Source organism: Medicago sativa, chromosome 2 (genome assembly GCF_051527215.1).
Source record: "Medicago sativa cultivar Bolivia chromosome 2, Bolivia_mono, whole genome shotgun sequence".
Classification (NCBI taxonomy): Eukaryota; Viridiplantae; Streptophyta; class Magnoliopsida; order Fabales; family Fabaceae; genus Medicago; species Medicago sativa.
This window is the reverse complement of record NC_140750.1, coordinates 18,522,948-18,595,036: the sequence shown is the minus strand read 5'-3', so window position 1 is coordinate 18,595,036 and position 72,089 is coordinate 18,522,948. Positions and strand designations below refer to the sequence as shown.

General features: G+C 33.7%; 2 protein-coding genes, 1 non-coding gene and 2 pseudogenes across 3 annotated transcripts; 4 read left to right on the top strand and 1 right to left on the bottom strand.

Moving 5' to 3' along the window:
* The first annotated feature begins 7,608 nt into the window (after positions 1-7,608).
* LOC146945184 (protein FAR-RED ELONGATED HYPOCOTYL 3-like) lies at positions 7,609-9,553 on the top strand (annotated as a pseudogene).
* On the top strand, positions 9,386-10,065 carry LOC146945183 (uncharacterized; annotated as a pseudogene).
* A 10,376-nt stretch (positions 10,066-20,441) lies between these two features.
* Positions 20,442-23,349, top strand: LOC146945182 (uncharacterized). The gene is made up of 3 exons (XM_085748036.1): positions 20,442-21,394; positions 21,527-21,643; positions 22,673-23,349. The coding sequence occupies exons 1-3, from the start codon at positions 20,442-20,444 to the stop codon at positions 23,031-23,033; spliced, it is 1,431 nt and encodes a 476-aa protein (XP_085604162.1). The 3' UTR covers positions 23,034-23,349.
* A 17,910-nt stretch (positions 23,350-41,259) lies between these two features.
* On the top strand, positions 41,260-56,353 carry LOC146945181 (E3 ubiquitin-protein ligase UPL6-like). The gene is made up of 17 exons (XM_085743540.1): positions 41,260-41,481; positions 42,707-42,874; positions 44,782-44,879; positions 45,032-45,159; positions 46,287-46,398; positions 48,046-48,229; positions 49,219-49,389; positions 51,337-51,519; positions 52,328-52,403; positions 52,770-52,888; positions 53,061-53,350; positions 53,907-54,003; positions 54,330-54,464; positions 55,018-55,101; positions 55,188-55,256; positions 55,406-55,549; positions 55,667-56,353. Exons 1-17 carry the CDS (start codon positions 41,365-41,367, stop codon positions 56,012-56,014), a joined length of 2,523 nt encoding a protein of 840 aa, XP_085599666.1. The 5' UTR covers positions 41,260-41,364; the 3' UTR covers positions 56,015-56,353.
* Positions 56,354-63,531: 7,178 nt separating this feature from the next.
* On the bottom strand, positions 63,532-63,638 carry LOC146945180 (small nucleolar RNA R71). The gene has a single exon (XR_015029406.1). It is a non-coding gene; the product is annotated as a small nucleolar RNA R71 (small nucleolar RNA).
* Between the last annotated feature and the right edge of the window lie 8,451 nt (positions 63,639-72,089).

Below are 72,089 nucleotides of genomic sequence, written 5' to 3'. Positions count from 1 at the left end.
CATTTGCAGCAAATCCTAAATAAAATATGTAGTGCGTCCTCTATCATTTACAAACAGCCCCCTCGTGTGGGTCTACTCATCACATCGTGTTGTTTTGTTTCATTGCACACTACACAATCAAAAAATAATAATCATCATAGTAATAGACTCTTTCTTGGTCAATTTAAATTTATATATGGATTTCATTTGTTAAATTTGACCGTTCAAACGCCTCAAAATTGGATGGTTTACCATTATCCATTTACCTTTACAAATTAGAGTTCACACTATATATAAATGTAAATTGGTGTGCCACATGTATGGTGACTATGTTTTGTGGACACATGTATATAGTGCATCTGGGGGCGATGTGGGGGACCATATATTATTCAACTTTTGTGTTGGTAACGTTTATAAGATGGATTTAAGTCATGGTAGTTATGATACTTAGATATAAATAATTAGATATGTTTCTTGACAAAGCAAAATTGAAGATATTAATTAAGTTATAACCCTAGAATATATACTTGGTACATTGTTTTTGTTGGATTCGTTAGTTGGATCAAAGATTAAGAAACTTGTTAATTAATTGGATAAAACGTTTATGATTCGGTTCTAATGTGGAAAATTTGACCACAAGTAACTATCGATCTGATATTTTACTTGATCCGATGCATGACCAGCGCACCAAAGCCCACTCATTCTTACTATATAGATGATAGACACTAATCAAAAACCATTATATTATATATTAGCTTATAAAAAAAAAGAACATTAAAGGATCATGTGACTAGATTCAATATTCCTTCCTTGTGATTATAATCTGTGATTAAAAATATGTTAAGTTAATTAAAGTAAAAAAATGAACCATGCTTTTCTAATGGAATGGTATATATAGTAGTGAAAATGGATATGTACACTATGGTCTTTGATATAAGTCTAATTGGAGGGCGTCTTCAGGGTGTGAGGAAGATGCGACCGTACAAAAGAATGAGTTTAATGGTGGTGGGTTGACGGTTCAAAATAACTTTGTACACACAACCAATCAAAACATTATGATTTGCCAAGTAAATTAAAAACATTAATCAATTCAACGATTTTAAATATTTTGATTAATTGTGTGTGTAAAATTGTTTTGAATCGTTAACCCACCACCATTAAATTCCAAAAAGAATTTGCATAGCGTTTCTGTGTCTATATATATACTGTATATATTAACCTCACTCACATCCTATGAAAAAATTAGACCTAGTATTATCATAAGCAAACTTTATTTAAATGAGTATAGAGGTATTCAAAATTCATTGCGAAAAGTCATTTCCAAACACTTTTTTGTATCAGACATTTTGAAACACATTGAATACAAGAGAGGTGATTAACCCACCAATTACAGAAGACATGTTTTTTGTTTCTACCATCCTACTAATGAATCAAGATCAAGACAGTTTTTTATGTGATCCACCACCTTCTGATGTCAATGGAAATCTTCAACAACAATGACGTTGAAACAAAAAGAAAATATATAGTTGGGATTTGAATGTGTGTTACCATATTGCAACCTTCTCCAATTTTATATTGTAAAGAAAACACATTTAGTTTTTCTTTCATTTTTGTTTTTGTAATTTTATTGTCTAAATGCACATGGCCGACCTAGATTTCAAACGATCCAAATTGAGGATTTAGGCCTCAAAATTTTAGGTCATAAAATTCAATTTAGTTGTAAATTGTAATATGAAAAATACGAGTTGAATTTCTAGTTGAAATAATTATTTGTTATTTACCTCATATCGAACTCTAAATATCAGAACTCATTATCTTAAGAACTAGATGGTTAAACAAGAAAAATACTATGATAATATATATGACGAACTAAATGAAGATGGTCATGACGAAATAATTATGAAACAATTGTGGTGAGTGGTTAGAGTAAGCTGAAAGTGATGTGAGACTTAGAATTTATGCCGAGAAATATGACTCGCATTTAAAGAAAGATAAGCACTGATTATGAATTTTAGTCTAGATTCAATGACACCAATGAATTAAGTCTACTTTCAAAAAAAAGGACAGGTCTTCAATTTAATTTTTTCTATTTTTGATAGAGATTAATTGGAAAAAAGAAAATACTTGGTTACTCGCACTCTATTGGTGAAACAAGAGTCGATAAATGAGATTAAAAAGGAGGTCTTGGATCGGATTTGATCTCTGACGACTAATATTTTCTCTTCTCTATTGGTTACTCACAACTAACATTTGCTTATAAAAAAACTTATCAATTTGGAATATAAAAAGAAGAAGAAAGAAAACAATTTAATCTAGTGGCGGATCATATAATCTTCTCATTTTACCCATTTTTAGATTATATATTCCGAACAATCTATTACCATATTTTATATTGTATAATCCGAATCTCCTAAAAAAAGTCACTAAACAACCGCAAATTGTCATGTTTCACTCTAATCTTGTTTCAAAAAAATTCAAAAAACAAAATCCGAGAAAAGTTAGTATCATGTTCAAATTATAATATGAACTTGTAAAAACAGGTTTAAATTATATTATCCGAACTCTATCAGTACAAAACATAGTATGTGTACACTTTTTTTGGCAAATTGACGAAGAGATATTGCTTTCAAAATACATCAAAACAAATTACAAGCACAACTATAATGGAAGCATATTAAACAATAGAACTTAAACAGAAGTTAAAAATAGTAGCACCATTATTCTTTTTTTCTTTAGGAAGTAGCACCAACATTTAAATGTTACATGATCAATACCAACCATAAATTGAAAAACACAAATTATCCCAATGTTACAACACATAAACAACACTACTAGGTAGCCCACCCCCCTTTCGCCTCCGACGATAAACCAAGCCTCTGTGTACCTCATACAAAATCTTCTTCAAACTTAGCCATGTCGGACTTCCCCGCTCCACTTGACTACCGACCATTATCCTTATGATATGTTCTCTAATGCGACATAATCGTGTGCTCATGTCTAGATAAGGCATGTCCCCCTACTCCTCGACAGCAATATCATCAAGGGCCTGCTCATGTGGCCTCAGAACCCCTACTTTCGGTCTGGTATTGCATATGGATGTGAAATATTAAAATACCATCCCATGTATCCAAACACTGTCTTTATACCAGTCAAGGCAACATGGCCCATGTTCTGGACTGACATCACACAATCAAGAAACTATGTGTAGTGCTGAGACACCTTCAATTGGGTCATAAGGGGAGAAGAAAACTTATGTGGATATTTGGGAATGCTTTACACATATTCAAATTGGTGCAGCACGCGATCCAGAAAATAACTAACCATGTGAGGTTTGTATTTTAGTCAGCTTAAGTAAACGTTTATGTTCTTGAACGGGTGTGGTTGTTGATGCTCCTGTTACGGGTAGTAGAGGCAGTCACTAGCTACGATGCGAGTTAGCCTTCGTTTGAACAAACAATGTAGTATGTGGTTGCGATCCTCCATGTAAGCATCATGATAATTTTCGCCCGACTCCCTCAAAGTGCCAACATATACCAATCAGTATACAACACAATAAAAAAAACATGTTTAACGGTTAATCAAATAACAAGTTCATTGTCATACCTAAAGCAGGATCACGCTCTGTTGTCAAAGCGGAAATGCGGCACGGGGTGCGGGAGAGTAGCGGGCGCTATTTCGGTGACGCGAACACTAATATATCTAATATTAAAATACTATACTGTTGAAAAAAAATATACTAAAATACCTTAAACATTGCTCAAAATTCATGAAGTATTCCTAATATGAAATAAATGTTACAAGTCTTAAGCAAAACATAAAACATATTTGCAAAAAATACTAATAAAATTCAAGGAAACCAACACTTTAAGCCTCTAAAGTTTAAAGTAACAAAAGTGAAAAACATTAACAATTAACAAGTTCATCCTCCCAATTAACAAATTAACAATTAACAACTAACAAATTAACAAATTCTGAAATCAAGAGATGACCCTTATTTAGGTGTATTTTATGAAGGTGTATTTTAGCAACATGCATCTTAGGATATATTTAGTCATTTTTTAGTTATCATATGCTAAAATGCTTCTTCTAAAAAATAATTGGGTGACACGCACATGTTTTGTATAGAATATTTAACATTTTAGCTTATGATATGACTAATATGTAAATTTCCTTAATTTAATTGATTTTTAAAATAATAGTACCTTATTATTTTTGGAATTTCGTCCCCCACATATGTGCAAATGAGCTAGCTACTCTTTCTTTCTCTTAGCACGTCAATTTTACCTTTCTTTTGAGCTTAATTAATCAACTTTTCTCATCATAATGAACCCCATGTGTGTATTGTAGACATCTTTTCAATCAACTTTCTAACAAAAACTTTATGACATCGATCCATTTGTACCATTATACAATAATGCATGGTGAAATTTAGCCTTTTGGTCTATATATGCTATGAAAAGACACAGCACATAACACGGGGGATGACCCTATATGCTTGGGACCGTCTAAAAGATCAAGTTATATTATGCACTATTTATGACCCAAATAATTCACTTTAATCAATTTGCATAAGTGGAAACATAGAACCTAGCTCAAGTTACAACTTAGCTTTATAGTCTCAATCAGCAACATCAAAAATCCTCCCAAGATGAAGGCAAACCCTAAAAAGCACTTTGTTTGCTATGTCAAGATAATAATAATTTTACGAAATGAGAAAATAGCTCAACCTAGCTTTCGAATTGGAACTCCATATAAATGTCTCTTCAAAGTGGAAAGAAAGGTAAGCACTAAAAACTTATTTTCTTGGTGTGGCAAACTTTAGGTTTAATTTAGGGAACATTTGGTCTTGTTAAAGCCCAACATAATTACAGTCATTGCTTCTTAATCATAATTACTTTAAAAAAAATCTAAAGTTAAAACATAAAATTAGTATTCACTTAATGTGTTTTCTTGGCAAAAACATTGAACTAATGATAAAGATATAGTTACATATTACTCGTTATAGATGTCTTCACGCCGACAATGAAAGTTGAATCCACAATTTTCTGGAGTATGAATAGCTTTTACCAATTGAATCCATTTTTATTGACGGAGGTGAGGTTTAAATGTCATGAACAATAGACTTTAAATTTATAAACATTATATTAAAATACACAAATTTTATCTCTTTAAATCTAACGACTTGCAGTCCACTGTAGTATAAAACATATTTCTCAGGATCTAAATTATTAATTTAAAAGTCAGCTCAAAAGAACATAGTTAATTTTTTAGCGTAAACCAGGTATCTTCCACGCGTAATGTGTCTAATATCAAAATGTTTAAACGCATAACCTTATCTAAGGTAAAAGAGACCGGCGTCAACTCATCTAAGCGCTCTCGGTAAATAACGTAATTCAAATAAAAGGGACATTCAAATATTTGATTTCGGTGAGTTAAAAAAACTAATCAGTGCAACAAATTCTAGAAGCACGCAATTCTTTGTATTCTTTTATGGCAACAAAAAACGCAATTACTTAACGCAATTCAAGACTTTAATGTCACGCACTAGCTGTGAATTGAAGCTCAAAAAGTCTTCCAAGAACCAATATTTTATAGTACTAAAATTAACTCTTTAGTAAGAGATATCATGCTTGTCTGTTTCTGTTCATTTTTATGTTAAGTTTTTAACTAAAGAAAGAGGACAAACACACATAAAACTAATATAGAAAACCATTTCTTGCCGTTTTCACACTCGTGTGGCAAAACCCATGAACCCAATGTATACCATTCGTGCACTTGCTTAATAAGTGCTTGTCAACAAAAGGATGTACATTTATTATGAGAAAACATTATTATATCCCCAAAAGAAGGAATCAGTCAAATAAGGATTGTATACTTGTGTTTAATTTTAAACTAAAATAATACTTGTGTCATAGTAGTATATTGCTATATACAATAATAGAAATGAACAATTGGATTTAATTTAATCTTTTAGGGTTAGGGCATAGAGTTATACATGCAATGATTTTAATAATTTGGTTCCCTTTGGAATGTATATTAAACTTACCACTTGTTTCACATTCAACTTTGCCTCTCCTAAGAATATAACAAGCCTATCTAGTCAAAAACAAGGTTAAACAAATACCTTAAAAATGGAAGGAAAATAATTAAGGGTCAAAAACGTGAAACTAGGTCAACTACCTCTTTTACATTTTTAAGTCCTCCTAATTAAGTGGATGATTTAGTGAGTCGCTAACTAAGCATTGAGGTTATAAAAAAATTCATGTTAACATGGTCTTGATCATTGAATTAAGAATGAAGCACTCAAACCTTAATTGATTTGCAACTGTTATTTTGCACTAACACCTAATACCCTTTGAAATTGGAAAACAATTTACGACCAATTTTAAATTTTTGGGAATGTAAGGTCAACTCAACTACTAGTATATACTCTTCGTCCCTAATAGATCTCATGTTACTTGTACCAAAAAGTTTGTTGACTTTTATTATTGTCAACAGGTACAACATTTTGGAGCTGGAATCTTTGAATCGATAGATGAAGATAATTTCTCAATATGTTCACATTGGCTACCAGAAAGATCTTTTAGGTAGTTTATTTAGGTTGAAATACACTATCTAATGGACATTTCCGATAGTACATTTCGGGGGTCTTTGAAATATAGGGGGGTGGATTTAGAATTATAGTAAATGAATGGCTCTTGGCCTGCATACTTTTGAGTTGTTGAGTTGGTTATTGGAGATTGCTCTTTAGGCACCTAGCAATTGTCTAGAGACACCTAAAACATCACGCTGATAATTAATTAATGTTCGGACATTTTTTAACTCGGTTAAACTGATTTAAAAAATTATTTAACCAATATACAAAGTGTCGAACGGTATTTTACTTTTTTGAATGAAAAATAATTGTATTAACACAAAAAAAATGCAAAACCGTTAGGAAAGAACAACCTTTCACTCATAAAGCAAATAGTGGTGTCTAGGGTGCTTGACAAAGAATCACTTCCATGAAAGGAATCTGATCTTATCAACCAAATACTCAACATCTATGATCCTGTCGAAGAAAAGAAAATCATTAAGGGCTTTTCAGATAGACCGCACAGTAGCATGCCAGACTAAAATAAAACCTAGCCTAGACCTTTTACGAAAACCCCTAAGGATACAAAGACCTGAAACAACCTCCCCAAACTACCCGACAAGACCAACTCCCAACCTAACTAGCTACAAATAGGGTGCCAAATCCTCGCCGTAACTCGACATGTGACAAACAAATGGTGTTGAATGGTAGTTAACTCCTGTTTTGGAGCGAACAATTGTTAACTGTAGTTCGGTAGGTTCCTGTGAACAATTGGTAGGTGTCCAAAGAGAAATCCCCTTGATCATTTTTATTAGATCATATATATATGGAATGAGTTTACTGGATCATAGACAACCAAGTCCAAAATATATGTGTATAGGCCATCTGAGCTGTGTGGTTGCTATTTACACCTTTGTTTTTCATAATACATCCTTATAATTATTATTTACTCCTGGAGAATATCTCCTTGCTCAGGTTAGCCATCAGAAGTCATATTCTCTTTCTGTAGCTAATTAACCTTCGAAATGTTAACTTTCAAAATATAAGCTTCTCGATAGTCAACTTATGGAAGGTAATTTTTTTTAAACAAAATTTTGATTAAAATTTCAAATTTGTAGAAAATCAAGTTACAAAAATATTGAATGGATTAATATACGAATATATTTTATTTGTTCATTCAATAAGTTAAACAAATACAGTCTCCTCTATACGTGATTGTCTAGCTACATTGTGCTTTATTGCCATCTCTCATTTTGCATCAAAGAGAAGGTTGGGAAACATCTCGAAGAGGTTTCTCTTCTACCTCACCCCGAGACGGATGCCCTCGAGGCGGATGCTCTTGTTTTCTGTTTATACCAGAAAGCTCTACAAATCCTTTAAGAACACTTTTGTTTCTCAAACACGCACAAAGCACTTCTTTTATACACACATTGATATTTAAGTCTTGCTTTAGTTCTGTAGTATTTCCTAAGGACCCATGGGGGAGAAATCAACTTGTTTGACCAGATTCAAATATTTAAGTCTGCTGCGTAGTGATTCTTGATAGAGGACAATGCTTTTTCTTGTTGAGTTCATATTCTAGAACATATTTTTATGCAGATAGCTTTATTTTTATTGAAGTAGGCAACATAGATGTTGTTGTAGTTGCTTTTTATTTTACGATTTAGATGCAGAGACCGAAAACTGAGGAAGAAGTAACACATTAATTTTGGGTTGTGACAAGGGTGGAAGGTACAAGCAAGCTGAAAGTTCAACACAAAGTGCTTCTAAAAATTGTGGTTGTCCATTCAAAATTAGATCAACACCGTTGAAAGATGGTCTTGGATAGAAAGTTGAGGTGAAATGTGGATTTCATAACCATGAGTTACCTAATAGATTGGAAGGTCATGCATTTGTAGGGTGTCTAAGTGCAGATGAGCATAAACATGTTGAGGATTTGGCAAAGCGTCGTGTTCCACCGAGACACATACTTCTATCATTGCAAGAGAGAGACCCATAGAATGTCACTTGAATCACACAATTATATAAGAAGAAGATTATGCTGGAAAAAGAGGTGAGAGGTCCTAGAACATAGATACAACATTTGTTAAAGTTGACAGGTGATGTGAATTATGTCAGTTGGAGTAGAAGAATAGTAGACTCAAATGTAATGAGAGATATATTATGGGCGCATCCAGATGATTATGGATAACACATACAAAACTAATAAATATAGATTGTCGCTGCTCGAAATTGTAGGTATGACATCAATAGAGTTAACATTTGCAGTTGTATTTTCTAATATTGAATCTGAGCGTGCATAAAACTTTTGTTGGGTATTAGAGAAGCTGAAAGGTATGTTTTTTAAGGAAGGCTTATTTCCCCCAAGTGATTTTGACTGATAGGGATCTTGCTTTGATGAACATCGTCGAAATTGTATTTCCAAATAGTGTTAATTTGATTTGTCAATTTCACATAGACAAAAATGTTGGAGCAAAATGCAAGCAGTATATTTCGAAGGTGGAGTATCAGCAACAATGGAAAGATATTGTATGGTCGCCTAATGAGGTGGAGTATAACAACAGTTGCAAAAGTTTGAGCAATCATTCAATGGTTGTAGCACGTTTGTAGATTAATGGAAAGATAATTGGTTAAATCCTCACATACAAAATTTTTTTGGAGCACGGGACATAAGAGTGATGCATTTGGGTAGCACAGTGACTAATAGGTATGATTACATTGGGATTTTATGTTATATTTTTTTTTTTTAATTTGAACATAATTTTTTTTAATCACATTGAATTGACTTATATGTGATAATTTTTTTCAAATAGGGTAGAATCTGCTCATTGAAAACTGAAGCAAATGTTGGAAAAAAGCAAAGGTGACTTATTCAAATGTTGAGAGGGTGTGCATAAAAACATAAAGTTACAATATGCGAAAATCATAGCTTCATTTCAGAAAAGTTTTTATGAAGTTGAGCACGCACACACAATTCCATTTTATGAGATATTTTGCGTGGATTTGTATCTAGAGCTGCTTTGAGACGCGTTTCTGAAGAGTTTGAAATAGTTGGATGTGTAAAAACTGATAAATTGATATGTGGTTGCACACTCAGAACAACGTATGGGTTGCCTTGTGCTTGTGAGTTGGGAAGATATAAAATTAGTGGTATGCCTATACCATTAGATTATGTTCATATCCAATGAAGGAAATTAAGAATGGGAGGTCAACAAGAGAAAGACACATAAGCTATATCTGAATTAGACATGACTGATGAAATTGAGGCATTATAGAAATTGTTTCGGTCACCTGACATTGTTGGAAAACGGGCATTGAAAAGTAAGGTTCTTGAACTTGCTTATCCATCTACAATTTCAATGTGTCCACCACTCGACATAGTTAAAACCAAAGGAGGAGTGAAGTTGGATAAGGGCAAGGTACCAAAGGGATATAATGTGTATTGTTATCCTTCATATCGGGAGAATGTTGATAATGAATATTCTAATTCTCAAGGTACCAAAGGTATATAATGCACATCCGTGGAGAAAACAACTTTTTGTTGTTTTGGCTGCAAGTTTGGGGAAAAAGCCCAGGTATATTTGTTATTTGGTGTTAAAATATTATATACATATATATTTTGATGAAATATGCTATTATGTGTTATTTGGTGTATTAATATTATTAAGTGGGAGAGAGATATATATTTAATTTAGAAATAAATAAGATTATGAGGAAAAGAGTAATTTTGAGGTGTAAGAGAAATTAGATGAGGGGTTATAAATAAGAGAAGTTAGGTTTAGAAATACATAGAACGTACGATCAGTTTTTGGAGAAAACAAGGTTTAGAGAGAAGAGAAGAGAAGAGAAGAGAAGAGAAGGGAAGACAAAGAGAAGAGAGAAGAGGCTGCATCGATAATTCTAAGGTAAGGGTGAGACTAGCATTCAATCTTATTATGTGTATGATTCTAACGATTAGATTTAACGAGTTTTAGGAAGAGTTTTTGAGAGATCGAGAATTAGGGTTTAAGTGAAGAATTGAGAATTAATGGTTGTTGTTGTTTGATTTTGATGATTAGAGAAATTAGATTTCACTCAAAATTGATGAAATATAATGTTGTTGTTGATAAATTCATGGCTGCTTGTTGCTGTTATTGTTATGATATATTTTTGTTAATGATTGATACAATGGGTAATCATAATCATAGAACTTGAAGTGAATTTATGTTGTTCTTGAAGGTTTTCATCAAAAATGGGTCAAATGGTGATTTTTGTTGAAAGGGTGTTTTAGTTCAAGTTTTATATGGATTTGAGTGTCTTTTCATGTTTAGAAACGTTTAAACAAACTTTGGGACCAAATTTGGGCTTAGGGGATTCAAAATTGGGATTTTGGGATGAAAAATGGAGTTTTCCCGAGAGCTATCTTTGACAGCATTCTCTGTTTCATGTTTTTGCATCTTTTTCACACATTTTAGTTTTGAATTGGCTTTAGATGTAAACACAAAAGTTGTAGGTATGGATGTTAGCTTTCTAATGCCGTTGGTTTGACTTCAAAAGGATTTATAGAACTTGAGTTATTGTCAAATTACTGCACGTAGGTCACAGTAAATTTTTATGGACTTTCAGCACAACTTTTCCGAATTTAAAATGAAAACTGGTATTGATCGGTATAGAATTGGTCTTAGGTGTAAACATGAAAGCTTTAGATTATTTTGTTAGCTTTCCAGTGACTTTGGTTTGACGTGAATATGATTTTTAGTTTTTGAGTTATGATGAAAATACTCCAAGGAGGTCTTAGCGAAATTGTACGGTGACAACATTCTCTGTTTCATGTTTTTGCGTTTTGTTCATATGTTTCTGTTTTGAATTGATCTTTGTTGTAAACATGAAAGTTGTTGATAATTGTGATATCTTTCCAGTAGCCTTGGTTTGACATGAAAATATGTTGTGCATGATTATTTATGTTCTTACAAAGATGCATGATAAATTGTTGATACATGAATACGATGATATATGATGAATTAATTGTGTGCTGTCATATTGCTGTTAATATTATCAATGTGATATTGTTATATGAGTATTAATGTGAATTATATATGATGTTTTAAGATGCTAAGATGTTAAGATGTTAAGACGTTAAGATGATATGAAGTTGTTAAGTCATCGAGTCGTTATGAAGTCGTCAAGTTGTTAAGATGTCATAGATGTTCATGAAGTTTCTAAGACGTAAGATGTTGAGTCCATGCATACTCATTTATAGATGAGGGCTCATGCTCTGGAGCTTTTACTCAACCCACGACGATGAGGGCTTATGCCCTAGGATCTTTTGCTCAACCCACGACGATGAGGGCTTATGCCCTAGGAGTATATTTATGCTCAACGACGATGAGGGCTTATGCCCTAGAATGGTTCCACATGCAGTTGCATTTCATGATGATTCGAGATGGTTTAAGACGTTAAGAGTTGCATAGTCGAGTTTAGATGCATTGTCCAGTTAAGATGTTAAGTTGTGATGTTTTAACGAAGTGACTATAGATGAATGATTATGAAGATGTTTATGATGAATGATTATGAAGTTGTTTATGATGAATGATTATGAAGTTGTTTATGATGAATGGTTATGAAGTTGTTTATGATGATTGATTATGAAGTGGTTTATGATGATGATGTTATGTTGATGCTATATGATTTATGGTATGATGCTATATGATTTATGATATGATGTCTATGTCTATTAGATGATGATATGTGACGATGTTATGATTATTAATTGATGATATGTGACGATGTTATGTTTATTATTTGATGATATGTGATGATTGTTTGCGATTAGTATTTGATGATATGTAATGATGCTTTTATGAATATATTTATGATGATATATGATGATGTTTATGTTTGTACTTATGATGCTATAAGATGATGTCTTATGATTATATTTATGAAGATATATGATGATGTTCATGATTGTATTTTTGATGATGTATGATGAAGTTTATGACTAATGTAGGAAGATTAATGATGCTAGTTAATGAAGTTTAAGATGTTAGATATAATTGTTGAATTATATGCCTAATATTATTGTTTTGTGAAATCTCACCCCTTCTGCTTGAAAATGTTGCTGTTCGTATGGGTAACTTGCAGGTAACCAAGGTTAGTTGCGGTCGTGAGTGGACTCCTCACAAGTGTGTGTGTCTTAGGTGCTCTGATACGTAACGGGATGAGATTATGTCTTTACTTTCTGTTCCTTACGTATTACTTTATGAATCTTTCAAGAATTGATGTTGAACTAAGTTTTATGAGATTTTATATTGAGGCCCTTGTGCCAAAGATTATTTAAGTTGTCAAACTATTCCGCTGCGAAGTTTTAAATATTATGTTGTTGAACGTTTTGAAGGATAAATTATTATTTATTCCATTTATGATTTTTAAGAAATGTGACATTCCGTTTTGTGATGAAAAACTCTGATAATTGTTATGAAATTTTTACGTTGGGAAAACGGGGTGTTACAAATACAACTCTCATTCACAATTATTCATTCAGAACGAAACAGTACAAGTGGAAGACAAGCACTAGAAGCATCAAGGGAGAAGTCTATCCTCAACCCTAGTCTCTATAGGGTATGTTTTATTTCTTTTATAATTTGTCTTTAGTTACTATGTGTAACTAAACCCTAATTGGGTATGATTCTAGGATGAACCTCTCTTTGTTTGTTGGATCAATTAATTCAAGTCTTTTATTCAGTTATTTTATGAGATCTATCCTTTATATCTAATCCTAGCAAACATGCTTACCCTGATTCCCTAACCCTAATCCTAACTTTTTGGCTCCAAATCGTTTCAGCCATTAGATTAATCTATGTTGCTTAATTCAAATGATAATTTCCCTCCTCTATTTTTTGAACGACTTACCTTGGAATGACAAAAATATTAGCCTTCTCCCTAATTATTTATTTCACATTGGAAACTATGTCAATTACTATGCACGCTCCTCTTTCTCTTCCTTGAAAACCATCACTCCGACCTAACCCCACCCTCCCCCCTCTCTCCCTCCCTTTTATCTCACACCCATTCTTTGCACACCACCATCGACCTCTTCCATTTCATCTCCGCCGGAGCCGTATCACCACCATCACTAACTCTGGCCATTTCATCTCCGCTGCAGCCATCTCTGATTCCGACCCAACACTTTCGCACAGTACCATTCACTCTGGCCTTCCCTCTCTTACACCCTTTCCAGTTTCTCTCTGGCTATTGCTTGGTTAAACTCCTAAATTCTTCTCCCTCTTCCGAGTTTGAGAAGGGGTTGTAATGAACAATCCATTCCTTTCTGCTTCAGGCGGAATTGGATCGGGTGGAGTTCGACGAGGTTGTGATGCGAAAGAGACAGAATTCTCTACTTTTTCATTTGGATATGCCTGGACTTGGTAAGGAAGATGTGAAGATCTATGTTGAACAGAATACCCTTGCCATTAAAGGTGGAAGGTCACATGATTGGACGAATTCCGAATCAGAATATCCCGCTGTGAATCCAAAATCAACCGCACCCCTTCCCGCTACCTCCTCTCCGTTGCGAAATTGAATGCCTCTTCAACGGTGTCACCTCCAAGTTTAACATTTATCCCTACTTTCTCCTATTGGTAATTGTGACAGGTTTGTTTTGTTCTTCCTTTAACCATTTCTAATTTTTAATGCTAATTTTGCAGGTGCAGGGAGAAGCTGAAAAAAAAAAAAAAAGGTTATAACCTTAACAATATGTCAGTAACCAACACACCCTTCTCAGTTTTAGTTTTTATTTGATTTTGTTGAATTTTTTAAGAAACAATTCTAGAGCTATAAGGATTCATAGATCTGCTTCTCTTATGATATCTGATTATTCACTGTGAAATTGAGCTTAATTCAACTGTTAATTTTGTTTAGTTTTGACATTGGAAAATTATCTCATATAAATGTTGATTTCATAGTTTGATTGTTTGTTTAGGTGTTGTTTGATCGAAGTGAAAGAGAGTATGTGCGAGGGGATGAGATTGAGTCGTATGCAATTTAATAAACCAACCTGCCATTCTTTTCACCCCCTTTGCCTCTACTTCAATCCTTGACAGCAACTCCAACCTGATACATATTCTCTTTGGGCAAACAGTAAGAATCAATTTTGCATTATTTATTGCTTTTGAGTTTTTGAAAAAAATTAATATATTATGATAATTTGATTAAAATTTTAATTGTTGCTTTGTTTCATTATTCTTGATTTGCAGCTTTGATTCGAGGTAATAGATAGCGTTTAATAGATAGCGTTCTGCAAAGTTGGAAATGTCGCACATGAATTCTTTCATCATGGCAGGAAACAGTTGGAAGGTTGCATCTAATTTACTTAGCTTAAAAGCTTGGTTCATTATTGTTTTAACTTTACCATAATATTAACTTCCATATCTTAATTGTCTTTGTAATAGCATTGGGATATAGTATATAGTAAAAAACGTAACTTGAAGATTCCAAACAGAATTTTAAATAGTATAGCATACTGTGATGTGAATGATTCATTTCGTTGTTCCCGTATTCGTGCAGGTGAATTCAGTTTGTATACAATTCTGGAAATTGAAATAACGGTAAATGGACATAGGTAAATGCTAAACTGAGATTCAACAGAATTTTATATAGTATAGTCATACTGTGCCGTGAATGATTCATTTGGTTGGTCCCATATTTGTGCAGTTGAAACATAAACATCTTAAAAAATTCTTCATTCTGTTGGCAGTGTACAGGTTGTTCCATTTAAATAAATACTCCTCCCTGACTAAGACAAGTTCATGAATTATGTTAAAGCCTATCATGACAAGAAATAGCAGCCTAACTAGATGTGATAAAAATGGCATTCTTACATAAGAGTATGTATGGCAGAATATAATTGTATAGATGCTTGGAACAAAAGTAAAAAACATGGATTTAAATATATCACTTGCAAATTGCAATATACTTTCTGAAATTAGTGTTTGTTATATTAATGTATTTTGAAACACCAAGTAGATAGCATATGTCGAGAAAAATCTTAGTATATATCACAGTGAAACATAAGTTTATAAGTTGAGAAAATAGTCCTCACATCACATATTAATCCGGTCTCTATTACAAGAGAAAGTTCACTTTTTAAATTCATTCAATAAATGATGTATATGATCTATATTATAAACTAAATACATCATTTATAGAATTGAGGGAGTACCAATTTTGTTAGAGTTGAGTTATATCCAACCCAAATAATAAGTTGTATGAGAGTCTATCATGTTTTATTTTTTGGTGGCCTATCGTGTTTAGACCTAGGCGTGATAGAGTCTGCTATAACTCTCACATTGAATGAGATATTAATATAATGTGAACTTACTGATTTGTTTTCATTTTGGCAGGGTGAACGTGGGTGTCATCGTGATGGCTCAAAGCAAAACCAGAAGTCCACGAAAACTATATTTGTGATTAACTTTGACCTGAATTGCTCTAGAGTTAGTGATATAGAGAGACACTTTAAACCTTATTGGCCCGTTCATCATGTTTGAATTCGTTGGAACTTTGCATTTGTGCAGTATGAAACACAAGAAGATGCTACTAAAGCCTTAGGGTGTACAAATATAAGGTCAATGTCTCATTGATGAGATTGTAATATCATATGATATAATCCTGAGTTTCCTATTTTAACATGTACAATTAATAACGAGTTTCTGCTCATTGCTCTTGCAGTAAGATACTGGATAGGGTGTTGTCTATGGAGTATGCTATGAGGGATGATAGTGATAGGGTCGACAATTATGGTGGCAATCCCAGAAGAGGAGGGAGTCTTGCCAGATCTCCCAGTCCAGGTTATCGCAGGCGACCAAGTTCAGACTATGGTCGTCCACGTAGTCCTGTGTATGATAGGTATAGTGGACCGGACAGGCGGAGGAGTCCTGATTATGGCAGGAACAGGAGTCCTGAATATGGCAGATACCACAGGTATTGTATTTGAAGTCAACTTTACTTATCTCTTGCAATTACATTCCTTTTTTAAACTTATTTATTCTTTTATGTATCTGCAGTCGTTCACCAGTACTCGCACCCTTTCCAGTTTTTCGATTACAAACGTGTGTTTTATACTCTGTCTTTGAAATTGTCATCAGTAGTCCTGTTGCATTCTTCAATAAATTCTTTAATTTTGTTTTATTTAAGTTGTGAATTCTCTCAACACCATTATACAAGGGATTCAGAAGAGATAAATCAAGCCCTTGATTTTGTTTTCTTTATCTGGATTTTTTTTAGATATACTTTGTTCTGAAATATCTCGCCGCTGAATTATTGATTATGACGTGTGTCGGCACTGGTGCTCCTGTTTAGCTCGCCGTCGTCTGTGAATATCTTGAAAGAACTGGTCCATATGTCGAGGTGAATGTGATAAAGGATTCAGATCACATGGTCATGTTCTCCATACCAAAAAAGCTCAACTCTCACATAATAAAGATTGCTCACAAATATTAGATATGCTTTCATTGGTTTTTTTGGATTAACAATTTTAAGACCTTCATGGTTCATGCTTATTAGTTTTGTGATTTTATAGACTCTATTATTTTTTTAAAATAAATGGAGAATGGTTAAATTATTTTTAATGAAAACACTTGATCATTTTAATAAAAACCATTGAGGGGATTTGAACATGATTACAACGTTAAACTCTTACTATTGAGCTGATATGATTTAGGATCACTTATGTGTATACTAATTCATTTATGTTCCAAACAAAGAATGCTCATCTCTTTTCATACGTAGAGAGAAAAAAAATGTATAGTTATATGCAATAGATTTATTGAGTCTATGTTTTAGAGCATGAAACTGCAAAATTCGTTCATTTTAGAGCTTGACAGTTTGCATAGATAACCAATTGTTTTGTTGGGACTTACCTATATATGAAGAGAGTCCAACTTAAAAACTTAATCCATTATGTAAAAGAATTTCATGCATGCCTTAAGTTTCTTATTGAACCCTTTTTTATCTGAAAGATCATTGAACAATTTTATTCAGTGATTTCTAACATTGTATAACTAATTGACATGTATATTATTTAATGAACTAAATAATTAATTAAGTTAATATGCTAAAATAAAGTTCAAATATAATTATATATACATCTTATAAACCAATTTATATAGTTGAGTTAGAGACTAATAAGATTCAAATATCGTCTTTCTTTTGAGTTTTGAGGGGGTGACGATTTCCAATTTTGTATCAATGATTTGATAGGATCAATATTTGAATGTTGGATGTACAAAACATGGATGTAACCACATTCTTTGCAAAGTGTGTGAGTCGACGTCAATTAGGCAACAATTAAGTTGTTGTCAACTAACGTACTTTTATCAAACTCGCATTAACTCAATTGTGTTGTTTTATCAAATAACATCTACGGTATTTTATATTTCTTCAAGTTACGATTTTTTACTATATATGACCCGTGCGTCAGCACGGGTAGACGATCTAGTTTAATTTTTATAAGCAAAAGTCTTAATTCTAGTGAATCCCTATGAAGTGTGACATACCTTGGGAATCAACTCAAACATAGAAACAGAGGGCTTCATAATTATATGTTGAGTACACCAATGGGCCTGTACTAATTTCATTAAAATCAAACTCTAAGTATACTTTTATATCGATGAACGAAAATTTCAAGTCTCTAATACAAACATTTTCTCCCACTTACCCTATCTTTTTCATTGTTTAATGTAAAACGCCGAATTTCTAATTAATTAATTAATTTAATAGAATTAAATTGTTGAAGTCTTAATTATGATTATGATAATGATGCACTTTTCTTGAGTATTATATTACTTTCAAGGAAATAGAGTTTTGATGAGTAATGATGTGATATGAGGATTAATATGACGATGATAGGAATTAAATAAAATAATAGAAGTAGAAGGTGTGGAAATAGAAGTAATAAATAAGTGGGGGAGAGGGAAATAAATTTATGATAAGAAGACGAGAGAAAGATAGTCTTAAGTGAATGACCCAATTTTCCTAATATAAATATAAAGTTAGAAGTCAGAAGAGCACTTTTGCTGAAACATCTTCTTATATATAAAAGTTAACACGGGTGATTATTTTAGCCCTAATTTTATCCTAAACTCTAATGCTTGGATTTACTGTTTTAACCCTAATCCTTATTTTCAAATATAACCTTATCTGCTTCTTACTATTTCTCCTTGATCTTAAACAACTTCTCTTCTTATATATCTTCTTATATATAAAAGTGAACCCGGGTGATTATTTTAGCCCTAATTTTAACCTAAACCCTAATTCTTGGATTTACTGTTTTAACCCTAATGCTTATTTTCAAATATAATCTTATCTGCTTCTTACTCTTTCTCCTTGATCTTAAACAACTTCTCTTTCTCCTAAGGACGACAAAGATGTTTAGCTTGCTCGAATGCTGTAGCAGTTTGCTTTGTTATCGAATTCCTTCATTCTGTATAAATAAGACATTTAATAATTCGTGTTTGGTTCAGTCTTTGAAAAATGTTGGTGTCTACCTACTGTCTCATGTTTTTTCACATGGACAATTGTATGTCGCAATATCGAGGGTTACTTCAAGGGATGGTTTAAAGATGTTGATCAATGATGAGGACGGCCAAGATACTGATGTGACATCAAATGTGGTCTACATAGAAGTTTTCCGTAATGTGTAGCACTTTGTTTTGTAGTATTGTTGTTATTGCATATTGGTACTATTTTTATGTTGACAGGCGTTGGATTTTCTTTTCTTCAATAAACTATGTCATTAAATTTATATGTTATGTTACCGTAACAGGGTCGATGTCGTGGAAATTGTTTAATATGGTACATTACAAAGGTTTCTGGCAATTTATTTTATAAATTGAATTATACTATTTTTTCGATTCAAGTAAAAGGTTTACTTTGATATTTACGTAATATTTGTTCTTTCGTATGACCCGTGCGTTAGCATGGGTCGATGGTCTAGTAGAAACAAGAGAAGAGGCGAGAAGAGAAGGAGAAAACCCTAACCGCAAAGAAGAAAGTCAAAATTTCATAGAAAAACTCCGTTCATAATTTTCAAACTTTAACGCAATAAAAAAAACAGAAAGACGGTCACGTGAGTGCCCGTCTTTTCGCTAGTAGTAGTAGTAGTAGTAGTAGTAATAATAATAATAATAATAATAATAATAATAATAATAGTAATAATAATAATAGAAATGATATTTTGACAACCAATTTTAAACAATTTTTAGTGACAATACTTTTTTCTCACTTCTTATTGGATAATAACAATATATATATATATATATATATATATATATATATATAGAGAGAGAGAGAGAGAGAGAGAGAGAGAGAGAGAGAGAGAGAGAGAGAGAGTAAAAGTACAATGAGAGTATGAGAAAAGTGTTGTCACAAAAGTTGTTTAAAAATAATTGTTCAAATATCATTTCTCTAATAATAATAATAACTCTTTCAAAAAAAATTAATTATTAATAATAATTAATAATAAATAGTAATAATTAATAATAATAATTATTAATAATAATAATTAATAATAATTATTAATAGTCAAAATAATTAATAATAATAATATTCATTTTCTTCTTATAAATAGTTAGTAAACATGATCATACCCCATCATCAAATTGTTTGTTCCTCTCTCTTAATGTCTTAATTTTGTTTGGTTTCACCCAAAGAGTCAACACATTTTTTTTTGCCTCTATTTTCATCATCTCCCTAGATCTTTGCACTTCATACCTACTTAATGCAATTACGAAAAAATAGAGTCATTGAATACTCTTATCTTGAATTATTCAAATACACACACTCTCTGATTAGGGCTTGGTTTAGATTTAACTTTTAGACATATTTAAATATCAATTATTGTTTTTCTTCAATGGATAATGATGATTGGGATCTCTTTTCTATTGTGCGTAGCTGCAACACTACTACCACCTTTACTACTTCTGCCACCAATTCTGAAACTCTAACTCCACCTCAAATCCTAACCACCACCACCATCAGTAACATCATATCCTCTCAAAGTACCACATCATCATGCTATGATGATTTTACTTTTATCCAAGAAAATAATGCAATCTCTTTTGCCCCGCATAAACCAAATGACTTCATAGAGTTAGATAAATTGATGACCAATTCCAATCCCACCACAATTATCCCTAACCCCGCTAGCACCCGTATTCCAAAAATTATTACCACCACCACCACCATTATCCCCACCCCTTCAACCACCACCACCCCGACCCACATCACTAATAATATTAACACTAGTGTTCATGCCTCAAATCGAAATTCCACCTTTTTTCATCTTCCAACACTCATTGAACAACAACAAATGCAACGAAATGAGTTCACCGAAGTAGAAGATGTTATGCTCAAATTCAACCCCACCACCGCTATTCACATTCCCACCATCACTACTCTCACCACCCCCACTATCATTACCCCAATTACCACTACCACCACCTTCGCTAACCCCGCCAACGCTATTAGCACCTTGACTGCCACTACTCCTACCATCTCTACTGCCAACACTATCATGACGAACACTAGCGTTCATGAAACCAATCAATATCCTAGTGTTAGTGATTTTTCAACACTCGTTGAACAACAACATATTCATCAAAGCAACAACAATCAAGTGTTTGTTTCGAAACATGTTGCCTGCATTGAAATCACAACCGCTCATTTTGATCGTGCATACAACCATCCATCTAGTCCACAACATACACAAAGAAGCAATCAACTTCCAATTCTAGAAACCCAAACTAGTTCTAGGGTTTTACCAAACACAAATCAGCAACAATCAAACCTCAGATCAAGAAAAAGGTAATATATTTCTTTCTCTTATTTCATATATTTGAATTATAAATCAATTTTACGATGTCAAAATAATTGAAATACTTTTCCATAACTTAAATCTCATCGAACTAAAACCATTTTACCTTTCTTTTCTTACAGAAAAAAGAATGCCAAGATGTCCTTGGTGTGTTATATGAGGGAAGATGAACTTTCAACAGACTCATGGGCATGGAGTAAACATGGACAAAAATTCATTAAAGGGTCTCCACATCCAAGGTTTTCATACATTCAAAACTATAACTTTAACATATGTTTCTTGTTTTTCACATTAAAAACAATAGTTTTCTTACCTAATACACACACCCACACCACATGTTTTAAATAGTGACAGTAAACTTTTGGATCCTTGCAATTTCAAAGAATGGTAATTAAATTCAACATATGTGATCTTAGTCCCTGTAAAATTACTTTTTCTATTCATTGCAAATATTCCACCTTTGGTTTTTTGTCCCTGGTGTTTGTTATAGTTCCTAAGAAAAAATATTGAAATTGATTCATATAATATTCATTTTAATCCTTATTTTGATGGGCTAAAATTAAATATTCTACATATAGAGGATCCAATTTTAATATGAATAATATTTGCAGGGACTAAAGCAAAACAATAAAAACCAAAAGCCAAAGATGGTTTATTTCCAAAGACAAAAAATAAAATAAAAAATATATATAGGCGCACACACACATATATATGCCATGATGGGATCAAAAACATATGTAAATCTTAATTGTTTTTCAATTTTATCATTTAATTAATAATATTATTTTCATCATTCCTAAGTTTATATCTTCACTTTAGATTTATGATAATTGATAAACAAACAATTGATACGGTTAATTTGATATAGTTTTTTTTTCTTCTTTTTTCGTTATAGTTTTTTTATTATCTATAAAAGAAATATGCCACTCATTGTGGGACGGAACCGATTGCATACCTTTATATAAAGAGCACTGATATTCTAACAACCAAAAACCAACAACTTTCCACACACCGTATCTTTTTCCATTGAGCAATTAAGGCTGGCCCGCTTTCCAAGATTGCAAAGAATGATTAAAAAAACTTGATTTGTATCTTTAACAGTAGGAAAATACGGTGTGGACAACCTGTAGGTTGTTAGAATATCATTTCTGTTATATAAAACATGTCATAAATATATGTGTAATGTGTGCGCGCGCAAATGGTTTTAGCTATTAAAATATTACAATTTAATAGCTTGATATAGAAAGAAATCTATGAATGATTTGTAGGTGCTATTATAAGTGCAGCAGTTTCGCAAATTGTCCAGCAAAAAAATATGTAGAGAAAAGCAAAACTCATGAGAACGCTTATATTGTGACGTATAAAGGAGAGCATGATCACCAAAAACCAGAAGAAATTAAGAACTTTGTTGTTGGTACCTCACATAACAAAATGATGCTGAAGTTTGATGAGCCAGAGACTAGCAATTCTCAGGTTTTTTCCGATGAATCAAAAATCTCTTGTTCTGAAACAGAATTTATTGGAAACTCTAATGATGATGATGACATTTTGATACCAAACATAACAGCTATGTCAGAAGATTTATTGATGGACTTTAACCACCTCAATAGTGGTGCTTTATTCCCATAGTTGGGTCTAACCCAAATAGATTTCTCGGAGTTAGTTGATTAGTTTTGAATAGAAATCTAAATAATATATGATTCAATGGTTTTTCTTGTTTGTGAAATATTGAATAAAATAAGGAAAATGCTATTTATCTAGAAAAATAGCATCAAGAATTTTTCAAGACACATGTGGCAAGTTTTAATTGCATGATTTATTTGTCTATTTCCTATTTTTCAGCCACACCTCCTTGAATTGTGGCAAATAGTGCATTGTGATTGGTTGCTCTTTATTCTTGAAGAATTCTTGATGTTTTTTTTCTAGATATATAGCATTGCTCATAAAATAAAGATTGTTAATTGCTCACTTTTCCCTTTACCAATTACTCTTGACCAATAATATTTACTCAAAAAAAAAACTTCCTATTAAAAAAGTTAGCAATCAATAATTTTTATTACGTGCAATATTGTAGATATTAAGAAAAAGCATTTAAAAATCATATATAAGTTTAAATTTTATTACCTTTTATATTTTTATTATCAAATACATACTTATATTAATTTTTTTTTCCGCTTTTGGTGACTAGAATTTCACCTTTAAGGTTGAATAAGTGGGAATTTCAGGTTCGAACTCCGACCCCTGCATATATAATGCAATGTCCCTACTAATTGAGCTATGCTCACGGGGACATGAGTTTATATTTATATTTTATATATAATGCAATTAGCCTAGTAGCCTTTTATATTTATATTAAATATTGGGGTAATAGTCATTTTAGTCTCTGAATGTGTAATGATTAGTCATTTTAGTCCTTCATTGTATCAAAATTTCAAAATAGTCCTTGATTGTGCATTTTTGAAGTTTTGATACATTGAAGGACTATTTTGACTACTCATTACAATTTCAGGGACCAAAGTGACTATTACCCCATTAAATATTTTATCAACATGGGTTTTTATACTTGTTTATGATCTTAAATTAAATATATGTAAGTTTTCCGTTATATTTTGTGTCACGTGAATGATTCAATATTTGATTGAAAATATATTTTCAATGAGCTTGACATCGATTAAAAATAAGTACTAAATTTTGTACCCTAAAAAGTTAAGTATTAAACTAAGTAATTATTAAAAAAGTTATACACCTTAATTGTTATTTTTTACCATAAGAAATCAAGACATTTCATTCAATATAGAAATATCAATACAACGTGGGATATGATATAAAAAAATTGGGACTAGCCATGGATAATGTTGATATAGTTAAAGAATCGCGCATGTCTTTTATCAAAAATTACACTAAAGTTTGTTGAATTATTAAAAATGTTAGGACAAGCTCTAATGATATCACCCAATGTTGACACCTCATAGTCCATGGTTCTAATTTGATCCACTATCAATCTAGAATGCCTTTCAAAAATCACATTTTTAAAACCAAGACGCATCACCTGTTGAAAAGATTAAGGATTCCTAGTGTTTCTCTCACAACAATTGGGAGATAGAGCATAATGCCATTGTAGTGGCGGAGCCCTTCAAGGGCTGAGGTGGGCCACGGCCCACCCCCAAAAATTAAAAAATCAACGATTATAGGTCTACTTTGCGCGATTTTATACAATTTTGTGTCGGTTTTAGGTTTCGGTTGATCCAAATTCCCGTAAAGTGGTGTAGTGGCCCACCCAAAAAATTTAAATAATTCAATTATAGATCTATTTTGCGAGATTTTATACAATTTTATGTCGATTTTAGGTTTTGGTTGATCCAAAAATAAAACTCCTTTACGCGGTAAATTTACACATGAAATAATTGGTCACTTGAATGGATAAAAAATAATTTGGCCCACCCCCAGAATATTTTCTAGCTCCGCCATTGATGCCATATGTGTGAGTCATGATAGATGATTCAAGATGATCACAGAGACACATCTTATTATAGGCTTGCCAAGGTCATATTGGGTAACAACGTCAAATAAAGGCATATGCCTTTTAATCATATAGACTTCATGATCCCGAGTAAGGTTCTCAACACCCACCTCATTTCATCTCATTTTTCCCTCCACCATATGTCAAAATAAGTGGGTCATTAGAAGAAGTTTGTCAAATGTTAATTACCACTATGAATCCATGTAGATCCCCCAAATTGTAATACTTTGGCATAATCCAATGCTCCAACGACAACCACTTTGCACCATATCTTTAGACGTCAAAATGATTCTCCAAAAACAAGAAGGATTATGGCCAAGGTTATCAACAAAGACATGCATATATATCAGTAATAATGAGTGATGCAAATATATTGATTGCAATTTAAGTGTAAGTATAAAAGATCTACCCCACATAGATTGAGGCACTTATAGTTTCAACACTTTCCTAAGTAAATGACCTGTTTGTGTAAAAAAATAAATAATCATTAAATATTTTCAACATTTAAAGCAAAGAATATAAGTAAATGATGCTAATAAGAATTGGTTTTGAATTTAGTTAACATGTATTGGCTAAGGGCACAACTTGGTAATAACAATAGATTTTAAGTAACACGATGATATAGCCAGAGGGGACACCTTAAGAGGTTTGTGAGGTACAATTGGTATGATGGGAGCTCCGCCAAAGAAATAAGAGAGTGGTGCAGGTCACCGAGTACCCTAAGGAAAGAAAAAAGATGGACATAGTAGGAAGAAAGATGACCCACTAATCAATTGTTGGAACATGTGTGGAAATTGAGTAAAAAAGACTAAACACAAATTCTCATGTTGGGTAAAACTAGTGTTGTGTGAATTGAAAAAAGTGGAAGTCCCACATCGGATGGAACACACACATTAGTAGTGTTTATATAGTGGGGGTGTACCTCTAATTAATGGGGGTACATAAGCACTAGAGAAAAAATATATATTGATATATATTTTATTATTTGGAAATGATAAATTAAATAATTAATTTAATCATTATTAGAAAGTGTTTTCTTAGTCCCCAAGTTTTGCTAAAATATTTTGGTACATAATATAATATATTTTTGTACTAAATTTAATATATTTTAGTACTCAATTAAGATATTTTTGTACTAGATCTAATATGTGAATTACTTAATCGCAAAGTAATATGTTACTTGTTCACAAAGTTTCTCATATTACTTGTTCCCAAAGTTTCTCACTTATTAGTTGTGAATTTTCTCTATAAATAGAGAGCTCACACAGTGCATTCCACATACCAAAGAGTTTCATTGAGTTGTCGGGAACTCTTTCTCTTTTCTCCCTTTTTTGACTTGTGTTGACGAGTCTTTCATCTCTTCTCCCTCCTTCGACTTGTTTAACAAGTCCTTCTCCTTTTTCTACTCCTTTCTGTCCCTTCGGAATTAAGAGTGTTCTTAAGACCATAGTTCCTTTTCGGTTTAATGTCCCTTCGGAATTAAGAATGGTCTTAAGTTCATAGTCCCTTCGATAATATATGTCCCTTCGGAATAAAGAGTACTTTTAAGATCATAGTCCCTATTTGGAATAAACAATGTCCCGTCGAAATCAAAAATGATCTTAACGGTATATAAAAATTATTCAATATTTTTATTTGAGGAGAAATGGTGCCATATTGATACTTTGGAGAAATTAAGGTTAGAATGGTGGTAACACCATATTTGAGTGGTCTTAGCACCATAATAGAGTGGTAACAATACCATATTAAAGTGGTTTCAGTATTAAAGAGTGGTCTTAGTACCATATTTGACGGTGTAATTCTCGAACGATTTTCTACAGTGCAGTAGTTAATCGAACAGTTGTAGCTGAGCTTGTTTTATCCTGGAGGCGGCGTGGTTGATAGTCTACCTTGCACAATTTTGGGTAGTGCCACGAAACGTCTTAAAGAGAGCGACCTGGTCGTGACTCAACCTAGTAACAACTTCGGTAGATAATAGAATTTGGAAATCCAAATACAACAGTATGGAAATCCAAAAACAACAATTTTAAGACGTTTCGTTCTGCTATGTCTACTGAAGAAGTTACTTATTGAGGTTAAGTTGTCCCTAAATACATTAAGGATAAATCAAGCTATAGATTTACATCTTTTGACTGAAATGATGAAGTGATTGTTGTTTCAATCAACAACACTAAAAATTTATTTGATGAAAACAATAATTTGTTACAAAACAAATTATTAGTTACAGAACCAAACAAGTTTTGATTGTTTCAAAACATGAGAAAAACGTTTGGAGCTCATAATGCGAGAGTCGCGTATTTTTTGTTACAAAATAGTAACAAGATAAAATAATTTAGTTCCATTTGTTACAAAATAGTAACAAAGAATGGAAAATGATAAAGTTTTATTTTATATAAAACTTAATGTCCCTTACGTGTTATTTTAAAACAATAACAAAAATTGCCATAAAATGGCATACTGGATGTATAGACATGTTGGATGCTCTAAATATTAGAAAGAGTCTGAATTTCAGATTTTATTGAATAAGACTGAGTTGACTCAGACTTAAAGAGAGACTTGTGTATCATGCACTCTTGTGGGAAAAGGTTGTGCCTTTGATGACATGTTCAAAATTAAATTCCCTTTCTATATAAGTTGGGTAATTTTAATATTTGACATATCAAAATTGATCATGAACAAGAGTTTAATTTTTGAGTAACTTGAACTTAATTCCAACGTTATATAATTAGACAATTCTATTTGTTGCAGTCAAGATATATGAACCAAAAAGTTCATATAAATCAGAATTTAGAGAATATGAATCTCTAAACATAATAAATTATGATATGTGTGAATTTGATGACACATAAATTAGAAATGATAAAATGATATTTTTATCATATTTATTGATGACTGTGAATTTTGGAAAATAAAATTGATAAGCTTGATATGTTCAATTTTTATAACGAAAATTGAAATTTATAGAGTACTCAAGTCTAAGAACAAAAATTCTAATTAAGAAATTTTGAAGAAAAGACAATCCAACTTGTCTTATTTTTTGAACTTGGGATTGTCAGGACTATATTTGGCTTCTGGACCCCGAGAGTTGAACTCACTAGTAGAGCCTATGAATGTGTATTCATCGGGTATTCGATAAATAACGAAACATATAGGTTTTATGACCTAAATGCTAAAGTGATCATAGAATTAAAAGATGTTGACTTCTATGAAGTAAGTACCCCTGTAAATTAAAGAATAGTGGGGGCACTAGTGGGGGTAAACTAAATTCCCTTCTAAAAATTAAGAACTAGTGGGGGCACTATATCTAATCACATTCATGTAATTAGAAATAGTTATGAAAACATCATACGAGATGTTATAGAACCTCAAGGAGGTAAGAAAGCTAAAAATGCTAAAGAGTATGAACTTGGTTTATACATTGGAAGAAGATTCATTAAGCCTTGAAGTTATATCCTCATTGGATGCTGAATTATGGCAAAAAATGAAATGAATCTTCTAGAGTCTAACAAAACATGACACTTGGTTGACTTGTCTCATAATTGCAAAACCAATCGGTTGTATTTGGATTTAGAAAAAAAAAAACTAAAACCTGATGGTACGGTTGATGAATACAAGGCTCTCCTTGTAGTCAAAGGTTTTAGACAAAGAGAAAAATATAGACTTCTTCGACATTCATTCACCAGTCACGAAAATCATATCCATAAAAGTACTAGTCCTTTTAGCCGCCGTTCATAACTCGATAGTACTCAAAATGGATGTGAAAGTTGCCTCTTTTTATGGTGAACTAGAAGAATAAATCTATATTAAACAACCTAAAAGTTTTGTGATTCATGGACAAGAAAACAAAGTCTGTAAGTTAGATAATTCTTTGTGAGGTCTAAAATAAACTCCTAAGGAATGACATGAAAAATTTGACATTCTAATGCTATCGAATGAGTAAAAAGTGAATGAAAGTGACAAATAATATTTGCACGATCATATGTCTCTATGAAGACGACTTACTCATATTTGATTTAAAGATTCATGTTATGAATTATGTGAAATCATTGTCTATCAATAACATTGATAAGAAAGACCTAGACAAAGTTGAAGTAATTCTTGGTTTCAAGATTACTAGATCGGAAAAAAGAACTTTTTTGATAAATCTCACAAAGTTGAGAAGTTCTTAAGGAAATATTATTATTTCACCGTAAACTTGCAATCATATATTATGATCCAAGTGTAAGAACACTTGAGATGGAGTTAGAAAAACAGAATATGCGAGCATCATTGGTTGTACTTAGGTATGCCACTGAATGTATTAGATCCGACATTGTCGATGTCATGAAACTCTTGTGCAAGTTCACTAGTAGACGGATGAGAAGCATTGCCATGCTATAGAAAGAGTCATGAGGTGCCTTAAGAAGACTATGACTCTAGGATTACTTCACTAGGAGTAAACTATTGTACTTAAATGGTACAAGATATAAAATAGAACATTTTTCAGATGAATATTTAGCGACTAGTGTTTGCACATTGAGCATCACTAGAGGAGTTGTTTGTTAAAACAAATGATATTGACTCAGTCCACTATGGAATGAATCTGAGATGAGAACACTAGAGAAAACTAGTGGAGAAGCAAGTTGACATGATGCTTGCTAGTTGAGATCCCATAGTGGATAAAACCGTTTTCAGAAGTGTTAATTTGTTGTGATAGTCTGCAGCTATTACAAAATTGAGAAATCGTTACCACAATGGTAAGAGGCGATTATTAAGTCACGAACACATAAAGTATTGGAGAGCTAGCTACTCTCAAAGGGAACGGTTAAAGTAGATCATGTACGTACTGATAAAGAATTAGTCAATCCTTTGACGAAAGGAATTACTAAAAAGAAAGTCTTAAACACATCCAATAGGATGGGACTAATGCCCAAAGGTCACAAGTGATGGTAACCCGACCTACATGACTGGAGATCCCAAGAAATAGGTTCAATGGGTAATAACAAGTCACAAGTGATATAACATGCTATGTTAAAAGTAAGAAAGCATGATTCCTGCAGCGATAGAAGGATGAGATAATAGAAACTCTTAATGAGATCTATACTCTATCTTGAGTGGAGTACATAGCTACAGGAGTACTCTTGATAGTCTCACCTATACGAATGTGGAACTAAGGGCCGGTTCCTATGGGATTCGGGGCAGAATACCTAGAGCGTTCGTTAAACCGGGATACACGTGCAAGGCCATAAACGCACGGGCTTTTAGAATACACCTTATGAAAAGGTTTGTGTGTGGGTTCTATGTCTGAGATAGAGTTCAATGCTGTAAGCAACTCTTGTTAATCAGAATTTTACTCGCTATGCAAAGGTTCAAGTTGTAGGCGACACCTTTTTTTATTAGCAAATCTTATGGAGACGTTTTTGACGTTATTTCTGAAACCATTTTTTAAATTCAAGTGGGGGATTGTTGGAACATGTGTGGAAGTTGGGTAAAAAAGATTAAACACAAATTCCCATGTTGGGTAGAACTAGTGTTGTGTGAATTGAAAAAAGTGGAAGTCCCACATCGGATGGAACACACACATTAGTAGTGTTTATATAGTGGGGGTGTACCTCTAATTAATGGGGGTACATAAGCACTAGAGAAAAAATATATATTGATATATATTTTATTATTTTGAAATGATAAATTAAATAATTAATTTAATCATTATTAGAAAGTGCTTTCTTAGTCCCCAAGTTTTGCTAAAATATTTTGGTACATAATATAATATATTTTTGTACTAAATTTAATATATTTTAGTACTCAATTAAGATATTTTTGTACTAGATCTAATATGTGAATTACTTAATCGCAAAGTAATATGTTACTTGTTCCCAAAGTTTCTCATATTACTTGTTCCCAAAGTTTCTTACTTATTAGTTGTGAATTTTCTCTGTAAATAGAGAGCTCACACAGTGCATTCCACACACCAAAGAGTTTCATTGAGTTGTCGGGAACTCTTTCTCTCTTCTCCCTTTTTTGACTTATGTTGACGAGTCTTTCATCTCTTCTCCCTCCTTCGACTTGTTTAACAAGTCCTTCTCCTTTTTCTACTCCTTTCTGTCCCTTCGGAATTAAGAGTGTTCTTAAGACCATAGTTCCTTTTCGGTTTAATGTCCCTTCGGAATTAAGAATGGTCTTAAGTTCATAGTCCCTTCGATAATATATGTCCCTTCGGAATAAAGAGTACTTTTAAGATCATAGTCCCTATTTGGAATAAACAATGTCCCGTCGAAATCAAAAATGATCTTAACGGTATATAAAAATTATTCAATATTTTTATTTGAGGAGAAATGGTGGTAACACCATATTTGAGTGGTCGTAGTGCCATATTGATACTTTGGAGAAATTAAGGTTAGAATGGTGGTAACACCATATTTGAGTGGTCTTAGCACCATAATAGAGTGGTAACAATACCATATTAAAGTGGTTTCAGTATTAAAGAATGGTCTTAGTACCATATTTGACGATGTAATTCTCGAACGATTTTCTACAGTGCAGTAGTTAATCGAATAGTTGTAGTTGGGCTTTGTTTTATCCTGGAGGCGGCGTGGTTGATAGTCTACCTTTCACAATTTTGGGTAGTGCCATGAAACGTCTTAAAGAGAGCGACCTGGTCGTGACTCAACCTAGTAACAACTTCGGTAGATAATAGAATTTGGAAATCCAAATACAACAGTATGGAAATCAAAAACAACATCAATCACTCACTTATATGAAATATGTAAATCATATATATATATATATATATATATATATATATATATATATATATATATATATATCTATCTATATATAAAAGTTGTCCCAAGCCAATTTTGAAGCCCTAATTTTTCCAAAACCCTAATGGCTACAATTACTGTTTTACCCTAACTAAATCGTTAATCTATTTATCTATAAAAGTTAACCCGAAAGCTTATTTTAGCCCTAATTTTAACCTAAACCCTAATGCTTAAATTTACTGTTTTAACCCTAATGCTTAATTCCAATTTGTTTAACCCTATTAACCCTAATTTTTCCAAAACCCTAATGGGTACAATTACTGTTTTACCCTAACTAAATCGTTAATCTATTTATCTATAAAAGTTAACCCGAAAGCTTATCTATCTATATATAAAAGTTGTCCCAAGCCAATTTTGAAGCCCTAATTTTTCCAAAACCCTAATGGCTACAATTACTGTTTTACGTACCCTAACTATGAGAATGATGCTTGATTATATTTTGCTTTCTTTAGTCTTTAGATATACATTGATGAATAATTTGGAGGCTTATTACTTATCATGTTTTTTGGTTCCTGTAGGAATTTTTAACCCTAATGCTTAATTCCAATTTGTTTAATCTATCTATATATAAAAGTTGTCCCAAGCCAATTTTGAAAAGTTGTCCCAAGCCAATTTTGAAAAGTTGTCCCAAGCCAATTTTGAAGCCCTAATTTTTCCAAAACCCTAATGGCTACAATTACTGTTTTACCCTAACTAAATCGTTAATCTATTTATCTATAAAAGTTAACCTGAAAGCTTATTTTAGCCCTAATTTTAACCTAAACCCTAATGCTTAAATTTACTGTTTTAACCCTAATGCTTAATTCCAATTTGTTTAACCCTATTAACCCTAATTTTTCCAAAACCCTAATGGGTACAATTACTGTTTTACCCTAACTAAATCGTTAATCTATTTATCTATAAAAGTTAACCCGAAAGCTTATTTTAGCCCTAATTTTAACCTAAACCCTAATGCTTAAATTTACTGTTTTAACCCTAATGCTTAATTCCAATTTGTTTAACCCTATTAACCCTAATTTTTCCAAAACCCTAATGGGTACAATTACTGTTTTACCCTAACTAAATCGTTAATCTATTTATCTATAAAAGTTAACCCGAAAGCTTATCTATCTATATATAAAAGTTGTCCCAAGCCAATTTTGAAGCCCTAATTTTTCCAAAACCCTAATGGCTACAATTCCTGTTTTACCCTAACTAAATCGTTAATCTATTTATCTATAAAAGTTAACCCGAAAGCTTATCTATCTATATATAAAAGTTGTCCCAAGCCAATTTTGAAGCCCTAATTTTTCCAAAACCCTAATGGCTACAATTACTGTTTTACCCTAACTAAATCGTTAATCTATTTATCTGCCCTAATTTTTCCAAAACCCTAATGGCTACAATTACTGTTTTACCCTAACTAAATCGTTAATCTATTTATCTATAAAAGTTAACCCGAAAGCTTATTTTAGCCCTAATTTTAACCTAAACCCTAATGCTTAAATTTACTGTTTTAACCCTAATGCTTAATTCCAATTTGTTTAACCCTATTAACCCTAATTTTTCCAAAACCCTAATGGGTACAATTACTGTTTTACCCTAACTAAATCGTTAATCTATTTATCTATAAAAGTTAACCCGAAAGCTTATCTATCTATATATAAAAGTTGTCCCAAGCCAATTTTGAAGCCCTAATTTTTCCAAAACCCTAATGGCTACAATTCCTGTTTTACCCTAACTAAATCGTTAATCTATTTATCTATAAAAGTTAACCCGAAAGCTTATCTATCTATATATAAAAGTTGTCCCAAGCCAATTTTGAAGCCCTAATTTTTCCAAAACCCTAATGGCTACAATTACTGTTTTACCCTAACTAAATCGTTAATCTATTTATCTATAAAAGTTAACCCGAAAGCTTATTTTAGCCCTAATTTTAACCTAAACCCTAATGCTTAAATTTACTGTTTTAACCCTAATGCTTAATTCCAATTTGTTTAACCCTATTAACCCTAATTTTTCCAAAACCCTAATGGGTACAATTACTGTTTTACCCTAACTAAATCGTTAATCTATTTATCTATAAAAGTTAACCCGAAAGCTTATCTATCTATATATAAAAGTTGTCCCAAGCCAATTTTGAAGCCCTAATTTTTCCAAAACCCTAATGGCTACAATTACTGTTTTACGTACCCTAACTATGAGAATGATGCTTGATTATATTTTGCTTTCTTTAGTCTTTAGATATACATTGATGAATAATTTGGAGGCTTATTACTTATCATGTTTTTTGGTTCCTGTAGGAATTTTTAACCCTAATGCTTAATTCCAATTTGTTTAATCTATCTATATATAAAAGTTGTCCCAAGCCAATTTTGAAAAGTTGTCCCAAGCCAATTTTGAAAAGTTGTCCCAAGCCAATTTTGAAGCCCTAATTTTTCCAAAACCCTAATGGCTACAATTACTGTTTTACCCTAACTAAATCGTTAATCTATTTATCTATAAAAGTTAACCTGAAAGCTTATTTTAGCCCTAATTTTAACCTAAACCCTAATGCTTAAATTTACTGTTTTAACCCTAATGCTTAATTCCAATTTGTTTAACCCTATTAACCCTAATTTTTCCAAAACCCTAATGGGTACAATTACTGTTTTACCCTAACTAAATCGTTAATCTATTTATCTATAAAAGTTAACCCGAAAGCTTATCTATCTATATATAAAAGTTGTCCCAAGCCAATTTTGAAGCCCTAATTTTTCCAAAACCCTAATGGCTACAATTCCTGTTTTACCCTAACTAAATCGTTAATCTATTTATCTATAAAAGTTAACCCGAAAGCTTATCTATCTATATATAAAAGTTGTCCCAAGCCAATTTTGAAGCCCTAATTTTTCCAAAACCCTAATGGCTACAATTACTGTTTTACCCTAACTAAATCGTTAATCTATTTATCTATAAAAGTTAACCCGAAAGCTTATTTTAGCCCTAATTTTAACCTAAACCCTAATGCTTAAATTTACTGTTTTAACCCTAATGCTTAATTCCAATTTGTTTAACCCTATTAACCCTAATTTTTCCAAAACCCTAATGGGTACAATTACTGTTTTACCCTAACTAAATCGTTAATCTATTTATCTATAAAAGTTAACCCGAAAGCTTATCTATCTATATATAAAAGTTGTCCCAAGCCAATTTTGAAGCCCTAATTTTTCCAAAACCCTAATGGCTACAATTCCTGTTTTACCCTAACTAAATCGTTAATCTATTTATCTATAAAAGTTAACCCGAAAGCTTATCTATCTATATATAAAAGTTGTCCCAAGCCAATTTTGAAGCCCTAATTTTTCCAAAACCCTAATGGCTACAATTACTGTTTTACGTACCCTAACTATGAGAATGATGCTTGATTATATTTTGCTTTCTTTAGTCTTTAGATATACATTGATGAATAATTTGGAGGCTTATTACTTATCATGTTTTTTGGTTCCTGTAGGAATTTTGGAAGTTGTTTTGATGTATTTTACTTTTTCACATGCCCTGAGTTTTTCATGTCTCGATAGAGAAAAGATATATGCTAATAGAGTATGTTGTTTTTACCCTGACATATCACAACCAAAACCTGGCATAATGTGGTCAACTAAAGCTATATTTGATGAGATGCTCTACATGTTTTCTTTAATCTTATTGTTTTTGACATGTTTTCTTATCCAAAAAAGGGCTCGATAGAGAAAAGATATATGCTAATAGAGTATGTTGTTTTTACCCTGACATATCACAACCAAAACCTGGCATAATGTGGTCAACTAAAGCTATATTTGATGAGATGCTCTACATGTTTTCTTTAATCTTATTGTTTTTGACATGTTTTCTTATCCAAAAAAGGGGAAGTCAAGTCATGATAGTTTGGTCATTTTGCCTTTGATTTAGCCTGTCTTCGAGTTGGAGTTGTTCTGTCTGAGTAGTGTGTTGTAGTTTTTGCAGTGTTGATATATGCATACTGTTTCAGGATTTTGGTTGCTGTATTGTATCTTCAGTGGGGAGTTGATGTATCAATCAAGAGAGACGTAGCTAGCAGACTATCCATATCACTGTTTTTCAGCTTGCCGAATTCATTTAGACTGTTGTATTTTGTGAGAGGTGCCTTATAACTGTGCAACTCATGCTTCTCTGTGGCAGAAGTTGCCTCTGTATAGTTTGCTGAGTATAAGTGATCAAGTTTCTTTCAATTGAGGCAAATAATGTGTAAGTCCGTGACCAACTTATTGGTGTTGAATACTTATGTAAACTATAGTTATAGTTATGCTGAAATATTCTAATACATTAATTTTACTAACTATATAAAGAACAACCATCAATTCTCCTAAAAAAGTCATATTGTTTTAAGCCAAGAGCACTCCCACGTGATTTTTTATAGTGAAGTGATGTCATCTTGGATCAGTGGCTTTCACACTCTTATAAGGGTTCTATTGTTGTCTGATGTATCAAATTATTTATTTTTTAACAGCAAGTGAAGTATCAATTTATTTCCAAGTTTTCAAAAACTACAGGTTTTGCATATTAGGTATGTTCCTAATCAATTGGCACACTTTTAGTAAAATTGAAAGAGAATAAAGAGTAAAATACAATTGTATTCCACTGAAGTGTGTTTATGTCACATTACTAATTCAATCTTAAAAATCATAAATCACTGATATTGAACAATGCATTAATAAGCTTCCTTGACACACTTTTGCGACAAGCTATTGGTTTTTTTTTTTTTGAAACAACAAAATAAGCTATTGGATGTATAGAGAGTGAACTGAATTGGATCACAGAGGAAACAATCAAACATGTGGAGGACATTAATATGATTAAGTTGTGATCAAGTTGTCTAAAAAATATCAAGTAGTGATCACGTTCCTATTACCCCATCCAGCAAAAACTTATAACTTAGACTACTTTTGTAAGATAAAATCTTATATTAGTGTAAAGTTGTGATAAATTTATTTTGTTTCATGTCATTATATTCGATTGTCTTATTGCGAATATAATATAAATGTCATACATGTTAGTCGCAACTAGCAATTTAAAAATCATTTGTTCAAAAATAATCTTCATCTATATCAGACCCGTGCGATAGCACGGGTGAAAAGTCTAGTATATATATATATATATATATACAAAGCTCTTTTGAAGACCTCTTTGTATTTAATTTTGAAAGTTCCCTATATATATATATATATATATATATATATATATATATATATATATATATATGAAATCAAATAAACAAACGGGCGAATAGGTGATGTAGTTTTTTGAGATAGGTTCCGGTGTCTTTTTGAGTTGTTTGAGCATAAGAGGTTGTCAGATGTAGAGATGTTTCAGTTAGGTTGGGGAGAGGATGGAAAGACTTGGAAGTGGAGGTGGAGATTGACGGCGTGGGAGGAGGAGTTGTTAGTGGAGTGTAGGGTTGTTCTTCATAATGTGTTTTTGTAGGTTGATACATCGGATCGATGGACATAGTCTCTAGATCCGGATAATGGGTACACTGTGTGCGGTGTGCACCGTTTTCGCACTAGTGCCATTCTCATTAAGCGATGGATGTGTCAGATCACATTTGGCATCAACATATTCCCCGTGAAGGTATATGTGTTCATTTGGCGATTACTTCAGAATATATTACCTACAAAGGACAATTTATCAAGACGAGGTATAATTCCCCTGGATGCTCAACTTTTTGTTAATGGATGTGATTAGTTGGAATCCGTAACTCATCTTTACTTGGATTTCCCGCTGTTTAGTTTGGTGTGGCATGGCGTGCGACATTGGTTGGTTTCAATTCTGTTCATCCAACTATTTTATCAGATCATTTTCTCTAGTTTGGAAATTTAGCTGGTACTGCAAAATCAAAAACCTCAATTATCTTTTTAATTTGGTGTGCTTGCTCTTGGATTATTTGGAAGGAAAGGAATAGCAAAATTTTCAATAACAAATCATGCTCGACACTTAAGCTTTTAGATAATACTAAGCTCATTTCTTTTTGGTGGCTAAAGGCGAAATTAATAAAACTTGCTTTTGACAATCATAGGTGGTGGCTTAGCCCTTTATTGTGTCTAAGCATTGGATAACTTATGTATTTTCTTTTTGCATCTTTGTTACATGTGTTGTTGTTGACTTTGTAACTTTTGCCCTCTTCTCTGGTATACCTTGTGCTGGGAAGAGTGTGGCTCGGTTTTAATATATATCATTTTGGCTTCTTAAAAAAAAAGTGTCATTGTCAAGTATTGGTACATTTACTATGATCATAAAAGCAAATTGGAAGATATTGAATTGAGAATGATGAAATAAGTATTAGTTATAATATATAATTGAAAAAAGGTAATTAACATTGCATTAAAAAGTGAAATTGGTCAATTATATAAGGACAATTTTTTTTTAAAAGGGTCACTTATTATAGGACAGAAGAAGTATATGCATGTGTTAGGATTAACATGATTTTAGGCCAGTAATAATGCAGTAGAAATCCATTTAGACAAGTATCAAAGAAATGTCTCATTGCGATATTCTAGACTATTTCGTATGAAGGGATGTTATAAATCTCTCATCAATCTTTCATCTGTCGAGCATACCCTCAATGATATCCTAAATTATATAGGTCATCAACCACCCATATTAAATTAACATATATTGAGGAGACATGAAAATCAAAGTGAATAAATATGCAATAAAACAAATGCACCAATTGTCGAATTGCATTTTTGTATAGACTTCAAATGCAAGCAACAAAGAAGTTAATGAAGGTTATGCATTTTGTACATGCATTATCAAATATAATCTTCTATTTAGCTAAGTTGAGTTTGGGTTGTGAATAAAGTCTCGAACACAACTATATACACATTTGTAAAAACACAACAAGAGTTGATTTCATGTGTTTGTATTCAAGTAAAAAGAAAAATTAAGGGCTGTGTTAGCTTCCATTTTTGGTAGAATATGTTTGACTTGTGATGTATAAATGGTAGTAGTAACAACTCAATGTTATACCATATATATTATTGTAATTGATTCTGCTAAAAAAAAAATATTATTGTAATTGATCATTATGTTGATCAAGATTGGAATTTGAATATTAAATTACTTATAGATTGTCGCTTGTGTAGTGCACATTGTCATCTGGAACGTATTCGAAGCTCTTAGGGATTGAGGGAAAGATGTCAAAATATTTTCTCTAACATTGGACAATGCCCGTCAGGTATGTGGAATCTTGAGGTTAGATGTGACCACTGTGTGGAATGCTAAATACGTGATGTTGGAAAATGCTATTAGGTATTTGTGTTCATTCATTAGCTTGAGCTACAATCGTAAGAACCACAATTTCCCCAAGTAATGAAAAATGAGAAAGAGTGTACAAGATGTGTGGTTTCTTGACTCCATTTTATAATATTATAATATAACAAAATTAATATTTGGGTCATCTTATAAAACATCAAACTTATATTTCACGTTAATTGCAGATATAGAGATGGAATTAAATGTAAATTTGAAAGTTAATAAGTATTAGTTTGATTACTTGAATGTTTGTTTAGATGGAATTATATGTAAATTTGGATTCTTGAATGTTTGTTTAAATGGAATTATATGTAAATTTGAATGGTGAATACTGAATACTGAATATGAATACATGAAATAAATAAACGCTCGTGAAATATTCGCTGGTTTTCTGTGGCGATGAACAACGATTTCCTTTCAATAATGACAAGTCTCAACTGAAATATACTTGGATGAAGAGTGTATTATTGGTGATGATGTAGATGTTCTTTAAAGCATGAAGTTAAATATGATTCAATTCTCAAACTTGCAGTTATTGTTTGTGATATTCCAAGCATTTCAATTATAAGGGTAACTTGGACATTCATTTAACATTGAAGGTTGTATCTTGCATGTATAAAAATGGTTTACTTTCTAAATTTGTGCAAGCCATCATTCGTACCTCTAATTGAAGATGGATAAGAACACTATCTTTTCTACGGTCTCTCCAACACTCATTCTTTATTGAGTGAATTTAATGTAGGTCTTATATTTTAGAAATATGTAATACATAAAATGACGAAACCCATTTAAATTCCACCAAATCTTTAGAAATAGGTCATCCCTAAAGTGACGGAACTCATATAAATTGCACCAAATAAATGAATAGTTGCAATTGACATACATTCATGTTCACTTGTAATTTTTATCTACTTTTTAGTCTCGACTTCTCTTGTATCATGAATTCTAGATGTGTTAGAATTATATGAGATGTAATTTTTTACAGAACCAATTACTCAAGGGACTTACTCCCTCCATTAGTAATTATAAGCAAATTTAACTTTTTAGATTCATTCAATTAATGATGTATGTGGTTCATAATATGAACTACATGCATCATTAATTGAATGAACCTAAAAAGTCAAATTTACTTATAATTAACAACGGAGGGAGTAGATCAATAAGTTATATATTTTGACTACTATTAGAGAAATACTGGTTTTTACGAAATTCTAATAACACGAAAACGAAGAATGTGTTTACAACTGCTGGTTACACCTACCCCACCTATTCCACTCCGTTTAACTATTCAACTAATTATAATTAATAAAAAAGTTTTAGTAAATTATATTAATTTTACCATTAAAATCAATTCAACTACTCTTTCCGTCTCATAATAATTGCCTCTTTAGCATTTTTTCTCAAAATAATTGTCACTTTAGAATACAAATGCAGCATTTATTATTTTTTCATTATTATACATTTATTTATTGAATTTCATTCAACTTAAATATTTCACTAACTACAATTAATAAATGTATTTTTTTTTGGTAGAAGGAGGAAAAGAAAAGAAAAAGAAAAAGAAAAAAAAAGAAAAAAAAAACTAGGTTATAGCCTTAAGAACTGTACTCTAGAAGCATCAGCAAGAAGTAAAGCTTCCAAGCCCGGGATGGGGTTCTCCAAGATGCACCAAGAAGAATCGTGAATGGCACCATGTTTAGCTAGAAAATCCGCACACGCATTAGCCTCTCGAAGGGTGTGAGTCAACTGCACATTCCAAGGGAGATTAAGGAGATCCTTAACATTTCTGATGATAGTGGCATAAACATGTCAAGCATGGAGGGGAGCTTGAATTAAGTTTACAGTGTGGATGGAATCAGAATAACAAATCACATTTCGGTGCCCTTTCTCCCAAGTCAACTTCAAACCGTGCATGATCGCAAGCAGTTCCACGTGCAAGTTATTCGAAATACCAAAAAAACCTGAGAATCCACAAAGCCAAGTCCCATCCGAAGTACGAAGAACACCACCAAAGCCAGAACGGCCAGGGTTGCCGAAACTGCTTCCATCAACACAATTAACGATTTTTTAATAAATGTATTTTAATAAATGATATTAATTTTACCATTAAAATCAACACAATTAACGATTTTTTAATAATCGTGCATAAACCCTTAAACGACCTAATTTAGAGACGAGTGAGGAATCATTTGCTTCTTTCAAATTAGATAGGTATAAATAGCAGACAGAAACCGATGTTCAATTCACTCTCTCTTTCCCTCTTTCGAAGGGTTCCTAACGAGATTAGCGGTTAAAACTTTTGTTGCGATCCTAATTCGATTGTGAATTCGTTCGTCATAATCGAACAAACATGTCCTTCAATAGCGATCCTTCAAATCCTATACGCGTTGATTCGAAAGAAAGAGATTGGAAGAATCTTCTTGAACAAGCTCAATTGGAACAGGACTCTGATACTCTCAGGATTCAGGTTTTTCTTCTGCTTCTGAATTCCTTTGATTTGATACTTTTTTTCTGAATTCGTGTGATGATGATAGAATTGACACCGGTAACAATATAAGAAAATGATAAAATTGAATAAGCCGTGTACTGACACCTGATGAACACCGGACACACCTTTGATTAGAAGTGTCGGTGCTACAGAGTAAATCAAAACTAGGGTTTTGATTTATTTGATGTATTTTGAGATGTGATGATATGAAAAAACATTTAGCCTAGTGGTAGATGATATGGCGTAATTTGATCCATGTAGCCGACCCCATTTAGCGGGATAAGGCTTGGTTGTTGACTTGTTGTTGTTGTTGATGATTTTGAGATGTGATGATGATAGATGAAATGGTTCGCATAGAATCACAATGACATGATAATCATTGCAAAGGAACTACATAAGGAGTTCAGCTAGTGTGAGAGAAGAGTCAAAATAGAAGAAAAAAAAGTTACTTTTAAACCAAATTGGCTCTGAACTCCGAAGAAGAGTCCTTTTTTTACCACACTTCAATAAAAAACACTAGAGAAAAAACATCACACTGCTATAAAAGTATAGCTTTCATATTCTATAAAAGTTATTTTATAGAATATTAGTCCGAATTGAAGAGACACACCCATGTTTCACCAAAAACCCTAGATAAATTGATCTAGAAAAGTTATTTTCCTTGCAATGCTTAAATAAAGGGGCTCATGTTTTTCAAAATAAGACTGAACGTATGGCGCATTTAATATGGAGAATGTTAGAAATATTTTTATTGTATGCAATTCTGAGTTTTTCCTGTACCTCATTTATAGGTATGTTCTGTCCCATATAACCATTTTAAAATCCAAAAAAGAACAAAATTTTATGTTCCTCATATTTAAGCAAATCAAACCGAACCTTACAGTGAGTTTTACACTTCCAAATGAGTTTGTCAAACCCTCCACAGTTTGATTAGACAAAGACCTTAAGTTTCTTTGAAAAATAACTTTAATTTATTGTCGTCTTGTTCATTGTACTTCGATTCTTTAATGAAAAGGAGATTAATAGAGTTTGATATCAGTAAAGGAAGTGAATAGTGTATTTTATTTTATTTGATTAAAGAGAAAACATATGAATTTATTACGAACTATTGTTAGTTACTCCCTCCGGTCTCAATTAAAAGCAATAAGCAACATTTCACTTTTTAAGTTCATTGAATAACTGATGTATTTGGTCTATATTACAGGTCAAATACATGTTCTTCGATGGTGATCATTTGAATCATAAATGCGTTGATTTGGGAGGTTGTAGTTGCAAGGAAATTGATAGGAAGAATCTTCTTAAACAAACGCAATTGGAGCGGAATCAACGCTTGTGGTTGCGTGAGCAGAACTCTGCTGCACTTCAGATTCAGGTTTTTTTTCTTGCTTCTGAATTCCTTTGATTCGATTAGTTCTTGTGCTTGATTATAGAACAATTCAAATTTCATTTAGTGAAAATTTGTACATTTTTTTTTTTTATGAATTGTTTGGTAATTATTGAAGTGTGTGTAGGTTATTTTCTTATGGACTTTGTATAAGTTGTTGCTTTTTGATGTATTGATAGTGTGAAATTGTTGGTGTGTGAAGCTGGTTGTTGCTTTTTGAAGTATTAGGTTTACTGTTTTGCCTACCATTGCCAGTGTCGTGTTGGTGTCGAACACTGACACTAACACGTGTCTTACACCAGGCATTGCCTAATGCTAGTATCGTACACGTCTTACACTAGCATTAGGCAATGACTGCGTGGGGGGGATAGGACATCCTTTTAGAATTGAAATGAAAAGAATTAGGCAATGTAAATTGGCTGAATAATGCAACCAAGTTCTTACAATTTTGAGCATATTGGCAGAATATTTTTATAGGTATGTTCTGTCCTATATAACCATTGTAAAATCCAAAGACGAACAAAATTTTCTATTCCTCATATTTAAGCAAATCAAACAGACCATTACAGCGAGTTTTAAACTTCCAAATGAGTTTGTCAAACCCTCCACGGTTTGATTAGACAAAGACCTTAAGTTTCTTCAAAAAATAACTTTAATTTATTGTCGTCTTAAACCCACTTCGGGTTGGTCTGGTGGTGTTGTTGGCTTGGGACCTTGGAGTTTGCTCCTCCTCAAGGTCTCATGTTTGATTCTCCTTGGTGCCAATTGGGTGGGCTAATTTAGCTTCTTCAAAAAAAAAAAAAAAGAAATTATTGTCGTCTTATTTATTTGTGCTTCAATTCTTTAATGAAAATGAGAATAATAGAGTTTGATATTAGTAAAAGAAGTGAGCAGTTGTGTTTTATTTGATTAAAGAGAGAACATATGAATTTATTATGAACTATTTTTAGTTACTCTCTTTGGTCTCAATTATAAGCAACATTTCACTTTTTAAGTTCATTGAATAATTGATTTGTTTGGTCTATATTACAGGTCAAATACATTAGTTATTAAATGAATCTTAATATATCATTCAACATCCATGTGCAAAGTAGGATCGTATTTTTTAATTTTTATCTAGCTAATATTATACTAGCGACCTCCTAAGGAGAGTCCTGCCTTCATCATACCTTTCATTTCCCGAACTTTCAATTTTGAATAGGATAGTAGGCCCATAATGAAAAGGGTCTATACTAAGGAGAATAGTGGAGTCGGAGAGTAACAACTTGATTCAGTTAGTTTTACTGTATATAGGGAGAGAAGGATTGGAAAAATAGTTAGGAAGAGGAGCAGTACCTCTTGAATGCCCTGCAGAATTGTATACATTTTCCTCCTGCCGAGTCTTTGGATAAGAGGAAATTCAGAATAATAATACATCACAGTGACATTTCTCTCTGGTCTCTACCAGTTGGTTCTACCAGGATATCCCTTCTTCTCCCTAACCTCTTACCGACCATCTCACCAACCCTGTCACCCCCAACATTTTTAGGGGAATGATGTGAGATTGTATCACAATGATGGTGGTACAACATGAAAGATTTCATTAATTAAACTCTGCATAATTAAAGATTTAGTTTCCTGTGAATTATGACAGATATTTTCTGCTTTTACCTTTTTAGTCAAAGACTCGAAATAGATAGTTCAATTGATCTTGTTAGTTATGATACATTTTTTACATTAACTTATGAATCCATGATTTAGCATTTCCTAATTTTAGAGTTTGCTGACCTATATTTGTTTCAAGATGTGCTCTACTTGATAAAATGTACACTTACAACCGGGGAGATGCATTTCTGATGAATGGTGATCTACAATTCACAATTTTCTTGCAAATTATTGACTGATTCTTTTTACAGAAATGCTTCAGAGCGAAAAAAGTTGTCAGAACGGAACAGTCTAAGTTGCGACAGAAATTCCTTAATATCTATGGAAAGAACTGCCTTAATGTTGACAGGTGATGTTTGATTGCCATCTCTGTATTATTCCATGAAACAGAAAGCTGCTTACTCATACAGAAAGTTTCTAAAAATCATTATTAGTATCGTTGTGCTTAAACATTACAAAACTGTTACAGCTCATTTTAATACCATTTTTGTGTGCATTCAGGAAAGCTTTTGGTCCAGATTCTGATTTCCTCTGCCAGTTCCTATATTTCTTTAATGCAGAAAACCATGATGATTTTTTAGTTCTTGTGCAAATTTGCCGATTACTTCTACAGTTTGTTCAAGAGAGTGGTAATTGTTATCCGACATTTGTCATTGCTTTTACAGTTTATTTTCTACTGCACTTTGGTTGTAAGTTGAAGCAAGATTTTGCGAATTGGAGCATCTATTTCTATTACATTTGATCTATCCACTCGCCAAAAAAAAAAATTCCACTAAACAAACAACAAAAACTAAAAGTCATGGAGTAGGAAATCCTATATGGCAAATAATATAGGATTTCCATAATGTTGTTTTTTTCCCTAAAGATTTCAAATAATATTATTTATGTATTTTTTCTGTTTTGTACATTGTCTGTATTTTCCTTTTCATAAAGATTTATGGCCTTATCTGAAATCAAATAATGTGGGTATATTTGAGAACCATAGGGGATAGTACAGTTAAGGGATTGGTCCTTTATTTTTTTTTTTTTGGAATATACGTTAATCATATTAGCAGGCACACTAGTTTTTGCAATCACAGTTCACACCATTCCACACAAGGTTGCATGGTTTAAGTCTCATATGTCCATTATATAATACTAGCATCAAGAAGTGCCTGTCTTTTCGCTTTTACCAATAAAAATAACACAAGTTGCAAAATTTATTTCAATTATTTATATAAAAAATTAAATTATTTGATTGGTATGAAAGGGAAAAGCAGTAAAAAAAATTATGTGAAGGGTAAAATTGAAAGAAAAAATGTTACACAAAAACTTAGTATGTGTGTTTATATATATTTAAAAAAGTTGTCTCTTTATTTTGAATGAAGAAGAATTAAACTGTAAATAATCACCAGACTGTTGATAGCATCTATTGTGCAAAACAATCACTAGACTGTTGAGTCTCATTTTAGGTGGAACTCCATTAGAGAGGAGGGGGGGGGGGGAGGTAATTAGATCGTGTTTAGTCCAATACTTAAAGGTAGATTATATTTAAATGTATAGGGAAACCATTAAGAAAATAAATTATATTTAAACTGGTTTCTCATTTGATCCATATTGTTGCCAACCTCAGTGGAAAAAGGCTTTGGTTCCCCCATGCCTATCATGCTGTTTTACTAACTAGTACTTACTATTTAACTCACTAAGAGGTTGTCTATCATGTCATTTGTAAGCCTTATGATGATTGTATATAATTGAATTTAAATATATGCAACAGGGGATGCTGTGAAACTTTTTGCTGGTGAGAATTACTCGTCTGTATCCGCTTTTGTGAACTACCGAGTGAAGAAACTTGCATATAATTGTATTCGTGCAGTACATCATAATAGGTTTGCTTTATTTATTTACTTTAATTTCACTAATTCTGGGCCTTTGGTTTTTCTTATTTTCTTGCCGTTACTTTTCTCATTCATTAATTATTACTTGTAGAACATCACATTTTGATTATATTATCACTTGAATGATTTAGAATGGTAAACCTGTGTTACACCAAATATATAAGGAAAAGAGATATGGTTTTAATCAGCATTAACTATCCTTTTGAGTCATTAAAATTTGGTGAGTTGGTTCTAGTTGTAGTTTGTTCTTAACAATCCTTGATCAAATAACTTAAGCTTTCGGGAGAGTTGGTCTTTGACATGTTATCAATCTCTGCCGTCTTATTCATAATTAATCCAAGTTTGAAACACAAGTGCACAAGTTTGAGTTGGTTTGCATATCCTCCATGCTTCACAAGCCCAAAGTGTTTGTGTGAGAGGGTTTGTTAAATAATAAATATAATATTGGCTGCTCATACACTGCATATCAGAGATTAGGACTTCATTATCCCGAGCATATCACCGAAGAGAATCTATAAATAACCTCAACTCCATTAGATACTATTGTAGATGCATTGGGCCCCTTTGAAGAAGCAAGCATTCCATATACTGCATAGTGCCACTGGATCTAAGTCCCTTTGTGCTATTTTTTAATAGAAGAACAATGCTATTAGGAACTAGGAGTATCATGGACCAACTCCCCCCAATTGTCCAAGTTGTTGAGCGAAAGCATATCATGGACCAATTCCCCCCAATTGACCAACTCCCCCCAATTTTTTAATAGGAGAACAATGCTATCATGGACCAAATCCCTGGGGCTTGAAGCACGGACTGCTTGCCCACCCTACAGTTTTTTGAAATTTATCTTTTATTTAGAAGAATAGGAGTAACAAGGATGAAACTCTAGACCACAATGTTTGAGAAGCTTTCATATCATGTTATATGAACTACCCCAAAATCTTAAGTTGTTGGGTAAAAGCTTGTAAATGATTTTATTATATATAAGAAAGAAGAAAGAGAGAAAAGAAAACAAAACCGTTGGGTTGCAGCAAGTGCTTGCTACACCTGTGCATGGTACACAATATAATGTGAGAGTTGCTTTAGGTGTATGAATCTGAAAAAAGTTATTTGTATTGTATTAGGGGTATGAATCTGGAAGAAGTTATTTGTATTATTCTTAGTTACTGCTGCTCTTATATGAAATATTCGAATTTCGAGGTTATTATGGACATGGAAATGGTTTTGTCACAATAATCGCTGGAAATTAGGAGATTGACTTGAAAACTTAAAAAAGGATTTAGCTCATCAGTCTTCTATCTCTGATGTTTCTTGTCAAGTGAAAGTTCCAAGAATTAGGACCCTGAATAGATTAATTTTTTCTTACAAAATCATTACAACACTGCTTCCCGGTAGCTAAAGCTTTCTTATTTAACATTTTATATTTCTTACCTTCTTTCTCATTCTCTAATTTATTGTTCTCCCTACCTTTTTACTGTATGTGTATTTCACTAGTTCTTCTTTATAAATTAAAAATCAAGTACCATTATTTAAGCATGCCTGAACTATCTTAATTATAAGACTAGGGGTCTATTTTCGGTTTGGCTACTTTTTTTGGGGAGATTTTGTGCTATCTTGCTTATATATTTCTTTACTCACCAGAAATCAGTTGAAGGATCAACAACTTTTATTGACTCCGAAGGAGTCTAATGCATCAGCTTTTCCTTTATTGGAAATTATAGTACTGTTGATAGATCTCAAACTGCCATGGAGCTGTAAGATAGTAGGATATTTCTCTCAAAACAATGGATTCGTTCTACTTAGACAGATCATTCTTACAGGAAAGGTAACAAAGTACTTTTTTCGGTTTTTTTATTTCTAGTGACCCTCTAAAATTAATCCCTGTCATGTTGATTATATTGATATAGAATTTAATTTGTTATTTATGAAGATATGAATGAGGAAGTTCTGAATGTGTTTGAATGAAGAAAAGCATATAGGGGAAGAATGCAATTTAAAATAAGTCCTAGAATTCTAATGCTGCTTGAAACATGATGGGAACGCTAATAATAAGAAGGGTACTATAGGAAGACCAAAGATATGGAGAGTTTATAAAAGAAAAGATAAGAAGACTAGTGGCTGAAGTTACTAGTGAGGAGCCTTAGTAAACTATAGGGTGTCTAAATATTTTATTTAATAATGATACTCTCTGAATAATATCTTCTAGAAAGATCTAATTCAGCGCTTATCCCTTAGAAGTTGGTTTATCGCTTTAGTAGTATTTAAGTAGGAGTAATAGTCTTTTAGAGGGCATGACAGATTGTGTTTCTGTTCAGGGCCAGAGTAGGATTCCTCTCTGAGTTGTGTCGGAGCTTTGCTCTGGGAGTAGTTAGGGAAACTCTCTTCTACTATTTTACTATTTTCATTCGTATCAATAAAACACCCTATTTTCCTTAATTACCATCTTTGTAACCTTCATGTATATAAATTAATTAGATTCAGCTGGGTGTTAACTCACTCGAGCATATTCAGAAGATGGTTGGATCAATGGCAGAAAATGACCCGAGTCTCTTTCTTAGTCTTTTGTAAAAAATCAAACCATAATCACAACTCAAAGTCTTTTATCTTTCTGTTCCCTCCTTCCTCGTCTATAACCCTATAATTTTGAACTATATGCATATATGTTATCCTTTTCTGTAAAAGTTTATCGAATAAAGAAAACATGTTCCTGTGGATTAAATATACAAACAAAATTTAAATTCCTTTCATCATAAGATAATCGGACTTTTTGATCCATCACTTATATGCATAAACTATCTGAATGATATACTGCAGGATAATGCAGAAAAATGTATAGGATCGGCTTTGGAACGTGTGCTTACAGGTGTAATGTGTCACATTGGTCAGAAACCATGTATTTGTTCAGACATTGATCCAAGTGTTAGCTACTCATCGCAGATCCTTACAATTCCATTCTTATGGCATGTTTTTCCCAACTTAAGACAGGTATTTATTGCACTAACTATATTTGATGGAGGTACTATCCTTTGTTATAACTAGAAGTTAAAAGAGAGGTATTAATTATATCAATGATGTGTGTATTAAGATTCCTTCCTTCTAGTACTCTATTGAAGTACACAATCAAATAATTTAGTGCATAAAACCGGACTTGTATGCTCTCTATGCAGCAATTAGTAGCATGTCAATGTGCAATAAGCTTATATATCAGATATAACCAAGTAAATTCCACAGTTGTCAACCCCGGATAGCGGAGCGGCCAACCCCGAAAGTGTGATAGCGTATAGTGGGATGGCTGCTATTTAAATATTTATTTATATTTGTCTAAATAATTCATACTATATATATAATAAAATAATTTATATCTCAATAATTTATATTATATAAAATAATCTATATAACCTAAATAATTTATATGTATACATTATATTTAAATAATTTAATACTAATACTAATTATATGCAAGTAATTATTTACCATTAGTTTATTATTACTTTTATTATTTTACTTTAATATTCAATTATTGTTCTATTATTATGAAATAATATTAGTTTTATTTAATTGTATGTTTTGGCATAATTTTTTAGTTAATTATGTTACTTTGTCATTTTATTATTTTAGTTTATATTATTAGTTATATTAGTACTAATGTTTTTTTTGTTTGAACTAGTACTATTGCTTTTTATAAAATAAAGGCACGATTTTAAGTTTACTTTTTTTTTTTTTAAAAGCCAAATTATCCCACCAAAATTGACACCGAGGAGAATTGAATCCAAGACCTTGAGAGGGACACACTCCAAAGTCCCAAACCAACCCAAGTGGGTTCCTTTATGTTTAAAGATTAGAGATTAGTTTATATTATATTTTCTGTATTGGGTTTTAAGGCAGAGAAGTGAAATATTCCTTTAACCTAATTTGATCTAATCTTCTCCTCCTTTGTTGAAATTTGGGGCATAACTCATCCTTACAAAACCGGTTCATAAGTTGTGGAGTGCCTCCTCTTTATAAACTCTTATCAAGAGTCTTATCTATTCGATGTGGAACTTGGATTTTTTCCAATACACCCCCCTCATGCCCAGGACTCTTTTTGGGCTTGGTGTGTGGATAGGTACGTGGCCCTTGAATTCGACAAGCTCTGATACCATGTTGAAATTTGGGGCCTAACTCATCCTTACACATCCGGTTCATCAAATCCGGTTCATAAGGAGAGTAGTGTCTCCTCTTTATAAACTCTTATCGCGAGTCTTATCTATCCGATGTGGGACTTGGGTTTTTCCCAATATCCTTCAACATGGAGCGCTGCCTTTGACTGTAAGCAAGCAGCCACCGCAGCAGAAACAAGAAAAAAAAAAAAAAAAAAAAAAAAGATCTGACCAGAAAAATCAAGACATTTGTGGTCGTAAAATGTAGATCTGGCCAGAAAAGAAAACATACATTTTCGACATAAAATACAGATTCAGCCACGAAAACTCTTTCATCTTCAAAATGACTTCGTGCTAATGCTGCTAACAGCGCGATCAGTTCTGCGACATATCGCCACACCGCTATTACTTTCTGCGACGCGAAGATATTGATGAAGAGTACCAAAAAATATGCATATGATGAAGAGTTGTCAGTTGTCCAACAAATCTTGACAGACTCTGTTACCACTTACCATCTTAGAATTGTTATATTGTGCCATTAGAATTGTCCCATTCAGTCCTACAGAACTGGCTTGTAAGGTGAGGACTACCCAACACTTATAAACACGTCTTCATGTCATTTCTCAGCTGAAGTGGGACTCTTGGCATTTTTGTCCACGATAGTCACTGTGTCTTTTATTTCTCCAACTTTCATGCTGGAGTTTCCTTTGTGTGCTTGTTTATATTGTTGAATACTTATTTTCTACTAACTTGGCAAGTATTGTGAAAAGTTGGATTGTTTTTGGGTACTCAGGTTTTTGCAAGACAAGGCATGATCCAACATCACATTCATCAAATGGCAACATTTGTGCCAAATCTGATCAGTTTTCTACCTAAGGATATATCAGATGAATTTCCTACCTATGCCTGTCTTCTTGGAAATATATTAGAAATTGGTGGAGTTGCTTTGTCTCAACCTGACTGTTCATTCGATATGGTAAGCTTATTAATCCTACATTGTGCCATTTTTTATCAATACTCTATGTTTGATATCTTTTATGTATCTCCCTTTATGACTTATCTTGGATTACGTTAAAGGCTGTTGTTGTGGTGGATATACGTTTTCTCTATATTGTATAAATGAAGAAACACATAAAAATATAGAAATTAAAGGATGATTTCTTGCTTAGGAAAGGAGGAAGCACAAACAGGTTGAAACAGATTTATGGGGCATTTTAAAGAGTTTATCTGGCCTTGCCCTCATCTCATGACTTAAGCACTCGTGTAAATGTTTTAAAAATCTTATCTTAATAAGCGCTTTGAGAAGCTTATGGAAACAATTAATGCAAAACTTACTCGCATCTTATCTTCAATTTTAAACCATCCCTAAATTCTAGTTTTACGGTGAAAACAAATGTTGAGAATACAAATAAGTTGGCAACATAAGCTCTGGTACGATAACTTTTTACCGAATTAACACACTTATTAAGTTGTTTATCTAAGCACTCCTTTGGAGGCTTGGAGGGATGGACCTCTAAGGCTCTGCATACTAAACAAGTTTTGGATATTTCATATATCCTTATGTATAATCTTTTTAATATCTTCAGATCATTTTACATAAATCTTTGTCTTTAAATATGACCGTATGACATTGAAAGTTATTTTTTTTTTTATTTGCGAGGGGGTGGGGTATTGGTAGACTGGTGGTGGTTTAAGTTGTTTGATTTTTTATGCAATTGCAGTTTGAACCTTTGCATGCAACCGTGTGTATATTTTAAAGTTGATTTGCATTTATTTCTATTCAGGCCATAGACCTTGCAGCTGTTACTACAGTTTTACTGGAGGCACACCCCTCTTTAACAAGATCGGATAGTAGAGAAAGTATGTTTTCTAATCACATAGTTTGGTTTGATTGATGATTTTCCCTTTCTTTCTAACTTCTTACATTGAACATTATTAACTTTCATCTCATTTTGTAATTTTTATGAATAAAAGAAGGCTAAGGCAAATATGAACCACCATTATAGGTGGTCCATAAAATACCATTAATTTTAATCCTTGGATTTATTTGTTCTCATTTTTCATTTAGCCTTGCACGCAAATTAACTATAGTTACGAGAAGAAACACGTTTAAACAGTTGCCAAAATTATCATAGTTGATAAAATTATCTTTTTTAAGAAAATATGAAATGATTCTATGTATCTCTCTGTACCATTTGTTTTTAAGCTGGTCAGTGTTAATTTCAGATTCTATGATTGCTGAGGATGATATGACTGGCGATGATGAAGTCATGGAAGTAGCTCTGGATAGGAAATTGGATCAACAAATTTGTAATTCTATAGATACTCGCTTCCTTCTGCAACTGGTATACCATCATGCAAATGACTTTTGTATCTTAAGTGCCATCAAAATTTTGCTTTACCATTTTTTTTTTTAAAATTGGCGACCTCACTTTGTGGGAAAAAGCTCGGCTGTTGTATTTTTTTTTTTTAAAAAAAAAAAATGATGGTGAAATGTCATTGTTTTGACATGTGCAGACAAATATATTATTCAGAGATATTTCAGCTGCCAATGGGCTAGATGATATGGAGGTTGCAGCTATTGGTGCAGTTTGTGGGTTTTTATATGTTATCTTGAACACTTTGCCACTTGAAAGTATTATGACTGTTCTCGCCTACAGAACTGACCTTGTTCCTATACTTTGGAAATTTATGAAACGGTGCCAAGAGAATAAAAAATGGTCATCTTTGTCTAAGCGGTTATCATACCTCTCAGGGGATGCCCCTGGTTGGCTATTACCTCTTGCTGTATTCTGTCCCGTCTACAAGTAAGAAATTTTATGCATTTATACTCCCTCCCAGTTTATAAGCAAAAAAATTATTTCACACTTGCTAAGAAAACCAGTCAATTCTTATTTAATATTCTAGAATTTGCAAAAAAAGTAACCATGTTTCCGAAACTACCCTTAAAGATACTTAATGTTAAAAAGCATAAACTTTTCTTTAATACTGCAAGGGTTTTATTCCAAGGATAGTGCTAATAATGATCACATGCATCGGTAATTGATGAATAATTAATGTAGAGGCCAAACAAAATTATTTCACACTAGGCATGTTTTTGGAACTGCATAAACATATGGATGATACACTGGAAATGCATAAACATGTGGGTATCTCCAATAAGTAGCATAAGGGTATTTTTGGAGAAATATTAAATAGGTCAAAAGTGGGTCTCTTTTGCTGATAATTTGGGACGGAGAGAGTACTTGTATTGGTGTATGAACTATAGCCTATGCGCCCATGGTCCTTCAATTTTCTTTAAATCTAATCACAGTCTCGTTTGAGCGTGAAGACTGAAGTATATTCTAATCCTTTTCTGGTCAGGCATATGCTTATGATGGTTGGTAATGAGAAATTTTATGAGCAGGAGAAACCCCTATCACTGAAGGATATGAGCAGCCTCATCATTCTATTGAAGCAGGTAATGTTTGAGAAATAGATTATCTATTTTTTATGAAAATTTGTTGAGAGTTCTGAGATTGAAATCGTTAGGAAAGAAGCTCATTAATTAATTGTTCACTGAAATGGGACCTTTTCTTCCTTTCACTTTAAGGAAGATCCAGATAAGTTGTGTCAAATCTTAGCAAGTTTATGTGCCCACTTGTCCAAAGAACTGGAGAGTTTATTTTTATTAAAACTGGGGGGAATGACCCATAAATATAATATTGCTTACATTCCTTATATTGCTTCATATAAATGTAACATGTTGCAGTTACATTTAGTTTCAGTCAGTTTACTCTTTTGCAGGCTCTGTGGCAGCTACTGCATACCTCATTTGCTAATTCAGTTAGATCTATTCCAGTTAGGACAAGCAGTACAAAGCTGTCTATTGAAGCCATTCAACAAAGGGTTAGCATAGTCGTCTCTGAACTCCTGTCCCAGGTAGAAGAGTGGAATCAATCTCAGTTGTTGTATATTTAGTTTTATATTTCCTCTCCATTGGGCTAAAAGGCTGTCATGATATTGTCATATTTTGTCTATCTTTAAAGGCATCTCTTGGGGCTTCGCTTTCTTGGTCTTTTCTTATTTATGGCTTTTACAGTGCAATGCCATAATTATCGGAGACTGGACACCCTCTTATTTATGGCATTTTACCAGAGACTGGACACCCCATATCTACTACATTTTTTTTATTATTTTTTCCCTAATTGTTTTCTTTTTTTTCGTATTTCTCTTTGAAAGACATCTGATCCTTCCTGTAATTGCGATTTTACTCTTTTCTCACTAATAATATACTCTTTTTCTATTTAATAAGAGATATTTTGAGGTTTTTTCACTATTCTAATATTTCTTCATACTACAATTTCCTCTTGATCTATTCCGTGAAGATGGACCCATATGCATTTACATCCAATAACCATAACCATAACCATATGCATATAAATTGTTTATCTTTATCTCTTTCCTAACTTACTTTTTTATTTTCTTCCCTTAGCTCCACGATTGGAACAACAGACGACAGTTTACATCCCCCAGTGATTTCCATGCTGACGGGGTTAATCAATTTTTCATATCTCAGGTATGCTCTCTCCCTACTATCGTTATTAGGTGAAATGATTGATAAGATAATCTTAATTTGGTAGTTATATAATCTTTTCTCTACAGGCTTCTATAGCAAATACACGAGCAAATAAAATTGTAAAGAAGGCCCCTTTCCTGATACCACCTGCAAAGGTAAGAATTGGCTTCTTCAGATATCAATTATGTTTGTGTTGTTGATTTAAAATAAATTGAAAGGCAGTGATCTGCTTTGGAATTTCTGCATATCACATGTCACTGATCACTGATGTGTTTCATACTTCTGTCTGTTGTTGTTTAATCAGCCTCAACAAGCTGCATTTAGGCAAACACATGGATCTCACTCTGTAGCTGCAGTTAGGCAAACACATGGATCTCGGTCTTCCATTTTTAGAAAGCAGTTCAGAACAAGGCGTGATCATATTTCGGAAGATGCTTATAATTCAAAGGTAAGAATTGACTTCTTCAGATATCGATTATGTTTGTGAGCAGCATGGAGTTTCTGCATATCACATGTCACTGATGTGTTTCATATACTTGACTTCTGTATTTTGTTGTTTAATCAGTCTCAGCTAGCTGCAGCTAGGCAAAGACATGGATCTCAGACTGTATTTACTGGAAATCGGTTCATGGCAAGGTATGATCATATTTTGGAAGATTCTGTTGAACAGTCCATTGTAAGGCAAGTACATGAAGGATCAGAAAGGATTGACACTCCCGTGATGGTTCAGCATCATGAAGAGAACTCTCCAATCTTGGAACCTGTGTTACAGCATACCTCCCCGCCACCGCCACCGATGCATGTTATGAATGTTGAGAATGATGACCCACAACATGAAACTTCTCCTGGTGAACACCAAAACCGGTCAAACATTCTTGATGAACCGAATGTTGAAACATATGAGGATGCCTGAAATGGACAAAAATCATAACAAGGCCACATCATCACAAGAGGAATTTGTTCCATAAACTCAAATAGCCAAGGAGACAGCCGTGGTTAATCCTCCTCAAGGGTGATTAAACATCAACATTTTCCCTTAGGAATGTTTCTTTTCCTTGATTTTGCTTTTCTTTTGTGCTTGAGTTTGGCCTTTTTTGTGGGTTTTGGTTCGGTCCCCCCTCTTGTACATATTTTCTTCTTTTTTTAATAATATAGGTTTGAGTGGGTAGCAGAGTTGGGATGTCCAGGTTTTACATTGATGTTTAATCATACTCTTAGTTCATAAAAAAAATAGATAGATAGGTTGATCGATTATGAGGTTTTAAAATCCATAAATTAGCCTTTGGGTTGAACAATGATCATTAATTCAAATCAAAGGGTTATATTAGGTTAATAATCCCTTAGTATTCAAGTTAATCAATTAATGATGGTTAGATAATTGATCATGTGGGGATCATAATCGACATAGTAGAAGAGTGTGAGAATACAATGTAAGAGTATGAGCATTGGAGAACATAGTAGAAACGTATGAGAAAACAAGGAATTTAAAAAGCAGAATGGGGAAGAGTATAATTTGAAACATGAGACAATCATTTTTATCAACTCTCTTTCACATTTGCCACATTCCCATTGAAAAAGAAAGCGATTCTTCATCAACCAAATACTCCATGAAGTAGCTTACCACACCAAATGAGAATCAATGTTTTAAATCCAACTAAGAGAGATATCTACTTTTATAAACATATACTCTTTTGATCACAACATTTATAACACTTCTTCAAAACAAAATAAAAAAATTATAACAATAATATATAGAATAGTCAAGTATTTTGGTACTAGAAAAGTGTCACGTATATAAACATATACTCTTTGCTTCTAAAATTATAAGATCTTTTTCTTTCTTTTTTCTTTTCCTTTCATGTGAAACTCATATTTGAAAATTAAAAGATAACTAAAATTAACATATTTAAAATAATATTTTTTTTTTTACAAAATCTTTTGAAGGAAAAACTAGAATAACTGTACACATGCACAACAACAACCTTATCCCACTACGTGGGGTCGGCTACATGGATCAAATGACGTCATAGTGTTTTATCAAAAATCATATTTGGATCCAACTCATTGACCTCTAAATCCTTTCTAATGGTTTCTCTAATGGTTTTCTTAAGTCTTTCTCTACCTCTTTTAACCTGACTCTTCTCCATTTGATCTACTCTTCTAACAACGGCATCTACAGGTCTTCTCTCTACATGTCCAAACCATCTAAACCTATTTTCTGCCAACTTTTCTACTATAGGTGCTACCCCCACTCTCTCTCTAATGGTGTCATTCATAATCCTATCATGTCTAGTCTTACAACTCATCCAGCGCAACATCCTCATCTCCTCATCTCTCTAATAACTGTACACATGACTAGAAAAAATAAAATTTTCATGCTAAATAGAAATGAACTCTGACACTTATAATTTTTTTTAATATTTTCTCACAATTATTTTGTAAATAATTATAAATAAATACAAATGTTGAATTTATTAATATTTGGTGAAAAATATATATAATGTTTAATTATTATAACTTCTACTCATTTTTTTTGGTAACTTTAGAGTCTTAACATCAAATAGAATGAAAGACATACTAACTAGGTTGACACGCCTTTTAAAAAAGAAAAGTAAACATTCCTCTCCTTTTCCCTCTTAAAAGGGATATAACGATTTCGTCTGACCTATTTTCCTACCTATTTTACTCTTTTAAGTTAAGAAACCATTGTTGCAAATAAAAACTAAAAAGTGAGAATCGGGTATTATTTCTCATATTAAAGGGTGTAAAGTTGAATATTCATATGTAATTTTACATAATATTTTAAATAAAAATATATAACTTTCAAATTTCCTAAGAATGTTAAAAGAGTGTGCAAAATAGATTTTTTTTTATGTATGTGGGACATATAACTCACACTTGCACACAACACTCCCTCTCAAGTTTGAGTCCATCTATTCATCATGCTCCCCCTTCAAGTCCATCTATTCATCATGCTCCCCCTTCAAGCGGAAGCTCTTACTTGTATCGTCGTTGCTGGTTTCTAATTGTATGTATGTGGGACATATAACTCACACTTGCACACAACACTCCCTCTCAAGTTTGAGTCCATCTATTCATCATGCTCCCCCTTCAAGCGGAAGCTCTTACTTGTATCGTCGTTGCTGGTTTCTCCGCAAACGGACCGATACTGCTTGTACCGCCGTTGCTGCTTTCTGCGCAAACGGACCGACACTGCTTGTACCGCCGTTGCTGCTTTCTGCGCAAACGGACCGGCTGCCTCGATCGAACCAGACTCTGATACGATACCACTCACTGTTGGGTCACTGGGGGAGCCAAGGGGACCGTCCACATCGAGGCTAGAACAACCACCAGACTCTGATACCACTGTTGGGTCACGAAAGGGGACTGTCCACATCGAGGCTAGAACAACCGCACAAGCAAGAGAGACACCACACTCCCCCTTCAAGCGGAAGCTCTTACTTGTATCGTCGTTGCTAGTTGATGAGTCATAGATTAGTCTAATTTAATGCTTTATTTAATTTAGTTTTATTAAAGATTTAGTTTTATTTTATTGCATTTTATTTCCTTTTAGAATATTTTTCTTTAAATTGTCTTTTATTTTATTTTAGGAACGAATATATGGTGGAAGGTGCCTTGGAGCGAAAGAAAGAGGACTGGAGCAAATACAGCGCAAGAATACGAAGATACGGGACAAAAATATGTTCCCTCATACTCAGAAGCTTGGCACGGCCCGTGCCAACATGTGGCACGGCCGTGCCCGTCTCCAGAACCTGTTTTGCTGCTTTTTCTTCGGGCCCAAGTTACCCTGTTGCAGCTTTACCGTTTTATCCCTTTAGTTGCTTAGTTTCTAAGTCAACTGTAAAGCTATAAATAGAGTAGCTCTCCACCATAAACATTCACCCTTTACTTTGTTTATTTCAAGCATTATTTCAATAAAAAGTCTTTATTTTCCTTTTACTTTCTTTGCAATTTATTTTACTGTTTTTCTCTCTTCTTCCTCCATGTCTACGATGAACATGAGTGAGTAGACTTCTTCGTCTTGGGATTGTTGGGGAGTCTAATGACTCGATCCTAAACAAAACAAGCCTAAACCCTAATTTCTATGTAATCCTAATTTCTAATCTAGATTCACCGTCTTAACGTGGATTAACAATTATCAAACTGTGGAAGCGAAAGCGGAGGGTTTGATAATCGTTAATCCATCATCCCAAACATCAATTCATAAAGCGAGAGCGGAGTCTTGATGTTGGAACAAGTGAATCTAGACAATAATTGTAACGCCCACTTTTTAATTACTTGATTTATTCCTTGTTACTTGATTTATTGGTTTATTTATTGAGCCTAGAAATATATTTATATATATTTATATGAATTATGTGATGAGATGTGAATATTATATGATTTCGTATGATTTTATGTGGTGAGAACATTTATGTGATTTTATATGGTTTATGTGCCGTGATATTTATGTAATGTATTTATGTGAATATATTTGTTATTTGTGAGAGATATATTTAATTTAGAAATAAATAAGATTATGAGGAGTATATGATTTTGTGAAGTTGTTACGTTGGGTGACTTATTTTATTTAATAAATAAAATAAGATATGAAAAATAAAATAAAAATATTAGAATTTGGGCTGTGGTGTGAAAAGAGTATTTTTAGAGGTGTAAAGAGAAATTAGAGTGAGGTTATAAATAGAAGGGGTTAGGTTGAGAAAAGTTTTTAGGCAGAACGTACGTTTTTGGAGAAAAAGGGAGAAAAGTCATAAAAGAGGAGAACAAGAGGGAGGCCATCGATTTTCATCTATAATCAGGTAAGGGTGAGACTAACTTTCAATATTATTAAGAATATGATTCTGAAAAATGGATTTAGCATGATTAGGTTGAGTTTTGTGAGAATTGATGAATTAGGGTTTGAGGGAGTTTGAGGATTAATTGATGAAAGGTTGTTAGATTGATGAAGAGACTGTAATTAGACCTTAGATAATCCCCATAATGATTATCAGAAGTAATTTTGAAGCTAAAACTATGTGATTAGATGAGATGTCGGTGAGTTTAAGAATTAGGGTTGTGAGGTTTTGGAAAACGATTTTTTTGAGTGGTTTAAACTTGAATTTTTCTGTAGAATATGATAGAGCTTAGTGTCAGGAGCGCGTAGACGAAAACGACATCGAAAATGGATCAACGGTTTGAGTTTTACGACCGAAAACGTGAAAGGTAGAAAATCTGAAGTTGTCTGTCGAACTATGAACGTGTCACGATGGAAGCCCAACGTGCCACGATTTTTCCAGAACCGAAACCATTTTTAGGTTGTCCAAACGTGCCACGATGGTACCTCAACGTGCCACGATGTAGTGTTGACTTAAACTATATTTGACCCATTTTTATGCCTCTAAAGGGTTCCTAAGATGTACAGTAAGGCCCCAAATCAATAAGCTTAATGAGAGGGATTTAATTAAGGGTTATAGGAGTAGTTCCTTGCCATAGTGTAACCCACCTTGTGAGTAAGTGATGCTTAGTTGCCTTGATTAGTTTCCTTGCGATCCTTTCGCACATGTAGTCTTGAGATGACCTTGGGATAGGGATGAAAGTTGTTCATGAGATTATAAAGTATTCAGAGAGCTTAAGCTAAGATGATTTTATGTTAGTAGAAGATGATGAATGATAATAATATATGATTAATATGTGATTTATAAAGATGTTTATAATGTTGTTTCTCATTGAATGATAATGCTATTTTATGATGCTAATTATGTGCTGCTATGTTACTATTACTATTGAATTATGATGATTAATGAGACGATTAGTGTGCTAATGCTATATGATTATTATGTGACTTATGTGCGATGTTTATGACGTTGTTGCCTATTGATTGATGTTCATTATTATGCTATTCCTGAGTTATCATGTTGCTGTTAATTGATTATGTTGCATGAGTCTACTTGAGATGTCGTCCAATTTGTTGGAGTCTTTAAGAAGTTGTCCATTTTAATGGAATTGTATAAGATGTTCATGTTGTTGTTCAAGTTGCATTTAGAGTTGTGTTGTTGCATAGTCAGCGATGGGGGCTTAATGCCTGACAGGTCCTTTATGACCATAGCGATGGGGGCTTAATGCCCGATAGGTCCAATTATGACCTTAGTGAAGGGGGCTTAATGCCCGACAGGTCCAATTATGACCTTAGCGAAGGGGGCTTAATGCCCTGGTGGTACCACATGCATGTTGAAGTTGTCTAAGTTGTTGCGAAGTTGTCTAAGTTGTTGTTGAAATTGTCTAAGTTGATGTTGAAGTTGTCTAAGTTGTTGCGAATTTGTCTAAGTTGTTGCGAAGTTGTCTAAGTTGTTGTCGAAGTTGTCTAAGTTGTTGTTGAAGTTGTTGTTGCATTGCAGAGTCGTCGTAACTTATATTTAATGAGGATCTAACGATTTGATGATGATGGTTGTTTATGCTTTGATTATGTTTTGATGATGATAGTTGTTTATGTTTTGATGATGATGTTTGATGATGATAGTTGTTTATGTTTTGATTATGTTTTGATGATGATGTTTGATTATGTTTTGATGATGATGTTTGATGATGACAGTTGTTTATGTTTTGATGATGATGTTTGATGATGATAGTTGTTTATGTTTTGATGATGATAGTTGTTTATGTTTTGATGATGATGTTTGATTATGTTTTGATGATGATGTTTGATGATGATGTTGTTTATGATTGATGATGATAATAATATGATACTAAATGAATATTAATGATGATGTTATGATGTCTTGAGTTGTTAAATATATGATGATACTTGGTTATGATTTAAAGGTGATTTTGCTTATGAATTAAGAATGATATTTGTTTACGAACTAATGATGATATATGATGATAATAATTAATTATGATTTGTTAAGATGCTAAGTGATAAATGTTTAATATGTTAGAGATGTCTTACGTTGTTAAATGCATTTTGATGAATTATATGCTTAATTTGTTGACTGTGAAATCTCACCCCTTCTGCGTATATGTTGCCTCGACCGTGGGTAATGTGCAGGTATTAAAGATTAGAAGTGTTCGTGAGAGGACTCCTCACTTGTGTCTAGGTGCTCTGATACGTAACGGGATGGGGCTTGCTTTCTTATCTATTCCTTACGTGTCTTTATGAACTTTTTACGAATAAGTATTGAATCAAATTATGAGATTTTCTGATAAGGCCTGCGTGCCAAGACTTTGTTCATGTTGAACTATTTCCGCTGCGTATTTCCATACTTTTATGATGTTGAACCTGGAAGGATATTTATTAATATCTATTTTATGACTTAAAAGTAGTATGTGACATTCCGTTTATGAATTAAATACTCTGATTTTAAATGAAATTTTCAAGTTGGGAAAACGGGGTGTTACAATAATTGCAAAACAGTGAAATAGTCTTTGCAATTATTGAGACAAAGAGTAGTTTCAATCCTCTATGCATCTTCTAGTAATCATGTCAGCGAAATAGGCTTGGTTGCTAGAAGTAAACTCTCACCGGACTTTCATCGGAAAGGTGAGGGGCTAAGGGAAACCGGTCTTTAGAAATTAGTGTGTAAACCATGAAATTAGATGTTTAGGTCTTGTCTAGTGAAGGATTTGTCATTATGATGAACCAATGATCCCGAGGCTTTTTATTAATATTGTTTTTACCTTCAGCAATCAAAACCCCTTTTTACTAAACTTTCTCTCCCTCTAATCATTCACTAAAGATTAATTAAGTTGAACAACTCCCTAGCGGAACGATACTTTTACTTACTACTATTACTTCGATAGGCCGTGCACTTGCGGTTTGGCTCTATCAAGTTTTTGGCGCCGTTGCCGGGGAGTTAACAAATTTAATTAGCTTTTTCTTAGTGATTAGAATTCTCTCTTCTTCTTTCTCTTTTCTCTTTCTTTTTATTTTTAGCCTTTTATTTTTCCGTTATCGTTAACTTTTTGGGTTCTCAATTTTTTATGCGGAAAACCAGAAATTGAGTTGTAATAATCAACGAGATCGAAAGGTATTTGCATAAACGAAAGAGAGACGCACAAAATAACACCGCCATGGCCAATCGCACTCTCAAAGAGTATGCAACGCCGTCTACGGCTGAGCCACAAGCTGTTATTGTGTACCCAACGGTTGAGGATGACAACTTCGAAATTAAGCCTGCCCTACTTAACCTGGTGCAACAAAACCAATTCTCGGGATCCCCCACTGAGGATCCCAATCTTCACATCTCTGTTTTCCTACGAATTAGTGGAACCATGAAGGAGAACCAAGAGGCCGTAAGACTTCATCTTTTTCCCTTTTCCTTAAGGGATAGAGCTAGCGCTTGGTTCCATTCCCTCGAAGTCGGTTCCATTACCTCATGGGATCAGATGAGGCAAGCATTCCTTGCCCGTTTCTTTCCACCATCTAAAACCGCTAAACTTAGAGACCAAATCACGAGGTTCAACCAAAAAGATGGGGAATCTCTCTATGATGCGTGGGAGCGTTTCAAAGAAATGCTAAGACTTTGTCCCCACCATGGCCTAGAGAAGTGGCTTATAGTCCACACTTTTTATAATGGCTTGTCTTATACCACTAAGATGTCTGTTGATGCAGCTGCAGGTGGAGCACTTATGAACAAGAACTACACGGAGGCGTATGCCCTGATTGAAGACATGGCTCAAAATCATTACAAATGGACCGACGAGAGAGCCATCACTAGTTCTTCACCCTCCAAAAAGGAGGCGGGTATGTACGAAGTCTCTAACTATGACCACCTTGCTTCTAAAATTGATACACTAACTGAAAAACTTGAAAAACTCAATGTTAGTGCTATCAATTCTGCTTCTACTCCTTCTTGTGAAATATGTGGTATAACTGGTCATGCTGGTGTTGATTGCCAACTAGATAGTGCTATTAATGGTGTTGAGCAAATGAATTATGCTCAATACAGCCAGGGGATGCGACAAAATCAAAATTTTTATAAAAACCAAAATCCCTATGGACAAGTAGCACCACCCGGTTATGCAAACAACCAAAGATTCACTCAGAAATCCAATTTGGAAATTTTGTTGGAAAATTCTATTGCCAACCAAACCAAACAACTTCAAGAACTTAAAAACCAAACCGGATTTCTGAATGATTCTCTTTCCAAGCTCAATACCAAGGTTGATTCTATTGCTACTCACTCTAAAATGCTTGAAACTCAAATCGCTCAAATAGCCCAACAAGTGGCTACCTCTTCCCAAACACCGGGAGTCTTTCCTGGTCAAACCGAAGCCAATCCCAAAGCCCAAGTTAATGTCATATCTTTTGGGGGTAGTAAGTTAGGCGAGACTTTTGCTAAGGTTAAAAACATTGGGAAAGAAAGTGTCAAGCCTTTAGGTGATAAAATTGTGATAGAAGAAGCAAAACCACTTGAAGAAAACAAAACTACATCCCCCTTAAATCTTGATAAGCTTAAACTAGAGGGTAAGTTTGAAAAATTTGTTAACATACTTAGGAAGATTTGCATTAAACTTCCCTTTGCTGAAGCTTTGTCTAGGATGCCTCTATATGCCAAGTTTTTAAAGGAAATTTTTTCAAAGAAAACGGCTATAGAGCATAATGAGACAATAGCCTTAGCCAAGGAAACTAGTGCAATTATTCAAGAAGCACCCCCTAAGCTTAGAGATCCAGGTAGCTTTGCCATACCATGTGAAATTGGGAATGAAACCATAAACAAAGCCTTATGTGACTTAGGAGCTAGTGTTAGTTTGCTGCCTTTGTCTCTTCTCAAAAGGATAGGGATAGGAGAATTGAAACCTACCGAAATAGAGTTGAAGCTAGCTGATCGTTCTACCATGAAACTTGTAGGGTTTGTCGAGGACATACCCGTTAAGATAGAAGGGATATATATCCCAACTCATTTTGTAGTCGTTGACATTGCGGAGGACGAAGACGTCCCCATAATCCTAGGTAGACCTTTCCTAGCCACTGCGGGAGCTCTTATAGATGTCAAGAACGGTAAGATAGTCTTTCAAGTGAGTGATAAGATGGTAGGATTTGAGTTGGAAAATGTTATGAAAGGTCCCGCTCTTTACTCTTGTTGTATGTTTAACGATCATGTTGTGAAAGAACGTTTTATAGCGTCATCTACACAATATGATATCTTTGATCCATTCTAAGGACTCTTTCTAACCGTCAAGCTAATGACATTAAAAGAGCGCTTCGTGGGAGGCAACCCACGCATTTAATCGCTTTTGTTTTGTTTTTCTTTGTTTTCAGTTGTTTTGTAGGTAATTGTCCAAGTATGATTCGAAAAAAATCAAGAAATTGAAAAATTCTGAAGCCCCCAGGACCAGAAAGGTGGCACGGCCCGTGCTAGGTATGGCACAGCCGTGCCAAGTTTTTAAGAAAAAAATGATGGTTGAAGTCAGAAAGATGGCACGGCCCGTGCCAATAGGTGGCACGGCCGTGCCCGACCTCTACACCCCATATATACACAAATTTTTCTTTCTTCTTCCTCATTCACAAACAACAACCCTCTCTCTACCTTCAACCTTCTCTCCAAACCTCCATAACCTCCAAACCTTCAAACCCTCATATCTCCCTCAAATCTTAACCAAATCACTCAATTCTTTCACCAATCAATCACAAACTTCTTCCTAATCATAAACCACCAATCAAAAACATCTTTCATCCATCCAAACCCATAATTCACCAAAACCCTAATCTTTCAAAACCTAAACCAAACACCACAAACCCTTAACCAATCTCCACATCCAAACCAACAAACCTTCCTTAAACATCAACCCCAACCCTAAACCAATCCTTTCCACCAAAAATCTTCCCAAACCCTAAAACTTCAAACCAATTCCAACAAGGGTCAATGGATTCAAGAAGAAGTGGTAAGGAACCAGCAAGCTCTCAAGGAGGACCTCCCCCAAAGAAGCAAGCACAAGTGAAGAATCATGGAATCCAGTTCAAAAACAACAAGCAAAGGGACAGGTATAAAATTCTAATCTCTAAACACTTGCATCCTTCTCGTTATCCTGATCCCAATACTTTGGATGCGCTAGAGCTTTTTGATGATGTTTCTAGGTTGATAGGAAAATTAGGTTAGACTGATTTGCTGAAACCTATGCGGGGTTATGAAAATTTCACTTATGAATTTTTAAGCTCAATTGTTTTCACTAAAGATAAGTTGGATTTTGATAACCCTAACCATAGAGTTGTTTTCCGGTTGATGAATATTGATTATGACATGTCACTTCAGCACTTTTGTGAGGCCTTAGGTTTTGCAAATGAAGGATATATTCATGATCATTGGGATCCTAGCCTAAAACCGGATAACTATGACCCAGTTGCCTTTTAGACACGTATCACCGGCGTTTCCAACTATGTTCCTAGAGCCAGCAAGGCTAGTAACATCCACAACCCGGTTCTTAGGTACCTTCAGAGAGTAATGGCTTGTACCATTTGGGGTAGAAAAGAAGTAGGAACATGTAGGACGGATGAAATCTTTATGCTTTGGGCTATGCTTACTAATAATCCCGTGAATACTTGTTTTTACATGCTTGACTACCTTGCTTCAATAGGAACTAAGCCTAATCTTGTAGCTGACATAGTAGTAGGGGGTGTTATCACATTCATTGCTAGGAAGTTTGGAGTGAGCGAGGAGGAAGGGATAAATGAAATTCAGGGCAACAATAGGCTTAACATAGAGACATTAATCTCTATGAAATTCATTACACATCATCCACCAATGCAATATGCCCTTAAACTCAATGTGCCTATTCTGTTTTTGCTTCCTAACCCATCTCGGACTAACACCGAGGTGGAGGAGAATTGGTTGTATGTTGATAATGAACAGGTACATGAGCAACATGACGAAGGAGAAGGTGCTAACTTGCACCCTGAGGAGGAGCACCATGACCATGATGCCGGAGAGCTCAATGATGATGAAAGATGGGCATGGATGCGAACCGAGGTAGAGAGGATAAGCACCGAGCAACAAAGGCAAGGTGTAGAACTTTTGGGGCTGAGAAATGATGTCCAAAGGGGCAACCGCTTGTCGGAAGAAAACAATGAAATGCTCCGAAGAATGATGCACCAATTCAATCTCCAAGGTCCTCCTTATGGACCTCAATAAAATGTGAGCTTTCCTCTTCCTCTCTTCCCTTCTATCTTCCCTTCTCTCTTCTCTCTCTCTCTCTACTACTCTTCTTCTACTTCTTCTTTCTTCTTCTTCTACTTCTTCTTCTTCTCTTTTAATTTCTTTTCTTTTTGAATCATTGAGGACAATGCTTCCCTTAAGTGTGTGTGTGTGTGTGTGGGGGGGGGGGGGGGGGGGGGCCTAATAAGGTGTCTAGAGTCGTAGTGTCCAAACTCCCTTGAACTTTATTCTTTTGTTTTGTTTTTATAGTGAAAGGCATGACTAGTAGCTTGTTTTTAATGTAAAAAATGGCATAAAATTTTTTGTTTTGTCTCTTGTTTAAAAGGTTGCTTCTTGTACATGAAAGTAGTTTCTTGTGTTTCTTATGTTCTTGCTATACCCATGTCTTGTTTTATTGTGAAATTCTCCAATGAGAAAAGCACCCGGTTGCAATCCTTGAGCAAATGTATGAATAAGTATTTTAAGGAACACGTTCTATCTTTAGTGTTAACTTAGACCCTTTAAAGTCTTAAGAGTAAAAGTAGTATAAGTTTGTGTGGGAAATTAATCAAATGTTCTTAATTGTTATATCCTTAATTGTTAAAAGTTAAATGGGGCAGGAGAATGGCACCAACATGTGGGGGAAAGGATAATCCCTAACTTCCTAATTGTGGTGGTGACTCCCTAATTTGAACTTAAAGTGAAACAAATTCATCAATGCTAGGGGGAAAGGACAATTACATCCAAAAAGACTTCCTATGCGGAGATGAAATAAATAAAATTTTGCAGCGCTGCTTAGGGTGATTTTGAATCTAGGGGGAAAGGACAATTACATCCGAGAAGACTTCCTACGAGGATAGATAGCCCCTAAGCATCTGCAGCCCCTTGTGCTTAATTGTTAATCTAATCTGATTTTAACTTAAATTCCCATCACTCTTATATGAAATGAAGAAAGGACTTTTCTCGGTTACTTTAGCATTAAGGATAGAACCTATTCCTCATAATATCTGTCTTATACAGGAGCAAGAAAAGGGTTGGACTGCACACACACACACACACTTGAGACTTGATGTTGGGTAGAATAGGTTCATGAGAAGTATTTGAAATTGTAATTAGTGTACTTGAAGCAAAGCCTTTCTTTTGAGACATGTGTTCTTAATATTGCCATGAATAAATCTTTTGTTGCTGCTATGTCTGTTGCCTTTTGCTTGAGGACAAGCAAGGATTCAAGTGTGGGGGAGTTTGATGAGTCATAGATTAGTCTAATTTAATGCTTTATTTAATTTAGTTTTATTAAAGATTTAGTTTTATTTTATTGCATTTTATTTCCTTTTAGAATATTTTACTTTAAATTGTCTTTTATTTTATTTTAGGAACGAATATATGGTGGAAGGTGCCTTGGAGCGAAAGAAAGAGGACTGGAGCAAATACAGCGCAAGAATACAAAGATACGGGACAAAAATATGTTCCCTCATACTCAGAAGCTTGGCACGGCCCGTGCCAACATGTGGCACGGCCGTGCCCGTCTCCAGAACCTGTTTTGCTGCTTTTTCTTCGGGCCCAAGTTACCCTGTTGCAGCTTTACCGTTTTATCCCTTTAGTTGCTTAGTTTCTAAGTCAATTGTAAAGCTATAAATAGAGTAGCTCTCCACCATAAACATTCACCCTTTACTTTGTTTATTTCAAGCATTATTTCAATAAAAAGTCTTTATTTTCCTTTTACTTTCTTTGCAATTTATTTTACTGTTTTTCTCTCTTCTTCCCCCATGTCTACGATGAACATGAGTGAGTAGACTTCTTCGTCTTGGGATTGTTGGGGAGTCTAATGACTCGATCCTAAACAAAACAAGCCTAAACCCTAATTTCTATGTAATCCTAATTTCAAATCTAGATTCACCGTCTTAACGTGGATTAACAATTATCAAACTGTGGAAGCGAAAGCGGAGGGTTTGATAATCGTTAATCCATCATCCCAAACATCAATTCATAAAGCGAGAGCGGAGTCTTGATGTTGGAACAAGTGAATCTAGACAATAATTGCAAAACAGTGAAATAGTCTTTGCAATTATTGAGACAAAGAGTAGTTTCAATCCTCTATGCATCTTCTAGTAATCATGTCAGCGAAATAGGCTTGGTTGCTAGAAGTAAACTCTCACCGGACTTTCATCGGAAAGGTGAGGGGCTAAGGGAAACCGATGTTTAGAAATTAGTGTGTAAACCATGAAATTAGATGTTTAGGTCTTGTCTAGTGAAGGATTTGTCATTATGATGAACCAATGATCCCGAGGCTTTTTATTAATATTGTTTTTACCTTCAGCAATCAAAACCCCTTTTTACTAAACTTTCTCTCCCTCTAATCATTCACTAAAGGTTAATTAAGTTGAACAACTCCCTAGCGGAACGATACTTTTACTTACTACTATTACTTCGATAGGCCGTGCACTTGCGGTTTGGCTCTATCACTAGTTTCTCCGCAAACGGACCGACACTGCTTGTACCGCCGTTGCTGCTTTCTGCGCAAACGGACCGGCTGCCTCGATCGAACCAGACTCTGATACCACTGTTGGGTCACTGGGGGAGCCAAGGGGACCGTCCACTTGCCTCGATCGAATCGTCGTTTCTAGTTTCTCCGCAAACGGACCGACACTGCTTGTACCGCCGTTGCTGCTTTCTGCGCAAACGGATCAGCTGCCTCGATCGAACCAGACTCTGATACCACTGTTGGGTCACTGGGGGAGCCAAGGGGACCGTCCACATGCCTCAATCGAACCAGACTCTGATACCACTGTTGGGTCTGTAACACCCATACTAGACGTATCTAGAAAGTCTAGCACGTGCGTTGAATTTAGTATTGGATACATTAAAATATACAACATAAAAACTTCGAATGAATTTATATACAACAAAACGCGTTCGTACATTATCAATACATTATATCTTATCTACCATAAAATAAATACATCCTTGAGATCCATATTCTTCATGCTTCGAGTACGAACGAGCTCTTGCTGAAAAATCCATCCGCCTACTACCTTGACGTCCAACCTGATATCTGAAACAAATAAGGATTGGGATGAGACATAATGTCTCAGTGAGTTCCCCTAAATCCTAGGCTATAGGTAACCTCAGGGGAAACCTACGGTCACCACGTGTCTACGATACAACCTGACGGTTGATTATACGTGTGTGGTCATGCTTTCCTAGACGGTAGTGCATGCTAGACCCGTCATAGGCTTATCTCACTTGTTATAGGTTTCTCTTCCTATACGTGTCATGGCGGTCGAGGGGGAATCTAGAACCGCATTGCCAAGATACGCTCTACGTATCAAGGCCTAAACATATCATGATCATGGCACGATTCTAAACCGGACGATTAGGGGAAACCTAAGATCGTCATCGGTATCATGTTCTTTACTTGCTCTATTCCATGACTTGTACTTGTCTTATGGCACCTAGTGCTCTTGTTCTTAACTTAGACATGCTTGAAATCATTCTTGCAATACATAAACATAAGTATAATGTAAACTACATGATCGTACGTAAGTTCATTCATTATTATGTTAGCGTTGAACAAACAATCATTATCTTGGTTCATTTTACGGAAAGTCCCGGGTGGAGTAACCCCGAGAACAATCCCATCATGACCGATGTACGTACATCGGACTCCCTCGGTGTCGTGTGGGTCCCTTGCGGCTTGAACCGTTCCCCTTAGGTCGAGAACCTCCTGTATCCCCCTGGCGTGGATAACAAGAGACACGAGCACCTACGTCTTGTTTACTCAGTGACATGCGGGTCCCTTACGGCTTAAATCGTTCTCATCATGAGAACCCCTTGTATCCCCCTGATGTGGATAGCAAGAGACATGTCACCTACACTTATTAATCATGGTCTTGTCGTTCATAAATGTTAAACCTATTATACATACATGTTTACCTCGGATCCTTGATCAATCCGATTAGCGGTAAGTCTAACTTGTTCATGCTTGTGAATTCTTAATCATGGTGGAGTGATTAACAAATCAAACCACGACCTAACATGCTTGCTAACGTATTCTTATTCTTAATCATGTGCGAAGATATATACCTCGCGTCTTATCATCTAGGGATACTTGCTAACTAGCTAGTTCTCGACGACTATGTCGAGGCTCTAGTTTCCCCTTTGCTTAATGGATAAGTTACTACCCCATTCAGGACATGATTCTCTCTCATGTTATGCTTTGCTACCTTATTAAATACTTGCTTCATCTTACAAGAGTTTTACTTGGAAAACCTATGCCTTGGGGTTTAGTTATGAAGGATTTACATTTATAAAAGATTACATGAGCTAAAGCCGAACCGGAGCACGACTAAAATACGAAAAGAGCAAACAGGGCAGCAGCCCATGTTTACTCGCCAAGCTACTCGCCTAGGTGAGCTTGGTGGCGAGCAAACACCATTCCCTGCTGCTCTTACTCGCCTAGGCGAGCTCCATGCTCGCCGTGGCGAGTTGGTGCAGTCCAGCACCTTCAAAAATGTTGTTTTGAGCCAAAAATCATCACCACTAAGTGTCCCAAGGCATATAGCATCTCTAGTGATCATAGAAACCTGAAAACAGTCTGGAAGCAAGCATCCACAAGCATAGCAAGCATAACAATGAAAAGGGCAACTATACACTAAATAAAAACCCTAGAAGTTCATGTTATTCATATTAACTATCATGGCATAAACATGTTCCCAAAAGGTGGGAAAACTATCTATGGAACTCACCTCATAACAAACTTGACAATCCTTCAAGCATTAAGCTCTAGCAACAAAACCCTAGCTTGATTCTCTTGCAATCTTAGCTTGAGCCATTCAATCTTGTTGTTTTCTTGCAAGCTAA

Bases quoted from the DNA above. Each gene is read 5' to 3' on its own strand.
- LOC146945182 (XM_085748036.1), top strand. From the start codon at position 20,442: ATGGATAATGATGATTGGGATCTCTTTTCTATTGTGCGTAGCTGCAAC. The intron at 21,395-21,526 runs GTAATATATTTC...CTTTTCTTACAG, and splicing joins AACCTCAGATCAAGAAAAAG to AAAAAAGAATGCCAAGATGT. The intron at 21,644-22,672 runs GTTTTCATACAT...AATGATTTGTAG, and splicing joins AAAGGGTCTCCACATCCAAG to GTGCTATTATAAGTGCAGCA.
- LOC146945181 (XM_085743540.1), top strand. From the start codon at position 41,365: ATGTCCTTCAATAGCGATCCTTCAAATCCTATACGCGTTGATTCGAAA. The intron at 49,390-51,336 runs GTATTTATTGCA...TTGGGTACTCAG, and splicing joins TTTTTCCCAACTTAAGACAG to GTTTTTGCAAGACAAGGCAT. The intron at 53,351-53,906 runs GTAAGAAATTTT...TTTTCTGGTCAG, and splicing joins GTATTCTGTCCCGTCTACAA to GCATATGCTTATGATGGTTG.